The sequence below is a fragment of the Pipra filicauda genome, unplaced genomic scaffold, assembly GCF_003945595.2.
Source record: "Pipra filicauda isolate LSUMZ 115617 unplaced genomic scaffold, ASM394559v2 scaffold277_size1012519_pilon, whole genome shotgun sequence".
NCBI lineage: Eukaryota > Metazoa > Chordata > Aves > Passeriformes > Pipridae > Pipra > Pipra filicauda.
The window spans coordinates 12,022-84,110 of NW_024104395.1; the positions used below are offsets into that span (position 1 = coordinate 12,022).

The following is a 72,089-nucleotide window of genomic DNA, read 5'->3' on the forward strand; positions in this document are numbered from 1 at the left end:
ATTGTAGCTAAAATGTCATTAGCCCAGTGTTTGTTTTAGAAACTGAAGCTGGGGCTGGTCCAGGTCTCGCTGAAATGTTTTAGGATTTTTGCCACAGGTTTTAGGCAATTGTCCCACTTTCAGCTGAACATACAAGAACTGTTTGACCATTTGGTTACTGAGCCCCTTAAACATTCCAATTCAGTGCCCCTTAAATATTTAGGCCCTGCTATGAGCAAAATCATTTCCACAAAGTCAAATTTCTTGTTTTATAACTGCCTGCTATTTACTTTATTATTTTTGGTGAGCTACCCTGACTCTGAGCTGGCTCTTTCAGGACATGGGGGGTTTAGACTTGCAATACCCTCTATTATATTCCCAAGTGAATGTTTTCCTGTTTAGAGTTAGTCATGAAAGAGCATTTAATTTTGAAACACATACCACATGTTCCCATCCTTTGTTTGCACAGCTGTAAGAGAAGATAACTTCATGGAAAGAACAGTCTTTCCAGCAAGAAAGAATCATCTTCCAAGACAGCTATTTCACTTCCTTTGTGATCCAGCAGCTTCATGGCTTCTTATTAGCTATAGCTTCATATTAGGTTTGCTTGGGCACCTGAAATTAAAATCAATGTCGTCTCATTATGTGCTATAGATTAGGTTTTAGATTGATGATACCTGAAGATCGGCACTGTGTGAGTGCACAAAGAATGTAATTTATTGACAACTGGAAAGCCATTTTAGCATTACTACATTTTAGTATTACTGGTTGTCTCCAGTTTTCTCATGCACTGTAAGACTGCAGGTGACTATAAGAGAACAAGACAGGCAGCTGTATACATCTCTTATTAGCTATAAATAAGCCATAGTTTGACATAAAAATAATTTTCATTTAAAATGCATAACTTTTCTGAAAGTGAAGAATGTGGAGTTCAGTAGCATGTATTCTTCAAATGAGATCTACAAATATGAAATAAAATAATTTAAACACATTCTAATCACAGAACTGAACTTAACAGAATGAATGCTACTAAACGCAAGCCTACAGTACTTGGGTGGAATGAGGTGAAACCATTGATAATTTGTGTTTATAATGTCTGCTCTCATATGTGCATGGAGAAAAGACTGTATCCCAGAGAAGCACTAGTCTGGAAAAGTCACTTCAACTCAGACAGACCTTTAATCATCAAAAAGTTCCTGATAATAAGGAGGATATCTTACATTTTAAAATTATTTTTTTCAATAAAGGAAGTAGCTCAAGGAACTTAATGGCCTTGACTAATTTTATTTTGTAGCCATTGATCTCATTGTCTCTTTCTTTTTTTGATTCAAATATTTTCAAAGGAAAATCCATATTCTTGCTTTTTCAATTCCTAAATAGTTTGTTAGCTCTGAGAGTACTCCTGTACAAGGAACAGAACATATGGAAAAAACTACAATAAAGAAATATTTTGCACCAGCAAAATACTGTAGCTTTCAAAAAACCAGTGTATCAGTCCAACAGTTTCTGTTTCCAGAAAAATTTGACTTGATTTTTGCAAAGGTTTTACTCTGCTTCACTTGATTTCAGCAAGTATTATATATATGGCTTGAATAGTTTACATTTAAATGAAAAAATATTTGTTCTATGATCAGCCCCTTAAAATAGTTTGTGATCTGTTCTGATAGGCTTTTTTTAAGGAATAGCTATTAGATTAATTTGTACTTTTATGTATGATATCTTAATTATTAATATTTTAATATATTAATTTATACACTATACATTAACTGTTGGTATGTAATAATTTATCTTATAATATATACTATATAAAATTATACATAGTTTTATTTTTTAATTGCCTCAGAGCTTGTAGTCATGTTTATAACAGTGTCTTTGCTTTCTGGGTAACTGTAGAGATTTGGAAAAGCAAAATCTTTGCTCAGTGGGGAAACTCCTTTGTGTTGTCAGTTTTTCACTTTTTAATCTTCTAGAGTATTTAAAACAACATGGCATAAATTTGTACCCCTCCTCTTCCCCCTTCTTTCCCCAAAAGCCAGGAAATCCACTATAATTTTATTATTTTTGCAGCAAGAGACAGAAGGCTATATGTTCTTAAGTCCCCAGCAGGTGTTTAGGAATGACTGGATCTTTAGACTGATTGACCCACTCTCCCCTCATTTTTATTTCCACAGTTTTGATACAGTGATTGCCCTCTCTTTATGTGGTACCCTATCTTGGGTATGATATCTCTCTGAAGCATTAGTGTTATTTTAGACAGCAGTAGTTTGTTCTTTTTTTTTTTTTTTTTTTGTGAAATAAGGTGAAAGTAATTTGACTTTCTCCTCCTTTTGTCTGGTATAGAGTTAGTTTTCTTCTTAGTAGTTTGTGCTTTGCTGTGTTCCAGCCAAAACCAGTACAAATTTGGTTAGATGATGGGCTTCAGAGTAGCTTTCATTCATTCCAGGACTCGGTTCATATCTAGTATGTTATGTCATGCCTTTTCGTTGCTTCTGAGACAGTACTTATGAGGTGAGGCTCTTTGCTTGTTTGCCTCTTGTGTGCCATGCCTGACAATGTCATGAAACTGATCTTTTGCTACCACCACTGCAGCCTGCTGAGATGGGGAGGTATTACCACAATCTTTGTGTGTTTTCTGAGGAGGCGTGTAATGCAGAATCAGCTCTACTTAGAAAGCAGTATTTGGGCAAAGCCTACAACTTTTGGATCTTCTTGTTTATCCCAGCAGATGGGAACAATCTGACTCCATCCAGTTCTCTGAGCCTCACAGTGGCGAACCTGATATGATCTTTTAATTTGATTTTCATTAGAACACATAGTCTTTACTAATTACTATTTTTTCTTTTCTAACATGGTGACAGTACTGTCAAACACATCAGGAAACGTGTCAATTCAGATACAAATTGCATGTAAATATTTCCTGTTATTTTCCAGTCAGTGAGACATTTTGTTATTATACTAATTTTCTTCACAATCTATTTGAGGCCCAAAACACCTAAGTGAGTCTAATTGTGTACTTAACATTTGTCCATTTCTGTGTGCAGTGAATGTTGTTGCTATGGCAGGGCTACATGAGGGCAGGGTTGTGAGCAAAGCTAGAGTGTTCTGCTTTGGTAATTCCTGCTACCCTTTCCTCTTATGCTTTCCACCTGCACTGTGGTGGGACAGCACTGTGCGTGGAGCCAGGTAATGCAGGTAAGAAGAGTATGTGCCCCAGCGCTGCAACATCTCATTTTCTGTAACTGTACTGTAAACTTCCCTGTTTGTGGAGGAGACACTCCATGCTGCAGGCAAATTCACCAAGGGGCTGAGTGGATGTTCTTCAGCACATCAGTTTTGTACTTAGGAGAGCACAATGTTCCATTAATTTCTTTTTCACCCTCTAAGAACAGGATTTGGGACTTAGACTTTTTTAAACTTCTGTGACAGACAGTCAGCACTCTTACAAAATACTTTACAAAAAAAGAGGTGATATGATGTCTATAGCAAAGCAGCAAAGCCTGTGGATTTCAGGCATCGTTTCCTGCTTTGCATTCATGATTGCTCATGAGATACCATCCATGTTCAGTGCCAGGGCTGAGATCTTGTTCTTAGCAATGCCTTGCAGGCTTGTTGAATTACCAGGTACTATGAGTTTAGTGTTGTAAAATCTTTTTGACTTCTCAAAATAATTTGGTTCCTAATTATTTGTCTTAATGTAAGTGATTTACAAGCTTAAAGAGTGCTGCTGCCCTTTTTCACCTCTAATTATTTTCATTTGGGAGGAAATCAATGATAGCCAAGAATTTCTTTGTCACAAAAAGTTTAACATCTTCAGGCATGTTTGACAATGTCCTTGTTACAGAGCCAAGACCATCTTTTCAAACATCAGCTTATCCAATATTTTTGTTATTTTCTTGTCATTAATGTTCTTTTGGACAGCATCTTTTTTTTTCACTTCTGGATGCTGCCTTTTTTTCCCCCCCCATTCTCTTTCTTTTTAATTTACAAACTCAAAAAACCTGTTTCATCCCTACTGCCTGTGTTTTGAACAGCTTTCATTATTTCACTATTCAGACGTCAAGGAAACTGTATTTCTTGCAAGGGGAGAGTGTCTTCCATACCTATCAGTGGGCCATAGCCTCTCACCTACAGCAATAGGTAGAGATTACTAGTAGTAATGTTCATTAAAGTCTTTAAATTTGAATTATTCAATGAGAAGTCACTGAACTTGCAAAACCATTCACGGTTAATATCAAATAATTAAAAGACAAGACATTTTGCATTGGCTATCAAGGGATTTTTAGGCTCTTTATTCAATCCAGTCGAAAATGGTTGCTCACCTCTGAGAAAGAAAAGCTGTAGAGAAAAGTCATAAAATAAATCTCTGGTAGAATCAACAGCAGGATTCATCTCCCATGGCCTGGCCAAAACCATGGGATATACATAGGTTATAAAGAAGTAGTGGGGGATTGACATAGTGCTTCTGTATAGGTATATTTGAGGTAAGTGTGATGTGCTGACAGCTCAGTTCAGACAGCTGGAAATACCAGTGGTATGTTGGCAGCTCAGATACCACAGAGATGTTCTTGTAAAGTAGCTTGCACATATCCAGTACTTAAAATTTTTACAACAGCATCTTTTGAGAGGACTAGATCAAAGACCAACTGGTATCACTGGGGGGGCACTCAAAATTACAATTACAATTCAAAGAAATTAGGTTACATGTTCTGACAAAAACATATCTTGCCAAGATTGCTTGAAGATAGAACTTGATGCATCAGTCAATTATAATCTGAGTATGCTGCCACCAATCCAGTAGATTTCTTTGTTCCCTTGTACCTTCTTTGCTTTACTTGGTTGGGTGGTATAACACAAACATCTACACTTGTACTCTGACCCAAACATTAACAGGAATGATAATGTTTCTGAAGAAGATATAAGTAAGCAGAACTATTATTTTAATATAAAATCTCATCACAGTGGCCTTTGTAACTACAAGAACACTTTGACCAAGCTTACGCTCAGAAGAAACTGGGTCTGGGAAAGACCTCAAAAGCTCATCTAGTCCATCCTCTCAAGGTTCATGCCAGATTCAACTTGGCCTAGATTGTTCCAGGATACTTAATACATCTGTACGGAATAATCTCTGATGTTGAAGATCTCACATGACCTCACCTGCCTTCTCCAGCACTTCCTTCTACTGTTTTTGCTATTAGAAAGCTTTTCCTAATGTCTAGCTGCAAACTTTTGTACTGCAACTTTTTTCTTCTCCTCCATACTTAAAACTGACTTTACCATAATGCTCACAGGGAGGTGGTAGAAATAAATGAAGTGATTTTGTAGGTATAGGAAACACTTCGTGTGGGTGCAGCTTTTTCTGGCACAGCTGAGTTTTTACAGGTACCACTTCTGTATTTTTGAGAGACTAAAATGGTCTCTTCCAGCTAAAAACGGCACAAATTGGCATAGCCAGTACGAATCTTATCTAAGTACATATTCAGGTAGTGTCAAGGCTTTGTATTTTTGGCTTCACACATACATTAATCTGTAGTTAACTTGAGAGAAGTTCTGGGCTACTGTCCCATAAAAAAATGAGTCACAGGTCCCTTTTGTGTAAGTTTTTTCATTGGGACAATGACCCAGGGACTGTACTGAGCACTATTTCAAGTACAAATGTGTTAAGATGCTAACTATTGATAAAATTATAAAGTTTCCTTGATACCATATCAGGTGGAAGATATGCTGGCCAGAGACACTGAGGCAGAAGCAAATTGTACTCACATATAAATTTCTCAAGGATATTTCTGACCAGCCTCAGATCCATCAGGATTTGGGATAAGTGGAGTTATTCTGCCTGCTGTGAATTCCACACTTCAGTCTTCACTTCTGTCTGAAGGGTTTTCTGGACAGCAGCAATGATGGGAGTGTGCTTACTTAGTAAAAAGGCGATTTTAGCTCCTGATTCTGCAGTTCAGTGCCTGACAGAAGTCTTTGTGTCTCTATCCACATATTTGGAGTTTGTGTAATGGCACACAGAATTTCAGAGCAAATGTTTATATTTCGGAGCAAGATGCTTATATTTCTCCTTCCCTCTGCCCATTATATAGGCAGAAACATCTGTAGGCAGAAACTTCTGTGGGTTTTCAGAAGCACTTTGGATATCTTTGTGTCCAGATAGAGAATAAAGAATGCCCTAACAAATGTGGGGGGGATACCCATTACATTGACATCAAGAATATGTATTTGCCCTTCTCACCCTAGTCTCAGGTGAATCCATTAAAACATAATGATCCACATATTCAGCAGTTTTGCAGTAGTTGCTGAGAGATGCTTGTGTCCTCTGAATCCTCATGGTCTCACCATGTGATGTTTGAGTGCTGCACTGCTCTACATTTTCCTGCACTTTTTTTAAATGCTGGGAAACATTTCTGAAGATCTTAATGTTTTTGATAGCTCACAGATGTTGATTATTCCACTGAGCAGATCTTGGGTTGTGGCTCTAATGCTTCAGAAAAAATACATGGACTTCCTTTTGTCTTCTCCCTGGAGCATATACTATCACCACAGAAGAGATGTGGAAACTGACAACTCAACACCTGGAACAAAGTCCCTACCAAACTCTATTAAACTGAAGAATTCAGCTGCTTAAATACCATGAGAGAATTCTGCTGATTTGTAAAGAGTAAGCTTGTTGTGCTCTAAGTATTTTGACAGATCTTCAGCTGGTATAAATAATCACCATCAGTGAAAAAAAAAAAGCCTCTTGAATTTGCTTGAGAATTTGGCCATATATCAATGAAGTTTTCAAGCCAAAAAAAACCCAAACAAACAAACAAAAAAACCCCCACAAAAGCAAACAAAAAACCCCAAAACGACAAAAAACCCCCACCAAAACAAAACCAAACCAACCCAACCAAACAAAAAAACACAAATCAAAACAAAACCAGGCATATCAGTTATGTTTGTCCTGGCATTGTATCTAATAGGTGTTTAGCTATCCTAAAAGTACTACAGATTAGATTATTTTAGAGCTAGGGGATTTTCTTAAAGTATTATAGACTTTTTGTTACATTGAAGCTATCCTTTCCAGACAACACTGACTTTTAGGTACCATTGTTATCCATGACCATTCCTCAGTGCAGGACAGACTTAGCTAAGACATATCTCTGTTTTAAGGATATGAAAATAACAGATGGGATCCATCTGCCTGCCATGCATAGGCAGGAAGCAGCCTTCTCCCTTTAGCTACGTGATGTTATCTTCAGCCTCAGGATGTTATTTGACTTCTTCTTAAGACACAAAAATAGTTGTGAAGAAACTAAATCTTGCAGCAGTTGTAGAGCTTCTGTAACTTATTTTCATTAGCCTTAATAGGATGAATTTGTGTGTTATCTGGTGCTTGAACTGGTAGCCAGTTTTCCCAGTGTGCTTGATAATGGTTTCATGCAGCAGCATACTTTACAAGATCATTTTTATGTTGCATTTTCAGGAAACCAATTTGGTTTGCAGGTTGATAGTTTTTAACTGGTGTTGGGAAATGGGGGAGGAAGTAGCTGAGGCATCAACACACATTGATTGAAGTATAGGTGTGTTCTTAGCTTATGTGTTATGTGTTACAGAATAACACAGTGTACAGTATCACTGTGATCTACCACACCTATTCCAGGACTTGTGAAGAGTTCTCTGGTACTGTTATTTGTTATTGCCTGATAAGTACAGTCAGCATGTGCTAGGTTTATTCCTGCACAAATAAACTGGAACCAGTTCTAGTACCCTTATTCACTGAAAGATAAACTTAACTTCTGCTAGAGCGTGCACAGAGTTTCTGAAACACTAAATAGCACATAAGAGTAAAGGGATGCTTTGCATTACTGTAGAATGGTCAGGATGCTGTCCTAGCATTACCTGGTGTTTTGTTCTCTGCCACCTTCTGATTGTAACTGAAGTGTGAGACACAATCATTCCATTTCTGAAACACTAAATAAGTGCAATGAAGTGGTTTCTCCACAAACCATTAATTAAAAATAAAAATAAAATAAAAAAACAAAACCAAACAAAAAAAAAACCCACACAAAAAAAACCCAACAAAACAAACAAACAAAACCAAAAAACCTACCACACAAAATGCTAAAATGTTTTAATTTCTTATGTTTAATTTTAGTCTTGGAACTGAACCAGGTGATTATTCCTACTTACGGAACTGTACCGGATCAACAAAACCTTCATACTGCTGAATGGGTGGGTACTTCTTTACTTTAACTTGATTGCCTGTAATATATGCTCACATAGATACGCAGCAGACAGTAGCTGTTCCAGAAAACTAGCATTCCTTTGCATTTACAGCACATGCAGTTCACCTGTGTTGTTGAATCTGAATTGCTGTTATCCCCATTTCCCTAAAGTTACCTGAAGTCATTGACTCAGATGTGAAAGTACAGGCACTGGACTCATTTAAGAGTGACCCATATATATTCACTGTAAACCAATACATACACATAGACCTCCTCTCTCTATGTAATTTTGTTCACAAATGTATAGGGTTTGCGTGTGTATACAAGGATAAATAGTTCTGAACACACCCTACATATAAACACACATATCCTGTAAATTCGTACACACCCAGGTATTAGTTGGCTGACAGGTGAGTTCAGGATTCATTTTTACAGAAAGCTTGGAGACACCAGGAAATTCCTTACTCCAGATACTGAAGTGATAAGAAGGAAAAAGACCAAGAGGTGTCTGTTCCCTTTACCAAAGTTCAAATTTGCCAGCTTGCCTAATGTTCTCTGCAGTTAACAGGCTGCTGGCTCTAGCTCAAGATCCCCTGCCTCAAATCTCATAGAAAACCAATACCCACGGTAACGGGAAATGAGTTTCCTTCTGGAAGGTGGATACCCTTGCCTCCCCTGCCTCTGTGTTTTTGCAGTTTCATTTGAAGATGCTTCAGTCTCTGGAAAAATGTTTAAACAGTTTTGGAAGCATGAGGTGCAACCAAGGGCTTTCATTTCCCAAGTGAGTGCTCTCCTTCTTAGACTCTCTGTGGTTCATTGAATTTTTTTATGTATTTATAGGAAGTAGAATAGCATCAAAACAGCTGGACTGTCATATACCTTGTGGTTAGAACAGTCTCTTCTAGCAATCTTCATAGAATTTATTTTTATTTCTCCTGAAAATTGATGGTCAAAATCAATTTTTATTTTTGGGTATTTTTATATATATATAATTTTTATTTTGCTAGTAAACTCATGTTTACTAGCAGTTGTAATTTCTGCTCAGTTTTAGCAGCATCTTCTCTGCATTGCTACTTCCGTGTCAGGCCCCCCTTGTCATTCACTGGGTAGTTTCAGTGAGTTGGAAGAGCCAGAAGGATAAAATTGAGATATGCTGAACCTGATTGCTAAATGAATGAGGGCGAATTTCAGGTAGAAATGGAAACCAAAGAGGAAGCCTAACCTTAAATGATTGAATAGAAGGGAAGTACTATGCCTTTTGTATAAACCTAGATCATGCTTTGCACCTGGAAGCATTCTGGAAATTTTATTTCATTTTGCAAGTCATTCTGGAGTAGCCGAAACTAAGTAAATTATTGGCTAATAGAAGCAGTCCTGTTCTTCTTATGGTACTGTCTCTAATTATAGGGTCATATGCTAAGTTTGCCACAAGACCCCTGCCACATTTGACACATGAATAGGACAATTATCTTCAAGAAGCCCAAATTCTGTGTGACTGTTGTTTGTACTACTTCAGCAAGGTGTAAATGTGGCAGGAAATTACAGTGAAGGAATTAAAGGCTCTTATGACCAGTGGAATTGAGTTCAGTTCTAGATAACTGGACTTGTGAAGTCACAGCCAGCTTTTGTTTGTTTCCTGAGTGTCAAAGGAGACCATCTCTGGCCCCAGTTTGCGTTAGTTCAAAGTAGTGACTCTCTCTTTGAAGAGAGAGAATTGCTGAGCTCTCTGGGAAAAGTCACTGTCCTGGTGTCTCAAGCTGAACTCCAAATTTAGGAGACAGTGGACAGGTTTTGGCATTGATGTCTAGATGCCTTATGTGATCACTGTTAAAATGAGTGTTATACTGTTCCTTTATGTCCCGGTGGTTCTTTTAAAATTAAATTTTTCAACATTTGCAGAACATTGGGATTCAATGAGAAGAATACCACAGGCATAGTCAGAAAAAAATCTCTATTTTAAGCATCTGGGCTATTTAGATGTGGTGTAACAAAAAAAAAAAGACATTAAATAAAGAAGATAATAAGGAATATTCCATAAATAGGAGCAGATTCCATAACTACAAGGAGCCATAGAAGTATGTCATGTGATTGTACAATTAAATCATATATCATAAACAGTATGTACAAGGAAGACAAAATTGCATAGACATCATTAATTCAAGCCTTTTCTAGCTCATGTTTTATTTTATAGCTTGTCTGCTTTATAGGTACATAGTTTGAATTTGTGTGTAACAATAAGATTTTTTTTGAGAGTCAACATCTTTGGAGAGAAGGTTAACTTTCAATCTGTCTACTACTGCTGTCCCTCACATACAATTTCTTCCACAAGAAGGCTTCTGGGAAGTTCAAAAGAGTGAATTTCCCAACTCTTGCATCTCCAGAAAGATGGGAGTTGCTGAAAAGCAGGTTTTCAGCAGTGCACTTTCTTCATTTTATTTAAAAGTAAGGCCATTTGGTCTCTCTCTAGTCAGGAGCGACTGGAATTCGTCCTGCAGCCAGCAGCAACCTGACGCTTAGACAGGAAGTCAAGTGGGTGTCTGGTCCAAACTTAGCTCAGGGGACAAGGCATCCCAATGTCTGGCCAGTTACCAGCTGCTTTCTGCTGACAGAAATGTGTGACTATAATGACACCCCATATTTTTTTCTAATTGTCTTTAGTCTATTTCAATTTTTTACATAGCAAAAATTCCTTTGCATGTTGAGGAAGTGAAAGAAAAACCTTCTTCTGATTAAGTGCTTGCTAATATTCTCATTGTTGCTAAAAAGAGAACTAAAACAGTCCTCTGTTGTTATTAACAAATATGAGTAACAAGGGAAAATATTAAAAGCACAACAGTTTTATGGCCCTACAGACACAGACTAGCATTATTATGCAATATGCAAATAACATACCACTTCCAGTATGATCTTATGTATATCAATGGCATCCATAAATAAATGCTTGTGTTGGTCCTAATGTCAGAAAGTTGTGTCTATTGGTTGCTCAGAAGATAAAGTAATAAAAAATCTTTTTATATGTCTGTGATAGTAAGAAGAACTTCCTATTTCTGTAACATTTTCTTCAAATGATCTCAAAATCCTTTACAAATAACAATGTTTCATGATATTCTGGTAATATAATGTTTTTCTTTTCATTTACTTGATTTGAAGTTTCCTGAGGTGGGTAGAGAGAAATAACTGTGCTCCTGAACAAACACACTGAATTTTTCACCTTTGTAAAACCCACAACTGAAGTGCAACCTGCTGTCCCCGTGGGACTGTCAATGTGCCCCTGCAGAAGGATTTTTTGCAGGTGCCTTGTCAGCAGAGGCAATATTGCACAGGCTTTGCTCTGCTCTCTTCTTTCCCAGTACTGATTTATTCCCTACCATGCCACAGGAAGCTGTTCTGAAGCATATCTGAAAATTATGTGAGGTTGCAGACAAGTAGTTTATCCCTCCGGTAATGATTATATTTGGTGCTATTGACAGTCACACCAAAGATTCATGCAGGCAAAATAAAACACTTCTTTTATCCTTTCAGTTAGATAAATCATTCCTGCAAAATCTCTTGTTATTAAAAAAAAAATCACCTTACAATACTGTGCTTGTTCAGGGTGTAGTAAACAATAAATAACTGCAATTCCCGTGCACATATTTTTCTTCATGCTTGTCTTGGTGCTGCCCTTCCCTCCCATTATCCCTACTGAATGTTTAACTATATAATGCCTAAAGAACTCTGGAAAAGTGATCAGGTTTCTCAGTAGTGCAACTGTTTTTCCTCGTCTGGCATGAAGCATTGCTGTTTCTGAAAGGAGCTTTCCACTTGCATGGTCTCCTTTCATCTTCTACTGCAGGCATCACATGTAGCCATGACTACAGGAGCGGTCTCAAGAGTGAGACACGGCAACTCCCCCTAGATACCAGCAAGCCTGATTATACTTGCGGAGGGGCACACGGAAATCTCCCTCCTAAGGAGCTCTGAGTCAAGAAGGTGTTTGGGTGTTCCATAATGTTGGCATTTGAAGCCAAACCAGATGCTTCAGCCTTTACAGCCCTGTGTGGAGGGGCAAGCTTGTCTTCATGTCCCACTTGCCCCTTCTCTGAGTGCCGCTGTGTCCCAGGGCTGGGAGAGCAGATGCTGTTGGCTGGTGACTGCTTGTGCTGGATTACCAAAGAGTGCAGGAAGCTCCTTATTCCTCTGCTGAGGTGGCTGCTGGGGGATGGGATCAGGGAGGATGAAGAGAAGGAAGGGAAGGGAAGGGAAAAGGGGTGTGCATGGCAGAGGACCTCTTATGGCCAGCACCTCCAGTGTGACTACATCATTGCAGCACTTCCCAGCTCCAGCAGGATTCCAAAATCTCTGTGTACCTCTGCTGGCAGCAAGGGCCCAAGCAGTGGGAATGTGTAACAAGCATTTGGCACTGAGGAGGTGGTGTCTGCATTTATACATGTTTCTGGGCTTTTTGTTACCGCAGACTCCTTCCAGTCTTATTCCTTGGTGTGAAGAGCCTCTGATGCTCACCTGATCTGACCTGTTCCAAATTCAATTGCAGAGATACATCCACATGGATGCGGTCAGGCTGCTTCTAGGCTAACCCATGTAGGTGTAACCTCAGTGTTCCAAAAAGCTTTAGTCCCAGCCAGGTCCTCCTCTCCTTCAGATTTCATCTGTTAATAAAGCAACTAATGGTTCCCTGTCTCCTGTTGGTAGGCAAGCAGTTGGTTGTACAGCACTTGGAGAGTTCTGAAGCATTGTGGACTGTGTGCTAAATATAATTATTATTTCACAACTATTTATATTACATTTTTTTATTTATTAATGATGTTAATCAATATTAACTTGCTGTCCACTAGGATATTATTAAAACAGTAGAGTGCACAACCAATTGCCTCCATCAGTACTTAAAATGTGATTATGCTGCGGCTAAGAATATTAGATAGTGCAGTAAATGGCCCCCGTGTTTGTTTCGTACAAAATAAAGTGTCAGTGGGCCCGTTCATTATTTTGGGTTATAATTTGCTACCGATACTTAAGAAAAATTATGTACTGGAATTTCAGCACCATTAACTTCTATGTCTGTGCATGCAAGCTTGTGTGCATTTGTATGATGATAATGTTTGTAATGCTGTCAAATAATATTACATATTAAAAACAAACAACAAACCCAAACATTGTCTCAAAGGAATTACTAACTTTAAAACACACCACATCTTTTTGGTTTTCAGTCCTGTCTTTCCCCTGATAATTATGTTAGCTTCATAAGTATGAATTTCTATATTCCATTTATATATGCATAGTTTGAGAAAGAGAGAGAGATAAAGGTGTATGTGTATGATCGATAATATTTATACACAAATGTGAATGAAAACACATATGTGAGTAACTTCATGAGTCAGAATACTGATTAACAGGTAGCTTTTAAATCTATTTTATATATAGTTTTTTATAACTATTTTATATAGTTTTTACTATATTGTTATTGATAATCCAGTTAAGCCAATTATTGCTGCTTTTATAAGTTTAAAGGAGACTACAATTAAAGGAAAATTATTTAGTAAAGTTATGCCAACACAAATTATGATCAAATATTGTTGTATCAGAACTTGATTTTATGTTTGCTGTTTTCCATTTCTTTCTTCTCTGCTCTGTGGAAGAAGTGCTAAAAGGTGTAGCAAAAAATCCCTCAAAGCTATTGCTACTTTTCTGATTTCAAATGCTTGAATTTCACAACTAAACTCTGTCTCTTTAAACAGAGGTTATTATAATGATATTCCTACGATTCCAAAGAGGAAAAATCCCAATTAAAAAATCTTGTGCTTTATGTAGTGGCAACCCTTCCCCCTGTTATTCATTACCTCAAGATTTGGGCTCTGTTTCCAGCATTGCAGCATGAAGCCATTTTAGCCTGTGCTGGAGCCTGTTGAGGTTCCAGGGGAGAGCAGAAGCTGCTGGGCTGGGCTCTGTGCCTGCTGGGCTCCACTGTCCACACCTCCCTTCTGCCGCTACTCCAGCACCTCCCAAGCTGTCCCCCAGCAGGAGCTGTTGGCTGTTGTTAATGGTTTCCTCCCAATAGGAATCTAGTCAACATTAAGTCATCATGGTTATGTTTTAAATGAGACTGGAGATGGTAGCAGAAGGGCTGTATTTCACACCCATGACTAGTCCTCAGCAGAAGGAAAACTTGTCAGGGCCAGTTCTGATTCTTGATGGGACTATGCTAACTTCAGCTCTCAACAATTTAGAAATTCACACCTGTGACTTGCTTCAGGTGATAGAGATACTTAGTGTCATTGTGATCTGGTGATGCGTCTGAAAGTTTTTTCCCCTAAAACTTTGTTCATAGTAGGCGGTTGTATGTTGATTTGGTGACTGCCCAAGTAGTCTCTGAATCCTAGCCCAGGCTGTGAAACTAATGTACAGCATGTGTCTCTATTGGCCATATGTCAGTGTGTGTGTGTATGTATATATATGTGTGTGTGCGTGCATGTATGTCAGCAGCTGCTTGCTGTCAGGTTTGTCACAAATCCACACACAGGTGGATTCAGAGAAAACTGTTCTATTCAAGAATCTGCTCAGACTTTTGAAGCAACTAAGTTAACAGGACCTCTTTACAGCAGGTCCTAACCTTTGTTCATACGATGTAAAAAATAGTGAGTTTAAACTCCCCTGAGCTTATTTAAAATACGGAAATTTTGTCATAATTATGGGGAGACACATCTTGGTCAACTGTTTTGGCTCAACCAGTAAATAGTAACAAAATAATCTACAGGGAGAGATTTAGAAAAAAAACCATGGGAAATTTTGTTTTGGAAACACTGACACATGGTTCCTAAAACACTGTATGCTCTCTGGAACTCAGGTGCTCCTGACTGAAGACTACATTCTTCTCAATTCTTCACAGTTGAAGAACAATCATTTCAGGCTGCATTTCAGGGGATTCTGACACCATAACCACATTTCCATGGCCTTTGTGTGGAACAGACATCCCAGAGCTCCCAAAACCTAACCTAGCATGCCTCGTGAAGTTTGGTCTGCGCTGACAGGGAAATTCCAGGGATGGGACATCTGGGGATCTTTTCCATGTCCACAGCATACACAAAAGATTATTGTGTGTCATTTTGCCTGACCTGATTCTGCCTTGGGCTACCCTGCATGCCCAGTCAGCTGGAGGCCAAGGCTCCTCTGCAGTTCTTGCCAGATTTGGAGATCTTACCTTCTCTAATGCCATGCTAAGACCCATTTCAGACTTCTGATGTCTATCAATTTCAGTGGCACTGCCCCCATTAACACCATGGGTGGATTTGGCCAAGTGCCTGAGAGTTTGGTGCTCATTACATAGAGGGATTCTGATAACATTATGGCTATACATTACCTGAAAGGAGGGGGTTGTTAATGTGTGATAGTGTCCTCAGTAAGAAACTATAAATCATTACTCAAGCATTCAGGTTTGCCTGTCATCAATGTGTCTGTATTGTTTCACACATGAAATAACACATTAAGATGTTGTTAGTGGATATGACAATCTATTCAACTTTCCTCCGGGGACTATATAATGGCTTATGGATTTATTAAAACTTCTGATTTTGGCATCTATTATAACATGATGGATGAGTGGCATACAACAATGGTTTTTTGCGTGTTGTGAATAAAATGAGAAATAAATCCATATAGTATCTGTCTGTTTTGAGAGTTCATCTCCAGCCTGGCCATGTTCTTTGTTCTCTGGGTAGTGGTGGGTTCAGATATAAGTGATACACCTTGAATTTCTATGTTCACTGAAATACTGTGAAACAGGAAGCAAGTAAGAAACTAGCAAGTAAAGATCCTCATATTAACCTATGCTACCTGCCTTCCAGGTGGATTTTGATGATAAGCCTGACTCCTTGTTCTTCAGTGATGGGCAGCGAAGAATTGACTTTGTTTTGGTATATGAAGATGAAAGTAAAAAAATTACTCATAAGAGGAGTGATCGTAAAAACCATAAGGTGAGTTATTTTTCATATATTGGGTGTTAGAGCCGTGGGCAGAAAGGACAGTGCCCTCACCCAGAACAGCAATTGCATTGCCCTACTTTTCAGAGCTGGGAAACCGAAGCCCATCAAACTGAGCAGGGAACAGGGCTCAAACCAGTAGATTGCTGCGTAAATAGGCAGAGCTCTGCATATCATCTCTGTCAGTGTGTTCTTGGTGACCTCAGAGCATCTTCCTGGGAGGGAACCCTTTAGGAGATTTAAGCAGAAAAATGCTGGTATCAGGTTCCTGGTTAGAACTAGACACCAAGTTCTTCAAACTGGGGCAATTTCTGTACCTACAGTAATTCAGTTAGACCCCTAATGGACTTTGGTATTAAAATCAGAGTATTCAGAAGAACCCAAAGGAGGTAGCTGACCAGGTGCTCCAGATCACAGTTATGAACACAGCTGCTGACATTCTGCCCAATAAAGTAGCTAAGTCCTTTAGGGGAAATAATTGCACATTATGTTGCCACCAGAACTTCTCCCTGTACCACTCCTTCCCTTGACACTTCAACAGCTTGGCCCTCCCTAGGGACCTTGCAAAAAATTTCTGACTATAGCCAGTGACTTCTTGATGCTCCTTAGCAGCTATGAACCACAATAATAGATTATTTTTAATTATTATTTTTAATCATTTCATCAGTTCCACCAGTGGCCTACATTCATTATGGCACCCAGGGTCACAAACCCAAGCTATTTGAATCATGACCTGTCAGAGAAATATCCATCCATGAGATTGTAGGCCCCTTGGCACCTCTACTCACCCACCCACATCCTTCTCTGATTCAGCAACAGTCCACATTCCAGCAGCAGGCTCTGGTAGAGACAGGCCAGGACAAAGATATCACTGAAAGCAACTCATATACAAATAATGATTTGCAGTTAGGAAAGAGAAGAGTAGAAGTAAAAAAGCCTGTAGCTAAGTTGGTTGATACTGATTACACAATGTTGTTGTTGGCATTAACGGGACAGCCATAAGGAATGTCATTAGCAGAGTTTGAGGGAGTCCTGCTGTGGGTGGATGTTGCATTGCACATGATCACAGGATCAGCAATAAAAATTAATTGAAAGAGGTAATTAGAAACAAAAAGCTGCCCCTTTGGAAAGAATTGTTTTTATCAATTAGCATTTTACATTTCTGTTTGTAATATTTGGCCATTGCCCAAATGTATTTAAAAATATAATGAGCATCTTTTCCAAACAGTGATGGAAATTAAATGTGAGCAATGGAGTAGTATTTTTAGTGTAGCTTTAATGGTAGACATTAGCCAGAACAAAACTATGAATAATTAGACCAGAAGATTGTGGGTAATGAGCTAGGTGCTTGCAAAAACTTTACTTTTGAAGGTCTTAGTCCCAGAAAGATCCACACTGAACCTGTGGCATGCTGAGGAAGAAAAAGCAGTCTACCTACATGGAATGAATGCGAGAACAAGAGCATATTACCCGAATGATAAGGCGAAGACTGAGTGGCTGGAGAGCAGTTCTGTGGAAGAGGCCCTTATGGTCATTGTGGAGAGCAAGCTGAACAGGAACCAGCTGTGCAGTCTGACAGCAAAATGGCCAACAAAGCCTATGTGGGCAGACGTACTGCCAGGAGAGTGAGACACATAACTGGTGTGACGTGGATGTCTCAGAAGGAAGCTGAAAACAGCAGTGATAGCAGTTTTCAGAGCCAGAGCTTTATTGTGCACAGAATTTGGAAACTCCAGGTTACTAAAAAATAGGAAGTCCGGTGAAGTCTGTTCTCATAGGGTGACATCCTCACATCACTGAACTCAGGAGCAAGGTCTGCACTGGCCATGTGCAATGTTACTGATCTGTGAAATCTAGGGATCAGGAGTGCAGTCGCTGGGACAAATTCTGTCCGATGCACGCACCACCCCACCTGATCATATGACATGGAAGTCATTTCAGAATTTAAGTTATTAGTGGACATCTGCAGATCTACATTTCTGAAGTAAAATTGTTTGGGTGCTGCACTAGGTGGTTTTGTATGATACTGAGCATACAGGAGTCCCCAAACACTTACTGAATTTAGACAGAAGGATTTGAAAATCAAACCACAACCTACATATCCAGTTTACTGGATTAAGAGAAAAAAGGTACAGATCCACCTGTTCTTCTGCAGCAAGAGAAGAATCAGATCCTGGGATTATCATTATCTTGGATTTTAATGACTTTCTGTCCTTTTTCAAAAGAATTGCATGAGTGTAACATTAGTTTATATTCATTAGCACTATTCTTGGGAAAACATCTCAGAGGACAGAAGGAAATAACTAAAAGCATGGGTGTGATTTGGATAGTAGGAATAAATATATGGGACTCTGAAGCTCTCAGATGCACAGTGGTACTGTGCTTCTCTCATTTCCATTTGCTTCTGAGATCTGGAGGCAAAGTCAAACTAATGAAATGGCAACCTTATGGATAGTTTCCAACATAATTTATAGATCCAAAAGTTAGCAGATAAGTTTCATATATGCAATTCAATTCAAGCTCCAAACCTTTTTAAGATGGTATACAATTAATTTTGCTAGCACTAGCAAAAATCAAACTGCCAGGAGCAGGTTCCAGAAACTGTACCTTGCAAGCAATTGAAATTCCTGCCCAAAACATGTTTTTTAAACCTACAATTTATGTTCCCTATTTGTAAGGATAGGTTACCATCAGATTAGAATTTAAATATCGCCAGTCTTTTCAAAAATGCTCCCAATTGCCACTTCTATTTTTTTGGGGTCCTCAAGGAGCTCATTGTTGAAAGTCAAACGTTCGGGGGCAGAAAGGTAAATTCAAAATAAATCAATGCAGAGTGTCATTCTCATCCATTTACTTCCCTCCAACAAAAATATACAGAAAGACTGTCAGTCATTTAAGTAGGAATGTGGGCAAAATCTTCATTTCCAGCCATGAAGGAATTTGTGCTTCACAGAAATAGACTTTTTTTTTTCCAAATTTAATGAAAACTATAATTCTTGGAGAATATTACACACATCTTGTTGGGGGCTTTTTAAACTATAGTTATACTGAGAACTTCAGCAGGGTTTCAGAAGTTTGTCTTCATAAACAAACGAACAGTTCCTGCCTCTAGAGTTGTTTAGTTCAGATAACAAACATAAAACAAAAAACAAACAAACAAAACAAAACCAAAAAACACACACAAAAAAAACAATGACTAAACAAAACAAAAATACACTTAAGTAACTTCTCAAGCACAAGTTGTACTTATCCCACTGCTTAGCATGTATCATACCTGTGGTGAAAAAACAATACTTGTGTTTACAGAAAAAAGGGTACCTCAATGCGATTTTATGTAGTGATTTGAGGCAACCAAAAATCCAAATATTACTTCTTTACCTAATGGAAGGAAGGGTGACAGAAGGATACAAACACAGGTGGAAGGAGGGAGTTACACTGAAGTTACTACATACATTCATGGGACCAGAAATGGGTCTTTCCAAACAAGGTGACTAGAAGCCACTGTTGAGGATGAGGCTCGATTGCAGTGTTGCCAGTTCTGTGTGGTCATGGATCAGGTTTCAGAAAACCGTGAGGTTGGCTTAAAATCAGAGAGTATCTCAGAAAATATATGTTTGGAGTTCTTTGGGTTTGGGGTTTTTTTTGTATCAGCTTTTATAGCATGTTCTGCTTCACATTTTTATGATTATCTTCAAGCATAAAGGAAAGAAGCTTACAGAGCAGAGCTTCTCAATCAATTAATTTTCTGGTGCTGACAACCGAGACTTTGAGGAAAGTTCCAAATATCATCAAAGAAACTGTAAGGGTTGGCAGCTAGCATTGATACAGTGATCCTCTCCACTCCATTCAGCTGATTTCCATGGGGGAGGCTTTGGGCCCCATGCTCTTTCTCTTAGTGGCTGTGATTCATCTGTTGCCTGTCAGGTAAGACAGAGGTGGCTACTCAAGCACTCTTTTCTTGTTAAGATTTTTCCCCTGAAACTACTTGGAAACTGTTCTAGGAAACTTTTCTCTTTGCACAAAAGGAACTTAACGAAGATTTGATTTGGCATTCTTCTGTCATTGTAATCAAAGCAAAACCTCCCTACCATTTACAAAACACAGGGGGAAAACTGCTACTGGTCTGCTACCAGTTTCCAGACCCACAATCTTTTCAATCTCCTCAGCTTGGCAAGACAATCACCAGACATTGAAAACACTATGGTGAAAGAAGCAGCTCCCAAGAGCTGACCCTTCTGTGTGCCTATAATACTTGTCATTTACTTACACTCTGCTTTCACTTTCTTGAGACTATATGTGATTATGCATCCTATTGTGTCTTAGTCTGTCAACTAGCCATTCAATCATCAAAACCTGTATCAAGTTTAGATCAGCAGCATTACCATGATTACTTTATTATTGTAACTTAGCCTTGCAGGTGGCTGAGCAAAATGCTGGATACTAAAATAAACTTCGGATGGTCTCCACCTTCCAGCCTAATAAGCCATCATATCTATACACTGTATTCCCTAGTCAATGCAAAACCACTATAGACTCCTCTGGGTAAAAGTCTGGCTCCTCCATAGATCATTGTATGCATAATTCAATCATTTATATAAAATAGCAAAGCCCCTAATTAGCAAAGCCTCCCAGGGGCTTTGTTTCTCACTACTTGCATTAATGCATTATTAGAAACCTTAATATTGTCAACATTCCTCTTAAGATTTTGAGGGCAAAATTAATTTTGGGAACTCCTTGCCATAATAAATTATTAAAGGAATCTGATTAAAAGATTTTAAAAAAATAGTATTATACTTCTACAAATGAGAATTGAATCTATCTTTTTGCTATTTAGGAAGAAAATGAAACAGGTATTTAGCCCCCTGCCTTTTTTTATTTGCTGAAACAAAGCAGAAAGCAAGTTGAAATGTTTTCATGATTCAGTATTATTCACTTTAGAATGAAACACGTGAATATGGAAGAAGCAAAGAAGTGGGATAAAATGGCAGAGGAGTTACTACTGGAGTAACAAACAAATCCTTTGTTGTGTACTATAGATATTAATTTACTTAGAAGCCAAGACTGAACCTTTACCTTTGAAGGAGACTGGAGAGCACCATTACCTATGAAATATTGAAAAATGCAAGGAAATATGTTACTGCAAGGAAAACACTCATTCACATTTGGGATTCTAAGTTAGAGCTGTTAGTACAAGGAAGATAATTGGATGTATACATTATTGTAGTGGGTTGACCCTGGCCAGATAACAGGTACCCACTAAAGCCGCTCTCTCACTCTCCCCTCTGCAACTGGACAGAGGAGAGAGAAAAAAAACAGCTAAGAATTCATGAGTAGAGATAAGAGCTGGGAGAGGCCACTTACTGATTACCTTCACGGGCAAAACAGACTCAATGTGCAGATAGTACTTAAATTTATTACTAACAGGATAAGAACCAAAGAGTGAGAAATAAAACAGTCTTAAAAACACCTTCCCCCCACCCCTCCTTCCTTCCATGTTCTCCCTCCTCTCCCCTAGCGGTGCAGGGGGACGGGGAATGGGGGTTATGGTCAGTTGTTGTTTCTGCTGCTGCTCAGATAGAGGAGTCCTTCCCCTGCTCCCGTGGGGTCCCTCTCACAGGAGACAGTCCTTGATGGACCTCTTCAGCGTATGAGTCCATCCCTCGGGCAGCAGTTCCTCCCAAAGTGCTGTCCCGTGGGTCACTCCTCCATGGGGTGCAGTCCTTCATGAATGAGCTGTACCGATGGGGGTCCCCCACAGGGGCCACAAGTCCTACCCGGGAAAAACCTGCTCCAGGGTGGGCTTCCCTCTCCACGGGCCGCAGGTCTCCGGCAGGACCCGCTCCATCCTGGGACTCTCACAGGGTCACAGTTTCTTTCATGGATCCACCTGCTCCAACATGGGCTCCTCCATGGGCTGCAGGTGGGTCTCTGCACCCTGATGGTCCTCCATGGGCTGCAGAGGGACAGCTGCTCCACCATGGTCTGCACCATGGGCTGCAGGGGCCTCAGCTCTGGTGTCTGGAGCACCTCCTGCCCCTTCTTCTGCATTGACCTTGGTGCCTACCTTGTTATTCCCATGTTTTCACTCCGCTCTTCCCCAGCTGCAATTTCTTCTGTGCAACAATCTTTTGTTCTTATATATGTTATCACAGAGGTGTTACTATTACTCCTGATTGTCTCGGCCTTGGCCAGCGGCAGGAAGTCTGTGCTAGAGCTGGCTGGCATTGGCTCCACAGGACAGGGGAAGCTTCCAGCAGCTTCTAACAGGAGCCACCCCTGTAGCCCTCCCTCACCACAAAACCCAGCCACAGAAATCTGCTACAATTATAAACTTATATATTACATATGTATATACAATATTATATATACAGTGAAAAAAATATAAAGAGCATTATATTGTCACCAATAACCAAGTGAATTAACAAGACATGGAGAGATACTTCCATAAAGAGTGCTACCCAAGTTTTATCCTGAGAAAAACAAGGAAGGAGAAAGGTGATAAATATTGATGAGAGAAGAAAACAGATTCAAGTATTTGGCTCTTCTTGTCCCTAACTTGAGTAGAAGGTGATATTCACTGGAAAAAAAAGTCAGAAGAGCCAAAAGAGATAAGAAAAATACCTTTTAACAAAATATGAAATTAGACCATCGTGACCATTGCCACATGCAGCTGCTGCAGCTGAGAACTAACAAACTATAAATGGGGTAGACTGTTCATATTGTTATTAAGTTTTATAATTATTAATTGACTTGCTAGAGTTTTGGAAAAATAGCTTTTTCTTGCTTGGGGACTTAAAACCATCTTTAAATATTCAAGAACTGGATGAAACTTACATGAATATACAACTGACCTGTTCCTATGGAAACTTCTGAAGATTTTTGCCCTTTTTGCTGAAGCATCTGGGTTTTGCCCTTAGAGGGGACAGGCCTTGGGTTTAGTCCTGAAGACCAGTTTCCATGTACCTATCAAAATTCCTAAGAGTTTATCTACAGGTTTATTTGCTGACTCTGGTCCTTCACAGTAGCAACAGGCCTGGATCTTAAGCACAGATCTTTAAGCAGTTAGTCTGGCTATAGAGAACCACGTGACAAAACACACGGGGCCATTCTTCTTTTAAGTTCCTGTGGTGGTAGATGAAGAATCCTTTAAGCACATATAAACAACAAAGAAACTGGCCAGTGGCATGAAAGCAATCTGGGAGTAAGAAAGTAGTGTCACCAAGTTACTCCAAGAACCTCACTGCATGCCTACCCTAACCTGGCACAGCAATAAAGCTATCAGACCACAGTGCATTGAAGTTATCTCCTTCCAGCAAACTGCTCACAGAAGACTTTCTAAAGGGCAGATTAATAGGGGGAGGGAGGCTGCTGTCAGTAGTTCAGTTAGTGATTAAAGGTGAAAGAGATCACAAGTTTCAGGGATAGCTTTCAAAATTTTCAAGTTCTTCAAAATCTGGGGCATGTTTTTACCTCTAGAAACTAAGAGGATGAATTCTCCACAGTTGCATTTGAGGGCAATATTGCATATCAGACAAAAAAACTGATCAGGATTAATTAGTAGGTAGGACTGAACCTATCACCACAGTAGCTGTCAAGTGGCCTATGGAGTTAACAACCCAATGATTCTGTGTTTTGGGAGGCAATTCCATTCTTCTATGCATATATATTTGCAAAATTTGGAACAGATGTTTTACAGTGTCCAATGCTTTTTAACAGAGGAAGAGACAAGTATATGAATCAAACCTGATAAACAACGGCTTGCAACTAGAAGCAACGAGGTCGGTGAGTGCTCTTCCCTGTGTGAATGGCTGTGTCTGAGAGAAGAGCTGCCCCTACGGGAATAAGGAAACTGGATATATGAATTGACATGTAGCATGTCTCTCCTCTCAGGAGAAAAAGGCCCACCTTTTTTCTGTTAGTAGTGTCTTTGTGATCGGACGTCAGATCTTTTTAAACTTTATGTGTCTACCTTCCTCTGCAAAATAAAATATGGGAAGCTGGGAGATTACATCATGAAGCTGGGAGATTACACAGGTCATGTTTGCTCAGAGCTTGGAAGATAAAAATTACTGTCTGTGCCCTGCAGAGAGGTTCTTCCCCTGCTCTGGCTGTGTAGTACATGGGGGAAGGCAGTGTGTGTCCAGAGCAGAATGCCCCTGCCAAAAGTGCGGTGCAGGGCTCCTGCACGTGACACTGTTCCTCACAGAGGCTGGCACTGTGCAAGTGGTTCTAGCTATCATGCCTTGTATATTTTTGGCTGTGATGTTGCCTTCGGGCAGTTCAAGAGCACTTTGATAAAGCACACCAGCTGCTGGAGCTGCTGTCTCTTGCAGGGAGAGTTAGAGCCCCTCCAAGTCCCTTCTCTTCCTTCCTATCCTGAAGGGCTGCAGCATTCCATCTGTGTCTTCCTGTCCAGGACAATCACTTTCTGTTTAAATTTGTTGTTTGGTAATTCTATAGTGAGCTCCAGAAAAGGTCAGTTTGCCCCTTCCTCCCAAATTAGAATCCATGGCATCACAGTATTTGATTTATGTAGTAGGGACTCCTGCTGCATGGTCGAGGTTGCAATCTGGGTCTTCACATTCATAGGAGAGTAAATGCTTGCTGGAAGGCTGCTGCAGACCTTCTGCTATACTTACACACTTCAGTTTTCAATAGTTCTGCCATGATCATGACTAAAAAACATTTGAAACTGGAAGTTTCCCCAGTCTAGATGAGATATCTGACCAGTGTTCCCGAGCCAATGAGATACATAATGTAATTTCAAGTGGCTGAGACTTACTAATGCAGGGCAGAAATAGAAAGTCTACAGGCCATGACTACAAGAGGCAGGAGTGGCTGTCAGGTTTCCCATTGTGTACTAGTGCTGGTTTGGGCAGGCCACTGGGAGCAAATGTGCTCCGTGCTGTCTTTTTCAGCAGACTCATCTGATTTCCCTTTCCATTCTCCGTATGAAGCTTGAAATTCTTGTTGCCCAGGAGCATCCCATGGGTGCCTAGCCTGCTCCCATCAAGTCACATCACTCTAGGGTTGTACTTGAGCTCCTGGGAAGTCACTGACAGCTCCAGAGCCACAGCTGCCCTGTCCAGCTACAAGTACAAATACTCCTAATGACCCTGTATGGGGGAAATGTTGTTAAACTTTAATTGCTTTGTAAAATACTTTGCAGAGATGTAAGCACTAAGGGGACATTTCACTGTTTTTTGATATACTTTTATATGCATGAGTGTTTCCACCTCATGCCAGCGCTTTTACAGAACCTAGTGATATATTTGCTAAGATGGACAATGAATGCGACTTTGAGTAGGTCATTGGTGAGCTGCAGAAAGAAAATTCTAGGTAGTTCAAGAATTGTTATGTAAATTTCTTTGCTTTCATTTTCTTACACACATATTTTCAATATTCTTTCATCTCAGGTTTTGGATGAGAAACTTATTTTTGTGAAAGTGCATGCACCTTGGGAAGTGCTGTGCACATATGCCGAGGTTATGCACATCAAATTGCCTCTGCAACACAATGACCTGAAAACCCGAGACTCAGCTTTCAACTGGTTTAGTAGACTCTTCAGAGTGGACGAAAACATCATCAAACCTGAGCAAGAGTTTTTCACTGCCCCTTTTCAAAAGGAACATTTGACAAACTTTTATATCCATGACAAAGACACATTTTTCAATCCTGCAACCAGAAGCCGAATTGTAAGTCCATGGAGTATTTTTAGCATTTAGTCTAAAAAAGAAACTGTTCCTTTAATCAAATCAATGTAATTACCTTCATTAAAACATCCTGAAAAATTGAAAATGTTTGGGATGCAATAGTCCCGTGTTATTATTAAATAGCCTGGACAATCCAGAAGAAAACGTTCCTTACGTTTGTTCCTTTTCTGTTCCACCTAAATTTAAAGGAGGGATTAGAATAATATGTATACCTATGCAATTAATTTTGTCTGCACTGCTTACCCTTTGCTAAGGGTATGTTGAGACAGTTATAGCTGTGTATGATTACTTTCAGATTCCAAAAAATATTTTATAAATTTCAGGTTCATTTTATCCTGTCCCGTGTGGAATATGCAACCAAAAATAATGTGAAAAAGTTTGGCATTAATAAATTACTGGACACTGGAATCTACAAAGCAGCATTTCCCCTTCATGACGTAAGTCCAGTGTTTTTAACTAAAATGCACTTTGAAACAGGGGTCTGAACTGTATCTGAGGGGTTTATATCAAAAGATACAAGTCTTATTCCTTGACTGGTTATTATATCCACATAGAAGAATAAGACATGGTTTGACTGAAGAGATTTTCTTCCAAGGCATTGTTAGTTAAAAATGTAGTTCTATAACTGAAAAACAATATATTTCACTTGAGAGTTGTTAAATTTGTATTCTCTGGGAGGTGTTCAGTAAAGTGCCTGACCTGAGTGATGGTTCCCATGACACACTGTATCTATCAGTTCTAAATCAATTTTAACACTTTCCCTTTCATTAATATCCAGTTTTTCAGTATTAAAATTCCAATAAAATATCAACATTGTTGATAAAAATGTAGACTACAAATCTCATCTTAGAATGTGTGAAAGTCTTGCAGAGTGAGAAACATTCCCACAGTTCCCAAACAATGCAGGGAGACTCAGGTTTCTGCAGGAAAACTCTGCCCAGCCAGTCCAGTGCCTCTGATGTCAGAGTCCTGCAGAGAGAAGCTTCACTGGTTTGAATTTCACCTTGCAATAATAACAAATCCAGCTTTTGTAGCTACACTTCTGAAACTTTTTAAGTTACATAATTTAAAGAAGAAAGTTATACTGAAAATTGTTTTGTATACCAAGGCTAGCAACAGCACAGCAATAGGAGAAAGGAAGAAGGAGAAAAAAATCAGATTTGAGAGTGTTTGACTAAGGAAAAGCTCTGTGTGAAGCTGTAAATGCAACAGAGTGTGCAAAGACTGCGAGCTGATTTTCTGCATTCTATTACAAACCCACACCCCCACACCTCCTCTGCATGAGAGCCACCATTCTGGGTCCAAGGTGTGTTGTGTCGAGGAGATATTGAGAGCATGAGAGGTCATTAACTCCTGCAGCTGCTTGGACTTGTTTTAAAATATTCAGGAGGCCTCCAAGGATTTCAAAGAAATCTTTAGGCAAAATCAAGACAAATCATGTTTCTTGTAAGTAAATAAAGCTTTACAGGATAGAATTAATATAATCTGTGACTATCCATTTTTAAGGTTTCTTTTTAAAGATTTAAAACCTGTCTTGCAGGCTGTTCCTCTCATAGCATGGGGAATTCAGACTCAGTATGACTAATAATTAATGACTCTCTTTTTGTACAATTAAAATTATATATCTCAGCTACACTGAAAATCAAAAGTAGCCTGTAGATTTCTACAAACATTGCAGCACAGAGACAGAATGGAAAATTCTCTCAAATAAAGTAGGTTTTATTGAAATAGCTTTTTAAATAGCCTAGTAAAACCAACAAGGATTATCTCCATGTAAACTCTTTTAAATTTAAAACAGAGACTAGAGACCCTGGATTTGTCCCACAGACTTTCCCGCCTGCACTCTAGTACAGTATTATTTTGAAGCAAAGCAAGCTAGCATATTAAAGTTAGTTAAAATACATTTTAATTCAGCCCTGTTCTCTAATTAGATTGGATCCTTTTTTGTTTTCTATTCCTAAGTGCCAAGATGCTGACATGTGCTTAGATTTAAGTTCATGACAAGTCTCTGTTATTTACAGTTCACATATGTACAATGTTAGTTTTAGTATTCAGTATCTTTCTGACAATGTTCTGTCCTGAATCCTGGTGCGTTCTCAGAGCTGCCTTCCTGCTCCTTTTCCTGCCTTGCAGTGAGATTGGTCTAAAAGGCTATTCTGGCTTCATGGCATAGGGATTGTCTGTCTCACAGAGACGAGAGCTGAGCTGTGCTGGTTGGATTAGTGCTATCTTTTTCTCATGCTCTTTTTGTTTTGCAGTCTAATTTTAAGCACCTCTCAACCGATCCCAACTGCCCAAATGAACGATATCTTCTTTACAGAGAATGGGCTCATCCTAAAAACATCTTCAAACTGCAACCCCTGGATTTCATCAGGTTTGTGTGACTGGGCCTGGACTAATGCAGAAATTTACATAACGGGTCTGGTTTTGGGGATGTCAAAGAGACATAGGTCAGTTTTGAGGGATGATACGTACACCCAGATCGGCTCGTGCATAGGAGCATACTTTGAGCTTGCTTTCATGATAAGGCAATTCATGAAAAGTCAACCACTTAAATTTTTTCTTTGCGGGGTATGATCTTTCTCTCTTTTTTCTTTTTTTTTTGTCATTTCTATCCTCTTACAAAAGCATAAAAGTGGTGATAAAAATACCCAGCAGTAATACTGCTGCAATCCCAAAGTTCAAACCAGAGGAATTTGACAATATGGGTTCGCACAAAATGTATGAAATGAAGAGCCATTTGAAACAGAAATGTGAATTTACTTGCATTTCAGAAAAAAAAAACCTCTTTCCCCTCCACAGGAAATACTATGGAGAGAAAATTGGCATCTACTTTGCGTGGCTGGGCTTTTACACCAATATGCTGACTGTGGCCGCGGTTGTAGGAGTTGGCTGTTTTCTTTATGGGTGCCTGACAAAGGACAACTGCACATGGAGGTACATCAGGCCTGTTTTAATATCACATACAATTTTGATCAGTCCTGTACAGAGGAGGACTAGAGAGGGTTTGCAAGACACTGCACAATAAAAGAGACTAAATTAAAGGGCCTGAGATCAACTAACATTGTGGATTTGAAGGTAAAGGTATAAAATATGAGATAAGAAGACTAACAGATGTTAAGGGACCATTACAGTGATAGACATCTGGGAGTTTGTTATTTCATCATTTTTTATATTTTCTACTAGGTTCACCACACCTAGTGTAGAAACATGAAGAAAAGAGTGACAATCGGAAGTCAATACAAATTGCCATAACACATAATTTTCACTGTGGTAATCCTTAAAGGAGATATCCAAAGATCTTGATCATTTCCTTCCTCTATTTTGGGAGAATAGAGTAACTGCACAGGGGCCTTCAGCTGCCCAGGATACGTTGGGAGGCAAGGCACACAGATTCCCTCATCAGAACACAACAAAATTAATCCGAAATTAATCCATGGCAAAATGACTCAGGAAAAAAAATGAACAGGTGTCATTGTGTCAAATGGTCTATAGGCCATCACGCTGTATACCACCTCCTGGGAGGATGTTCATAACCCATGCTAAAGGGCTGTTCCAGAGCTCCACTCCTGTGGCAAATTCATACACATTCAGGCTTTAGCCAGTATTATAATTTAGTTAAACAGCTCGTGTCTCCTCCCTGGTGTTTACCCCCCAATGTATGTGTAGAAAGCATTCATGTTACCTTTCAGCCGCCACCATATTAGGGTAGTATGTATTAGTTAGATGGCAACTCTTTTGCCATCTCTTAGGAGACAGATCTGCCATTCCTTGAATCATCTTGGCAGCTCCCCTCTGCACAGTTTCCAGTCTGATCCTCTTTGAAGACCACAGGGTAGCCCTTTGGCTCTGCAGCTATTCCTTGTTCTGGTAGGCAGTGTTCCTCTTCCTTCTCCCCTCAGGTTTGCTACAATAGGATTGAGTGTGCAACTGTGGGTTCCCTAGTGAGGAGTGTGAAATCTTTGAAGAGCTGTTTTATTTTTAATGTGGGCAGTTTTGAGAATTACCACCATGTCCAAGGGATGGAAATTATTTTCCTCCTATGTCATCCATTTTTGAGATGAGGACTAAGAATGGAAATGTGTTGCCAGGGTGAGGGGTGGGGGTGGAATTCTTGAGAGCAGATCACTAGTAAATTACTTCTTAATTCCCTGAGATTATTGCACTGACCTCATGTGAGAAAAAGGACTAAAGAATTTAGTGTTGGTTAGTGACTGACTAGTTTTGTTTTTAGCCAAGAAGTATGTGATCCCAACATAGGAGGTAATATCATAATGTGCCCTCAGTGTGATAAAGTATGTACCTACTGGAACCTCACCATCACTTGTGAATCATCCAAGGTAACTACATTTATAGCTTATAGACATTATATTGAACTTTACTTGCACTTTCTCTAGTACTACATATAAAACAATGTTGTTCCTCCACTAATGTCTGACAGAATCACTAGAAATTTGCAAATAGTTGTTCCTTTTGATACAGTGACAACTTTGAAGAGTAAAACCAGCAACATTAATCGCTCCAATTTGATCTAAAATGAAATTTATTTTTTTTAATGTCACCTAGGTGCTGGTTATTTGATATGGGACTAAAGTGTTATTTTAATTGAAAATTGGTTTCATTTGGAGGTGCTTCTTCCTTTTGGGGGAGAGAAAGATTCAGTTACTAAAGCCATGATTCAGTAGCTCTGAATCAGTTTTGCTAAGGAAATGTTTAAAAATTGTTTTGGCATTTCTAAATTCTGCCCCCTCCCTCCACAAAGAAGTTACCTGGGTCTGTGCCTTGAATGTGATCTGTGTTGTTGAGGAGGAGATGGGTACAAGGAGAGGCTGGTGTTGGCCATGACAGAGGCTGTGACACAGCCATGTCCTGTTGGCTGTGACACAGCCAGAGTCTTCCTCTTTGTTCCTGCCTAGAGAAACCTGACTTTCTTTCTCCATTACCGTGTCTCACTAATGGTAGCCTTTTGTCATTCCTCTCCATAGATTCAGCCCCAAAACTGTGATTTTTCAGCTATGCATCAAAAATATTTTGCCCAGCTTTAATGGGCACACCGAAAGGGTAAAAGAAATAAGAATGCAGGGAAAAGGCTATGATGGAAAAATGAAAAAGGCAAATTGTGACTAAAGAGGTATCTCATCAGAATGTGTTTTTACTTATTTGTTGTCCTGCTTATGAGAACCAGATGTGTGCACTGGCTTTTTGTGGCTGTATTAAAAATACATAACTCTATACTGAGTTCCCAGACCAGAAGCACTGTTTTTACTCTTCCTATGCAACAGATGGAAGGAGTTTGATAGCACACCATTTTACTATCCTTCTTACTGTATATTTGGCTTATATTTTAAATTCTAAGCTTTGCATTTAATTTCCTTAATTTATGGAAGGATGATGTAGATGGACAGAAATTGAGGAAACACTATCAATACAGATTGTTTATGAAACTACATAAAAGCTAAAAATCAACATGTTCAGTTGGCAGCTTCTCTTCTAGGTCAGTGTAGAAAAATAAAAATGGTCAATTATATTTTAAGCCTTTTTTTTTCACCTTTTCCATGTTTTCCAGAAACTCTGTATATTTGATAGCTTTGGAACACTGGTATTTGCAGTATTTATGGGGATATGGGGTAAGTCAATTTCAACAACTGTGGTTTGTTATCTAATTTTGGCCATGCCTCCAGCATCAGCCAAGAAAACATGCATAAATTTGAAATGACTTCATTTTCTAGCACTTAGGAATTTACTGGTAAGTAGTTCCATAGAAAATATGCACAGGAACTGTTTTTTAGCATCATAGGAAAACAGAAAAATTGTTGACTTAAAAGTTGGTCTTCAGCATCTGTTTGGTTTTGTTTCACTTGGAGAAAAGTCTGAGAGAAGTGGTTACCTCTGCCTCATGTTCATCCAGCAGGAGCCAGCCACATGCTTAAGTATATTTGTCAGAGAAGCTGGGTATTTTTCCGAAGAGTTTTGGAGCTGCCTGTGCTATTAAGTGCTGTGTAACTACACAAGGCAATTGAAAAATAGTAATTTATTGTATTTCCCAGGAATTTTTTGTTCCCGTCTTTATTTAAGAAGCTGATTGTAAAAAGTGTGGTAGTTACAAGCACTACACTTATCTTTTAGCAGCTAAAATGTATCTGAAACCACGATGCTTCCCACAGCTGAAACCATTTGGTACTGTATTCAAGGTATTAGACAAGGTTTATTTTCCTGGAAACATATAGCAGCTTTGTTAACTAGCTTTTATTCCACAGTCTTATCCAGTAACTACAAAACTAAGTTGAACATTAGCACTGTATACAGGGTAGTATAGAGAAAATAACTCATGTAATATTTTGAAGTTATATACAGGCTGACAAGAATATACAATTTGCTTTCTTTATAAAACGCATTTCCCTAGGATGACCTAAAGTGCTTCAAAATAACTCTTGCTTTAAAGAAATGTAAGATGAAATGTATCATTTCAAAGATAATTTTTCTTTCAAAACATATGCTAAAATCGAAATACCAGCAGGAAATTCACTAAATAAAAAGTTATTAGAGGTTTGATACGAATTTAATCTACCCTGTCATGTCAATAGTTAATTTATTTGCAATTTTTTTTTTTTATTAAAATTGTGTTGCCTATTTTGAAGAATGGTTCCAAGAGCAATAATTACAAAGTTAAGCTTCATGACTATAGTGATGACTGCAAGGTCTATTAGTATTCTTGTTGTAAGCCCACTCTATAAAGAGGTGAATCATATCACAGAAATTCAGCCAAAATTGTACTGGATCCAAATGACCCATGGTCCTGGTGCAATTCCAGCTGTAATTTCCGTCTTGCTCTAATACTTTTGTAGACCTTCTGATCCAAAACAATTAAAATAATATTAGACTTTTAGATATATTATTGTATCATTATCATCAATACCCTTCTAATAATTGCAGTTTTGTGTGCATATGTGTGTGTATTCCCTTCAAAAATTTTAAAACACTATAAAACACCAGAGAATTTGGCCTGAGGAATTAGCCCTCTGTACATTAATGCTCTGCCAATTCTTCTGTGATGGTACGACTGGCAAAGGTCATGAAAAAGAGGCAGCTTCCACTTCACTTGCTGCCCTCCTTGGATCCCGTCCCTGAGCAAGATCAGTTAAACCAATATTCTCTGATGGAGGCATTTCTTTTCAGACCTTGGTGACTCAGCTTCAGAGGCAGAATACCTGGGCCATACTGAGTGGCAGTGTTGAGGGATACACAAAAGAGGGCAACACAAATTACCGGCATGAGGTGGAATTAATGGTCTGATCTGATTCTGAAACATCATTTGTTTCCACCGTTAAAGCAATGTTGCTTCAAAATAAAAGGAAAACGTCAAATTCAGTTGTAGCTCCTTTCCTGCTCTGAAAGACACAACTTGGCAAGTAGAAATTGTCTTTGTATCAGGGCTGGGAGAGCTGTTCCTGTGTTATGTGCCCTTCTTTCACTGTTAGCACATGAGGCTATCATAACAGAAGAAGTCCCTGCACTTCTGGGCTCTCCAGTAGCAGCTGAATTTGCAGCTGGAGCAAATTACTATAGCCTGTAGTTTCCTGTGCTTTGGGCTGGGCAGCAGTTAGAGGTTTATGAAAGACTAATATCCTTGCTCTGCAGGAGAAAGCAGATGAGATCCTCTGGTCCACTGCTTGAAATGTCCTTGCAGGTTCTATTAATCATAAAGTAGATGAAAAGTCCTTATGAAAGAGGCCCCCCAATAGCCAGGGGAGCAGGGTTTCCTGGGGTTTTGCCAGTGTGCAATGCCAAGGTCATCTCACAGCCCAGCCCATAGATTTTCCTGGGTTTTAAATATTTCAGTTTGGGGATTATCAACCACACCTGATTTTGGACATAACCTTTAATGTTTGGACTTGTAACTGCATGCCATTAAGGTTTCATCATTCAGGATGAGGGGGCCAACCTAATTTAAAAAAAACTATTTTAAGGTTAATTAGTCCCAGACAATGAGAGTAATGAGTGCAGTGTTGGTATACTAACTCCTCCTGAAACCAATACTTCAGAGCCACACCACTCATTTAATCTGAGGATGAGCTGTCTTCAGTAATGAAGCACCCAGGTGTACTGTGGAGTGTGGTACTGACACCCATCATCCTGAGCTCCTCCCAGCCTTACCAGCTGGGTTTATTATTGCCTCTGCTACCAGATCTGCCTAATGTTTTGAGACAAAGTAATGAGTTTGACTGGATTCATGTGTAGCCAGTACCACTGAGGCATCTGTGTACCTGGTCCCTCAGTGCTTCCAGTTGTAGTAGGAGCACAGTCCAAGGAAACTGCTGGTCCAGCCCAGAGAGTTTCTAAGCTCCATGCCATGCAAAAGAGCTGCAGTCCCTTCAGATTCATGCTATCAGAGGAGGAAGGGCAGCTGTGTCTAAGCTGCTTTACCTGAACCATCCTTGGTTCTTGTAGTCTGCCAAGTGATAATTTGTCCACACAAAAGTCCCAGCTTGAATGAATATGAGCTCTTCCCTGTAATAATTTTTGGCATAGTAAGTTTATTTTTCTGGAAGGCCTGCACTCTCCAGCATTTTGTCTTCACCTACTCAACCAAATTGCTTTCTTAAGCATCCCATGATAAACTTTTTTAAAAGCAATCTGTAATAGGAAATCCCAAGTGTTCGTATTCTAGCCTTAGGCAGAAAACAAATATATTAAAAAAGTGTATACATTCTTTAGCATGCGGTTATTACACCTCAGGTTTCTTTTATTAAAGTACACATATATCCAAAACCATAGATAGTTGCATAAAGGAGTAGATCCAATTGTTTTCACCATTGCATTAGCCAATGCAATGTTTTATTCCATGTCTGTGGAAGGCTGTGTGGAAAACTGAGCCACATGTTTTAGCCCAGGGGGTCAAGCAGTGTCCAATACTCACATGGTATTGCTCATTTTGTCTGTCTTTTGGACAGTTACTTTGTTTTTGGAGTTTTGGAAGCGACGGCAGGCTGAACTGGAGTATGAGTGGGACACAGTTGAGTACTTGGAGCAAGAAGAACAAATTCGCCCAGAATATGAAGCTCGGTGCACTCACGTAGTAATGAATGAAATCACACAGGTAAGGAATACTTTGATAACTGGTGATGGTTACTGCAATAGATATGTTTGTGAGCGAACACTATGAAAATGGTGATTCTGGACTAGAGCTCTGTAAATCAGCAGTGCTTCAAGTTGACAAACTGGGCTGAAAATAGTGCACTTATAAAGTACAAATGCATGAGGAGGGAATTTGTACTGAATTGTAAGCACCTTAAAGTAGTTGCCTGCTTGAGGAACTTGCACTGCTGAGGTTCCTGTTATAAATAAGCAGAAGTAGGCATCTTCCCCAGCTTAAGAAACTAAGTCTACTTTATTAAATACCCCAAGAAATGATACAGTGTTGCTGCCAGAGCCCAAGATCATAGAACATTTGCTATCTTTGCCTATGAATGCATCAGGAAAAAAATGGTGAAATAGAGGGAAACACGTTCCATTGTTATATATCATGCCAAGGCTTTTTTTAATCTGAGATGTTTCTGTTTGAAACATGTATAAATAACTGGTGTTGCTGACTGCATGTGGATGCAATTACAATTAATAACAGATTAATAACTCGCAGAGACAAGGATAATTCTAATTTTAATGAAATAGGATTTGTATTTATGAGGATCTTAGTTTAGATCTCTATTTACTATACATTTTGAGTAGCTTTAGCTTCAGCAGCTCACTCAAGCTCAGCTTCACTTTTTACTGTTCTCTTTCAAGATATTACTCTGTTGTTTATCTGATCATTTGCATTGCTTTCACATTCCATCTGCATTATACTAGTGTTTATTAGAGGGCACATGAAAAGTTTCAAAATTAACTGCCTCAATTGAAACTATCCTATATAGGTGTTCTTTTTATATCTTGTACTATCAAAAAACTCATTCTGTTTAAAAGCTTATAAACCTATGCCACCTTGAATGTATGAAGTCATAGCTAGAAAGTTCCTTTCAGAGAGTTCAAAGAGTGAAGAATATGCTAAAGTATTTTATTTTGATCCTCAGAGATACTATAAAGATTCTGAATTTTCACAGCACCACATTGAGGTAGGCATTTTCCTTGGAGAAGCCATCCAATTGTTCCTATGGAATAAATTGAGAAATACAGATATCAAGGACCAAAATTTTAGTACCTGCTAAATTAGTCATTGAAGTTTGAAAGATAATGAGCTTGGATGCCATGATCAGCCAAGAAGGATGGATCCATTCAAAAGGACTATGCATCCTGTCATGGCTGAAGCCAGTAAGAGCTGAGGACACTCGACCTTTATGGAAGTAATTTTTATCTTAGAATGGGTAGCAAGAAAAAGACATTTGTAATCAGGCAAGACTTCTGAAATCATGAATAAATGTTGAATTTCTAGGATAACAGAGCAGAAAAGGAAACAAAGCAAGATCCTTTTTTCCTTTTTTTTTTTCTGTCCTCGATATCATAAAGAGTTTAATTGGAGCACAGCAGAAAATAGGAAGGAAAGACTGGGTGCATCCTTCATCTGTTTCTTTCTTTTACAGCAAGAAGAACATGTGCCATACACTGCCTGTGGGAAGTGCATACGGATGACTTTCTGTACAAGTGCCATCTTCTTCTGGGTAAAGTTCTCTTACTCTTTCCCTTCATGAATTCACTTTTCTAGTAAGTGTCTAAAAAGTGATCCTCCTGAACTGAACAAAAAATGACAATGGAACAGGCTCAGCTGAATTTCCGTCTGATGCATAAATCAAGCCCATAAGGTATGGACCCACAAGGAGAAGGTAACTGTAGTCACCCAATACTCATTACCATACAGTATCAAAATATCCTGCAGCTGTAGCTTGTGAGTTATGCTTGTCAATGTGGTCCATTGGTTTTTCCCTCATTATTTTAAGGCAAATGGCTTTACATTTTGTGGGGGGGGGGGGAGTAAGGGAAAGACTGGTTTATATGCTCTCCTCCCTGCTAGTTTCTATCCTTCTTGTTGCATCTGTGTGCTGACATACTGTGTTTCATAGTCCATGGCCTCTTTCAGTTTTGTTTTTTTTTCACTTAACCGAGCAGAGCTATGTGCTTTCTAATTTTCTAGAAATGCTGCTTTATTTACAACCAAACCTTGAAAGCCATACAGTTACCCACGAAACAACATGTAACACAGTGAGCTGGCCCAGAGAGGTCGCCTTGAAAAGCTCTGTGTTTTTTCGCATCCTGCATGTCCTCCTCCTCTGTAGCACAAACAGCAGCTGAAAAAGACCTCATCCTAGGTGAGAAGAGATAGAGTGGTGTCTGGCAGCCCAGGAGAGCCTCAGTGTTGACACAGTTGAAACACAAAGGAAGGAATACTGACTTGCAATTGGATTTAAATGGGCAAGACTTCAGGTTGGAGGGGATATTTGGTCTGTGTTTATCATTTGTGTTACTGCACTCTTAGTGTGTGCAGGGTCAGGGGAGGTAGTTCATGATAGTTTGCTGAGATAGTGAAAAAAAGATACACAGCTCTGTGGACCTCAAACTGAATAATAGCTAGAGAATTATGAAGAAATAAAAGCAGGAGGAGAAGCAGAAAGAGATGACAAGCAAGATGGGGTGCATGGATCATTATTACAACTCCTGCAGACCACGACTTGGCTTAAAATTTGTCTATTCCTTTGAGAGGTCTGTAGTCTGTAATAGTATCACATGGAGGAGAATGTGCAGCCCCCTCCATAATCAGTGCAGACTTGCTAGTACATTTTGCTGTCCTGCCAATTGCTCAATGTCAAAAGAGGGAATTTTCTCCCATCACGTCTTAAGGTGTAAGATTTGATTACAGATATCATTATGCTCACATCAGTACAAACCTTGTTATTAGCCATAAAACAGACCATCTTTCCTGCAGATTGACTATGATGCGTGAAAAAAGGCTTCTTTTATGGATTCTCTGTTTATTGCCTTCTATCTTATTTGACCATCCTCTTGCAATGGAACGACAGGCACAACATTGCTTTCCTTTGGCTATTGTAAAAAGTGTTTCAAACTCACATTTTCCTAAAGCCAATGGTTGAACATTAACATATTTCTTGCATTCCCTTGGCAGATCCTTTTGATTATTGCTTCAGTTATTGGAATCATTGTCTACAGGCTCTCGGTTTTCCTGGTGTTCTCTGCAACATTGTCACAGCACCTTAGTGGAACCGAGGCGATCCGCAAGTACCTGACTCCACAGACAGCCACTTCAGTAACCGCTTCTGTCATCAGCTTTGTAGTCATTATGATTCTCAACATCATCTATGAAAAAGTGGCAATCCTGATTACCGACTTCGGTATGCAGCTGCTGTACCTCAGATAGAAACTTGGGGTAAAATAGGTAGAAAAAAATTAGCATATTTATATATATAATAAGTATTTTGATAAATGAAAACGTGGACTACATATTTCAGAATTTTCCCACCAAATCACACAGTACCACCCAGAAATTTTCCAATATAGATTTTCTTAATATCAAAGGAATATGATATTCAGCTCTTTGCCTGAAAAGTCCTTGTATAGGCAGCATGAAAGATCAATTGTTTACAGTTTTGTGCTTGTGAAACAGACAAAGCAAACAAAATTACTATAACAACCAAGCTTTATGAAAAGAGATCAGAAGGCATAACACATTCAATTACATTAACTTTTGTTTATGGGGAAAATATCTATCTTGTAATAAGTGAAATAAGGTCACAGTTCCAAAGCTACATACCATTCTGATGTTATTAAACAGATAAACAGTCACAAATAATATTATTCTTTCTATCCAGTCCATCAACATTAAAGTAGCTATTTTACTTTAGATGTGTGAAGTAGTGCGTTGTTTTAATAGAATTTCATTTAATACTTTTTCATCAGTTCAAAGTGTTACATTTGCATCTTTCCTGAGTGTGCTGGATTTGGGTGCTTTTTTTTCCCCTGAGTTACCAGAATTTTTGCTGCTTCTTTTTCTTTATTGTTGGGGAACTAGGTCTTTCCTTTTTACAATCCACGTAGTTTTAGAATTAGCATAATGGTATAGTATATTAGTATACATGAAGATTATGCACAATCTAATTTATAGTGCTCTCAGTCATATTATGGAATATGAGGCATACAGATACTTTACAGCTGAGACTCTAAAGCAGCTTGTAGGTTACTTGTAGGTTGGGGGGGTTATTATTATTTTATTTATTTACTTTTCTTTCATTGCAGAACTTCCAAGGACACAGACCGATTATGAAAACAGTCTGACCACAAAGATGTTCTTGTTCCAATTTGTCAACTACTATTCTTCATGCTTCTACATAGCCTTCTTTAAGGGGAAATTTGTAGGTCACCCTGGAAATCCAGTTTATTGGCTGGGAAAGTATCGCAATGAAGAGGTAAGAATGTATAATTAGTCCAGGTATTCTTCTGCAGAGTGTATAACATGAAACATAGTTACGCATATTTAACATAAGGGTTTAAAAGGTGACTGCCTTCCAAGCCAATTGCCTCCTCAGTAGCCCTTAGCATAGAATATGACACAAGACCAGTTGGGCTTTGAAATGTATTACCCAGAAATGTACATACCCAGAAAAACATATTTTACCATGGTCCTACAATCTGTGAATTGGCACACAGGAAGGGGAGAACATCAGTAGAAACATTCCTATTCTGCTGGTTGACCCTCAGCTGGTGAAAGCACAGAGCTGCATGACTTCACCTGGTATTTCACTCTTTCAGTAGTGTCCTGTCAACCTACCAAATGTGACTATATGTGGCCTGGAATTGGGTTTTGCATACCTTACTGGAAAGGTTTGCCTAGACAGTCTTCTTGGATTACTTTAAGAAACGTTAATATAATAAACCAGGAATGCATTATTTTAAATGTTTTATTCATGCCTGAAAAGTTACCCAACTTCAGAAGTTTTTCATGTCTCTCCCAACCTTCAGTGTGATCCAGGTGGATGTCTTCTTGAGCTCACAACCCAGCTTGCCATCATAGTAGGAGGTAAAGCTATCTGGAACAATATTCAAGAAGTGCTTCTTCCGTAAGTTCAAACTACTAAGTAACCTGCTATTTCATATTTGAAAGATACTGTTTTCTTGATGCCTTCAGGGACTTGGTCACTAAGTTTGGTAAGTGCATATTGTAGTCAAAAAGAATAAGACATACTTTGGGGCCTTTTTAGACAATTTGGATATTTTGGTCTGTAGTCTGAGTCCTGTCTCTGTTGTTTTGACTGATTTTAGTTCTAATCAGAAATTCTTCCTTCCTCAGCAAGTCAAACTCAATGGATTTCAGGTTGAATATTTAAAACCGAGGCCATAGAAGCTCTGAAAATATTAAACTGAAGACTGTTGCTTAATATTGATTAGAATGATTTGTTGTTTTACATTGGGCTTTTAAAAGTCATGTATAAGTTACTAATTTAACTAATTTAGTTTTACAGTCATATTTGACATTCCTAATGCCTATACATTCTCTTTCATTTGAGTAGATCTCTAGATCTTTCATGTTTTAATGCAAGCAATAAGCAGTGCTAACCACGAATGCCCTCTATTTAATTTAGGTTAAGATACTATCAAGGACTCTGTTCCTTCTCCCATGACTTGTTCTTTATTTCATGCTAATCAGTGAGCGTTATGTTGCTTGGAGTAGGGAGCTCCCAGTTTGCTCATACACTCCTGAATGCCATAGGCACCAGCCCGTAAGCACAGCCTTCTGGCTGTGGTTCTTCCAAGCCCACAAATTGTCTTCCTTGGCTGCACAGTAACCCCGCTACAAAGTGTGTCATAAATACTGTGTAGGGTTGAGACTAGGATGCTCTGTTGAGATACAGCACCTCCAGACCACAATGCTCTGTATACGCTGATGGTTGTGGAGTAGACCTGTAGATCTGTAGACTCATCCTTGTTTTCAACATCTTCTTTTACCTGAGAAAGGGTTCCCACACTGAGCACGCCTGCAGATGTGAGCTCCAGCCATAGACAATTGACTTCCCCATCTGTGTACAGGAAATATATTCATCTGACCGGAATTTTTAATTCACTTCCCAGGGTGACATTTACATGTTGAAATGCTGAGTACCCCTTCTGGATCTAGTTCTTAGCTGCTCTCTCATTCTGTATATCTGCAAGTATAAAGAGAACCATTTTGGCTTTTTCTCTGTTGGTACACATTCGCCCCCAGCCCCTCTTTTTTTACTGTGAGGGTGACCAAGTACTGGCACACATTTCCAAAGGAGGTTGTACAGTCTCTATCATTAGAGATACTGAAAAGCCACCTGAACATGGTCCTGGGCAACTGGCTTTAGGTGGCCCTGCCTGCACAAGGCAGAGATGCCTTCCAACCTCAATCATTCTGTGATTCTGTGAATTCTGTGATCAGAAAGAATTACTCTGTCTAGCCACCATCCTACATTTAACTTGATTTTTTGTTACCTTGAATTTTATGTGATCATTTTCCTGTACAACTTAAGTATAAATCACTATGGTGCTGATATATCGCTCCTTTACACTTTTATTTATGGTTTGTAAATAACTGCTTTTAGGATAAGGCAACCAAAGATTATACTCATGTGTGAAGGAAGTTTTCAGTACTTCAGAAATAACTAAATCCTTTGTTTAAAGCTGTAACAGCAGAAATGTCATTTTTTTTTCATTTACTGAACTTTTTAGGGTATTTTACCAGTGCTAGTGTTCTTTTTCTCCCTGGCTGATAGCTTGGTCAAGAACCTAATTGGAAGATACTCTGCAGCTGCTAGATCAGAAAAAGTTGTTCCACGGTGGGAAGAAGACTACCACCTGCAACCCATTGGAAAACTTGGATTGTTTTATGAGTATCTTGAAATGGGTAAGTAGCAGTTTAGTTTGGATTCACTACCACTGCTGGATACAAACATGTTCTAAAAAAATCTTCATACAAGCAATGCTTAATAAGGTAGACAGAGGAGACATGAATGTTTTCAAAGGCAAGTTTTGATGAGCCATTACAGGTGATTTTACAAGCTTTTATTAAGCAGCTAAGCCTCAACCCAGTTTATAACTAGGAAAGAGCACATGATTGTACAAGGAGTACTGTTGCTTCCTTGCCCCATTCTCTGAGGAATGCACCCGGAAGGCAGACCACCGTCATGTACTGGTGTTGTACAGAAGAGCCCTGTGTCAGACTGCTCTCCTAGAGGTCTTCAGTTACCAGGATTTGTTGCTGGTCACTTGAGAGTTGGCAGAGCTCCAGTTCGTTGCCACCGTCCATTCTATCACAGCATTTCCAGTGTACTTGTGGCAGCACCCAGACACCAGTAAGATGATCGTTGGTTTGGGCTTTCCAGCAGACCACCAAGACAGATAGTCACTAGATTTTCAGGTCTTCATGATGAAGACATCAGAAAGAAATGGATTTTTAAATATCCAGAATAGTTCCTCTTGGTGTGTTGTGACTTGTAACATTTTCCTGTACCCTTTGCCTAGCAGGTTTTTTCAGTACTGTTGTGCTCCTATCTTCTCATACAGAAGATTCACTTGGAACCCAGCTACTCTTTCTTGTTTCTCTTTCCTGCAGTAGGAGTATATAAACTATACATGCTCATACATGCTTATCTCCAGTAAGTGAAAGCCTCACTGATGTATGTAACCTCTCCCTTTCAGTTATACAGTTTGGCTTTGTGACTCTGTTCGTGGCATCGTTCCCCCTGGCTCCTCTTCTGGCTCTTATTAACAACATGTTGGAAATCCGGTTGGATGCGTGGAAGCTGACAACCCAATTCAGGCGCATGGTTCCGCAGAAGGCACAAGACATTGGTGCCTGGCAACCCATCCTGCAGGGCATAGCCATTCTGGCTGTGGTCACCAATGTAAGTACAATGCCAACAATTGCAAAAGATAAAATGCCTTCACTGCAGGTCCTATGTCCAAATATGGGAATGCTGCATGTGGTAATGTAATTTAAATAATCATAAATGAATTACAAACATCAGTTGCTTTAGGCTTCAGCCCATGTAAATAGTCTCTCAGTTACTTTCCAGGAGTTTTAGAAACAGAATATGTCTGCTGCCTAAAATATTATATCTAAAGAAAAAGGTGTGTTTAGAGTCGCTAGCATCTTCAGAAAAATCTGTTACTTGTGAAGAATATAGCACATCTTTCCTAAAATTATAGCATATAGTGCAGAGGGTTTTTTTGACAGTCTACAGCTAAATGCATGAATTTGGAAAAAAAAAAAAGAAAGTTGAAGTTTAACTATGTTATAATTGATTGTTATTTCTTAAAACAGAAATTCAGCTCCTTTCTTGTGTATTTAAAAATTGTGCGCTCAAAATTGCAGATCACAATGAATTTTCTGAGAATTTGCAAAGTAATGTGTTTTTCAGTTGTGCTTAAAATTTTTAAGTTAAGGAAAGAAGTTAAATTTTAACCAAGTTTCTTTAAAATATTTAGGAAAAAAAGTCTGATGAATATACTACTAACAATGAAATTCAGACCTTTCAAATTTCCCGTATCGTTAATTCACCGAGATCTTATTCATAGGCTGCATTGTGGGAAGCCAAATAAGCCATTGGACTTTACCGCTGTGGAGTATTTGATTACTTATTCTTAAACAGTAACTAGTATGTATTGACTTATAAAAAAATTCTCACTGATGGCCTATTAGAGGAGCAGTGACCATTGGTTTCCTCTGCACCACAGACTATCCGTGGTGAATAACCTTTTTCAACAAGGTCAGTGTTTTCTGCTATTTATCAGTGAGCTCAGGGATTCCTTCCAACTCACTTAAAGGTGTGTCACTTCCTCCAGGACCTGGTCCTTGCGGTAGCAGAACCTTACTGACTCAGTAGGATTTTCTGGAGAAAGCAGTTGAGTCTGAAGACAAGAGTTCATCTTAGCCCAAGCTTTCACAGGAGGCTCTGCCTGTTTGGAGAATAGTGGACTTTGGGAAAGAGGAGAGAGATGAAACTGAGCACTCTATTATAGATATTAACATGATAGTTAGGGGACTTATTTCAAGTAAAAGAGCAATTCAAATTTAAATAAGAAATAAACTTATATTCCTGTATCTCAGGCATCTTCTGTAATGCTCGGGCTCATCTGAGGTCTCAACCCCAGGGGTTCTACTTTTCTGAAATAATATAGGGATAGATATATGTGCTGCCTTTTCCTGCACCCAGATGAGTATCCTTGCATATTTTTTTCCCCTCCACTTTAAGTCTTGCTTTGCCCCTGAAAGTGTAAGTCTAATTTTAAAAAACGGATATATGAGCTTCGATGACCTGACTTCCTTTTGGGTTATCATGGTCTCAGTGGCTTGTTTTCGTTATATCAGGGGCTTAGGGAAGTTCCATATAGAAATAAGAGTCTACATTGGATTTCAGCGGTCAGGAAAATTTTGTATGTCAGCCTCAGCTACCAGATGTATTTCCAGATATTTGAAGATCTCCCAAAATGGCAATTGTTCTTGTTCAGAACTTTATTTGGCACTATAACAATTAAATGGGTATGGTAAACACAGTTAGGATGTAGAAAGGAGTCTCAGAAGGACATAAAAGCAGAGAATTAAGCACAGGGAAATGTCAAAGGGAAAAAGGGAACTTAAGGATGGAAAATTTACAAGAGAATCTAGGAGACAGACAGCAAGCTTGAGCATATGCTCAGTCTATTTTGCGCTGCTCTGCTGAGGCAAGCCAAACATAAATCCAGTTGTTTCATAGGCACGTGAACATCCAAGGCCTACTAGTAAATCTGGTGTTAAGATTAAAAAATAAATGCAACTTCAGTAAAGTGTTCAGATTGTTAGAAAAATCATGTGGCACCAGAGATACTTTGGGGCTCTTGGTTTAGTGCTTCTGCAAAAAATAATTATAACTATCCCTGCAAATTATGCAAATCCCAGCAGATAATGCAAATTCACAGATGAAGCATAGCTTGATCTAGCATTGTTACAAGTAGAGGCAACTTATTGGATCAGTAATATTCTCTTTTGAAATATACTGCTAGAAAACTTGTAAAATAAAAGGAAGAAAAATTTTTTGTGCCCTGGAAGAAAAACAAATGTGTTATGCTATTGGATAAACTAGCTGGTTTTCCTAGTCAATCCAGGTGGATCTTGTAATACCAAGATGAAATTAGAAGTTGAATATACATCTCGAGATTACTTTAAAATCTTATACCTCAGCCGTAGTTCTTACACTATTCAGGTCAGACTTAAAGTGGCTTTGGTGACCTTACGGTAACTCGAACCTGTGTAGGCTCCTGTTAGGAATGTGTTCATGCCCAGCTTTCTGCAGTTAATGTCCATGTGAACACAAGGCATCTGCCAATGACCTCAGTGGGGCTGTTGGTGTGCAGAGGGCTCAGCACCGAAGACTGTCGTGTTCAAACAGCCTTGCTGCAGGTGTTGTGGACTTCAAAGAGATTAGTATTTCTTGCTATAAAGTCATGTGCTAGACCAAACGCTAGAAGCAGTTTTCTTCCTTTAAGTATGTTTGTTTAGTTAGTTGACATCCAGAATCTAGTATAGGTCGTTCCTTTACCATCCTTGACTTGATTTTTCCTTAGTACACAGAAACTGTTTCTTCTCTTCTACATGACTTGCTACAGCTGATTAGACTTCGGTAGTGTATCATCTTCTTCATGCATAACCTTTGTAACACCTGCTTGCAACTTGTAAGCAACTTTTGCACAAAGCTGTCAATTTTGAGTTGCCACTCAGGCACCGGACTTGCTATTGCATGATACCAAAGCATCTGTTGTTGATTGGAAAACTGCTTTTAATTAGTTATGGTGTAAATGGAAAACTGTGTGCAGTAAAGCTTGAGAAGCAAAGAATGTGCTGTTTGTTTGTAGTTCTCCAGCGCAGTGCTCTGGAATGCAGCCCATCATTCAAGAGGAAAAAAATTTTCCTTTGAGAGCATGCCGCAGGATTAGCTTTCGTATTTCTGTCCTTGAAGCTCTCCAGAGCACATCTGGAGATCATTTCAAGAGGAGGAGAGTGAGACAGTGTTCAGATGTAGGATGATGAGAAACCTGGGGCCTTGCAAAAAAAAAAAAAATCAGTAAGATCAAGTATTAAGCTGTGTAAATACCATATTCCAGCATCTTTCTAAAGGATACAAAAAGCACCGTCAAAATCATTTTGCTGAAAGGGAGAAGGGATTTTTTTGCTTTAATGTTAAGTTGCTCATAGTTCATTTATGGTCTGACTAGATGAACTAATGAACAGAAAGAAAATATATTTAACAAAAAAATTCTGTGCTTGTAGCTCACAGTACAAGTACTCTACTTGTACCCTACTTTTAACTCTTCTTCAGAGATAAAAACAATAATTTAGCTGTGGGGTCGCCTCCCTGCAACTGCAAGACACAGTGATATATATTTCTTGTCAGTCAAAAACACCTACTCAGCATGTAAATATAAACAACACGTAATTTTCACTTCATTTCATACTGGCATGTAATGCTTAAAAACAGTATTTAAAAGTGCATGCCAACCACATTTGCTTTAAGCCAAAATGCAGTACAACAAAAACACCCTATCCTTGAAAATTTTCAGTGAGTTTATTTTCGTCTTAGGATACCTCCCTTTTCTTTCTCATCCGCCAAATTAACTTTCTCTCAGCTGAACTCACTTGTAACAATATTCTGGAGAACCAAATACTGATCTTGGACCACAGTCTCAAAAAGATTGTTTCTGCAACTTTTATCTTAACTACAGTTTAGCTTCTCAGGTTTTTCAAAACCAACTCAAAAGGTAAGACAGTAGGATAGTGTTTGTAATTTAGCAGTGATGCTACTTGAGGTAGGGTGGATCTTGTACCCTTTTCAACTCCCTGCCCTTTCCCTTCCCTTTTCTGTCTTTTCCCCTTATTGCTGTCTCTTGTGTTTTGCCGGCACCAGCATTTTGATCAACACATGATGAACCAGATCAGGGAAAGGATCCAGCAGAGATTCCCAATTTGTAGTTTGTAGATCAGCACCATGATTCTGATCTGCTGCACAGGGCCAGGAATGCCCAAGCCAGCACAGGGCACAAGTGAACTGCTAGAGGCAGAGGCAGGAGGTTGTTTTATCTAGCACTGCCATCAATGCATTGCTCAAGGAACTGTAGAAGAGGTATCTGCATTGGCTTTTTTCACCCTTTCTCCTCTCTCCCCTTCCCTTTTTTGACAACTGTTAACAAATACCTCCTCAGGCTGGGGCTGTCTGGCTGGGAATTCCGCACAAAGGTCGACAATTTTTGGCCCATGTCATGAAAATAAGGAAATATAGACTTCATGAATTGTGGACTGGCATGAAAAGGAAAAAAATACCCAGGAATAAAATACACAGGAGCTTTTATGCTCCTCTGTTACCCATTACTGCTTAACTTCGCCCCTACCTCTGTCCCATGATTTTCCTGTAGCTTTTTTCTACACCTTTTATACATCTCTGTCTAAAGCTCCCTTCCCCTGATAGCATTAGATCCCTACTTCACACATTTCTCCTCCATGTCTCTGCCCTGGTTCTTTCCAACCACGTTGTCTAGTATTTTTTTTACCCTGGCATGGGGTAAAACACTTCTCTGGAGTGCAGCTGGTCACTCCTTCCAAGGTGCTGGGCATCAGAGATGCCTGTTGTCATGAGCTGGCTGGGCAGCCTCTTGCTAGACACTCAGCTGCAGATCTTGCCAGTGGAAAGTCTTCTTCACAGGGAAACCCTTTGAACTTGCAGTTGCAGGGGAGGAGACTGGATTAAACATAGTTAACCTGTCCTCCAGAATAGGATGTTTTGGGAAGTTCATGAGTTCAGAAAACACTTCCCACAACAAACACACAGATCAAATTTCCTACCCAGTTTGTGACTAGCAGACTGAGTAGGACAGGAACTCTCTTGGGAGCAACATAAAAACAAATGGTCACGTCATACATAAAACAACACTATACAGCTGCTACTAAAAAAATTATTTTGGCATCAAGAGCAGTTTCCACATGTAGGACACTGAAACTTAGGAGGCAACAACTACCAAGATGAATTTGGGCTTGATAGCCCCTCAGATAGAGTGAGGTGCTTGTAGGGTCAGAGATGGATCAGGTTTACATCTAATTTATTTAATTCCTTTACTCGAACATCAGGGATCCTAGTGAAATTTAATGTTCTATTACTGAAGAACTCTTCTGTTGTTTCCATGAGTTTCATCAGGCAGGATTTCTTTAAGCATCTCATCAATACTTTTGATAACAAGCACATCTTTTTAAGGTTACCCTAGAGTACTTTAAGGTGAGTTTGGCTGCTAATGTCCTTTGCATGCTCATGAGAAAAAAAAAGCGTGTTATAGTATAACTTTTTTAAGGCATCCAGAAGAGCTAGTGTAATTTAAAAACTCTACGGAGTGCACATGCCAGAAAGAGATTGTTTTGTGCCTGTGAGAGACTATGTGCTCATTTACAGAATGAACAACCACTGACTGGAAAAGCACATATTTTCTATTTTTAGCTTATATTCTAACTTTTGAGATACTAAATATATGGCAAAGGAATGTGTATTAAGGCTTATTTCTTTAATGCTGTTCTGCTTGTTTGTCTTGTCTTTCTGAAACGCAGGCTATGATCATTGCTTTTACATCTGACATGATTCCTCGTCTGGTTTATTACTGGTCCTTTTCAGTCCCTCCTTATGGGAGTCACAGCAGTCACACTATGAAAGGGTATATAAACAGCACACTTTCTATCTTCAATATATCAGACTTCAAGAACGCAAGCAAGCCATTTTCCCCTTGGTTTGGGAACCAAACGACATGCAGGCAAGTATCAAATAAGCATTTGTCATTTTCCAATGACAAAAATAATTTTTTTGATATCCAAATCATGTCATTCAATTAACAATATCCAGTAAGAAATGTTAAAACACAGGAAAAACCATCGTATTTTGAATGGCAGAACTGAGATGAAGTATTCATCCATAAGTTTGTGCTACTCAGAAAATTCTTACTTTGATTTGGTTTTCTCATAATTGATAATATTCAAAAAAAGCACCTTTAATTTTTTTATAAGTAATTCTTAATAAAGTGGCAAAAATAGGATATTTCAGCCAAATGTAGCTCATCTGTAGAAATGATTTTACCCACTACGGTAGTTTCCTGAGCTAACTGTTCCTAGATGCATTAAGCAGCGACATGTCTTGCTCCATCCTCTGGCCACAGTGCTGTACTGCAGAGATGCTGGAGACAAGTTCCTGACTTTCCTACATTGCTTTCAGATACCGGGATCTCCGCTACCCTCCTGGTCACCAGCACCAATATGAGCACAACATATACTACTGGCATGTCATTGCAGCCAAGCTGGCTTTCATCATTGTCATGGAGGTCAGTGTACAGGGTTTTGAGCATTACTTATTTAGTCTCTTCCCTCTTGGCAGAAAATCCTTCAGAGACATTCTCTCCAGGCACAGCTATCAGAGCTGGTGATGTGTGCTATCATGGGCAAGAGCTTGGGAGATGTAAATTAAGTGTAGCACCATTAGAAAAAAAAGTCCCTGAAGTTATGATATCAGCTGAGGATTGTCCCATGTGTTTGCAGCTTCTTTTCTCAAGAACTGTGAAATTATTTTCAGTAGCAGAAATAGAAGGGATAGTTGCGCCAAAAATATTTTCACATGTACTGAGAGGAAATTTGCACACAGCCTCATGAATGTATATACATAATACATGTGCACTAGCAGACTGAAGTCTATAGAAACAATCACTGCAAGAGATGAGTCTCTAGGTGATTGTCAAAAAACAATTGCTCTTTCCTCTATTTGGCTTACAAAAGATGAGAGTCAGTCCAAAATGAAGGGAGAGAAATATTAGGTATTATTTAATTATAAAATGTGCTTAGGGTCTGATCCAAGGACTACTGAAGTCGTCAGAAACATGCAACTGGTTAGAGCAGAGTTCCCATAGCAAAGTAATTGCCCCAGAGTCATTTCAACAAACCTAAAAAATCTTATAAGAAACTGTAACCAATTTTTCCAAGCAGGGTGGAAGCACTGGGTACCAAGGTTCCCCCAAAACAGGCAGAGAAGTCCTTGCTTAAATCAGAGTTAGAAAATCAGAAATTCTTGTTTATCAGATAATTATTCTATTGATTAGTCGTATCTTCTTAAAATACTGTTCTGCTGTGATAGATACTGGTACTGAATCAGCTTAGTCTTAAGAGATAATGTGACATTTCATTTATAATCATAATAATGTCCTGTTCAGCCTGACTGACATTTTTTCATTTTCATCTTTCCCAGCATGTCATATATTTTGTGAAGTTCATTATTTCATATGCAATTCCGGATGTATCACAAAAGACCAAGAGCAAGGTCAAACGAGAGAAGTACCTCACACAAAAACTCTTGCACGAGAACGATCTCAAAGTTGTGAAAAAAAACATGGGTAAAATAGCTGACAAAGTTACCAAAGGAGCAGACAGCACTTTCCGACCTAAAGCTGAATAAGTAATTTTCAAATAGAATAACAGTATTTAGCCAACTACAGCCTGTCCAGATATTACCTATAGCTAATAAAACACTTTGGATTAATTCTCTTTACTAAACATTATTTCTTGTAACTGTTACCTACTCATTTACCAGTTTCCCTTAGACAAATGCAACGACTGCAACTCAGATTAGAGTTACCAATTTTTTAAACAGCTTTAGTGGGACTTTTTTTTTAACATGTGAAGATAAAAATTACTTATCATCTAAAGGCAACGCAGATTAACTCCCAAATATATAGAGTACTTTGTACTTTTTTTAGGCATCAGCTACTAGATAACTAGTTTGAACGGAATATGAATGATTTGTGGTAAGAATATCATCACATCTAATGAAGGAGTTTTGATTGCTTGCTAATACAAACTTCAACTATAAAATGAAGAGGAAAAGCCAAAATATGAAGGAAAGAGAAAGAAAATATAACTCAAAATCATGTTGTTAAGCCATTGGAATTGACATGCTAAGAACAGTTGTTTGCTACCCTGAATTACCTATGCATACTGAGACTTAAATGGATAAAACAGGATATTTCAATTAATCATGGACTTGGATCACAAGAAGCAACAGGACTGTAAGCCCATCCCGTTCATCAATCTCAGTGTAAACAGGAGAATTGCCTTTGAAATCAATGCACACAAACTAACTCTACAGCACTCCAAGTGAGTAAAAAACTCAGGCATTTTATCTTTCCCCAGTCAATGTATTTTCATTAGTTGACTTGCCCGTTCTACACTAAATGCCCAAAGCCTTGAAGGTCTCCTACCTGTAAAAGCAATAAGTGTTATAAGTCTTTTCACGTACTAAATCAATATTTGTGGAGGGCTGTCTTTTGCATTTCTCTCACACCAGGAGCACTGTGCTCTTCCCTGAGATTTTGACATGGGATGAATGTGCAGCTGGACCTGTTATGATACAACATAGTGTGATAAAGTGAGTTCTGACAAGACTGTGAATCTCTTGAAACTGGAGATTGGAATAAACCATTTAGTAGGCCTTAACCATGCTACGAAGCTTTAAATAACAGGGAAGGATGTTAGAGGTGTGGAGGCATGTGCTACAGCTATCAGTCATCTTCAAATTAGGCTGAAGATCTGCTTGGCTATTTTGGGACCAGCTGCAAACTGGGAAATAGGGAAGTAGAGGCAGTAGAGACTGCTATGTGTCTGCAGCAGTGATATTCCAGATTATTAACTTGTGTTCTCTTTTAACAGTTTTAATGGACCAATTTCTATAAATTTCTATAAATCACAAAACCCCAAATCTTGTTAAAAAAGCAAAGCTGTGTTTGTAATCTATAAACCAGGTGATTACTTTGTGTTTGTAATTTTGTACTCTTCTTAAATGCAATAGATAGGCAGAATTTTTAGGCACATTATTCATATAGCTTTTTACTTTTTAAGAATTTCATTTGCAGAAACTAAGTAGCATTTATAAGATAAATATTATTCCATTAATAATCAGAAGGAATCAAACCTTTGAATTTTGTAGCAAAACTTCCAAATACTGGCTGCTGTGTAGCTCAAGCCTGTCTTTTGAAGACAGGCTTTTGTCTGTCTTTTGAAGACAGACATACGGAACCATAGGATCATTTAGGTTGGAAAAGACCTGGAAGATCATCCAACCATCAAATCAAGACTGCCAAATCCATAACTTAACCATGTCCTAGAGTGCCACATTTACATGTCTTTTAAGTATCATTCTCTGGGCCCAGCTATCCAGCCAGTTTTTTTACCCAGTGAACAGTATGTCTGTCCAAACCATGAGCATCAGCTCAGTATCCTTGGATGGATCCCGTCCAACCCCAGAGACTTGTGTGTGTCTAAGTGGCGCAGCAGGTTACTGACCATTTCCCCTTGGATTACAAGGACTTCATTCTGCTCCCTGTCCCTGTCTCCCTGCTCAGGGAGCTGAGTACTCGAGTAGCAACTAGTTTGACTACTAAAGACTGAGCCAAAGGTAGCTTTAAGTACCTCAGCCTTTTCCTCCTTCATTGTTACTGTGTTTCTCCCCCATATCCAATAAAAGATGAAGAGTCTCCTTAGTCCTCCTTTTGTTGCTAATATATTTATAGAAACATTTTCCATTGTCTTTTACAGCAATAGCCAGATGAAGTTCTAGCTGTGCTTTGGTTTGGCCCTTCTAATTTTCTCCCTGTATAACCTCACAACATCCTTGGTAGTCCTCCTGAGCTGCCTGCCCCTTCTTCCAAAGGTTTTAAACTCTCCTTTCTTGCATGATACCAGCCAAAGCTCTCTGTTCAGCCAGGTCAGTCTTCTTTTCCTCTTTTTAGTATTTCCAAGGATGGAGACTCCACAACCTCCCTGGGCAACCTGTGCCAGTGTTCAGTCATCCTCACTGTGAAAAAGTGTTTCAGTTTGTGACCACTGCTTCTGATCCTGTCACTGCACATGGCATACCAAATTTTTGGTTAAAACAGTGTTTCTTTCCAAAAAACTGTTTCAACTGTTTCAAGGAACAGTTTTATTGAAATACTCAGGACTTTCTTGTGCAAAATGAGTTGGGTTAGAAAGGACAGTCAGCTCCTTTCGTACTTGGAGCTTTTGATTTTAGCTTTCAACTGGCCCTTTCCCATGTGCAGTGGCGTTCAGATGAGAGATACCATTTTCATTCTTCCGTTAGTGATCACAGCACTAGTGTGCCTTTAATGCCTTTCCAGATGCTATGTTAGAAGGCTGCGGCAGGGAAGAAGGCATCCTGTGGTAAGGGAGGGACAAATGCAGGGCAAAGTGGACCATTTCAGGTAATTATTTGGTCTTCTGGTAGCATTTGTAGCCTTCTTTGAGAGGTAAAGAGACTAGGAAAAAAGGAATTGAGTGTCTTGCCTGGGGTCATACTGCGAGCAATGGCAGAGCTTAAGGCTGATTTTCAGGAGTGCCTGGTCTTTTGCTCCTTGTTTGATTCCTGTGGGCTCTCCAAGTTGTTCCTTTTTACGTGTGTTGGCACCATTTCCTTAAGGGGGAGTTGGCCTTCAGTGTCATTGGGAGTTTATATTCCTGCCTTTAAAATAAGGATTTAAAAAACCACACTATATCAGCAAAGCATGTGTATCTGTGACTTGAGCTCCTCCCATAATAAAATCCTAATCAGCTTTGAATGTGTTTCTACTTAACCATTTTTGTTCAAATGACAAGTGTGCTTTTGAAAGTGGTCTTCCACTTGTCCCCATTTTCTGGGCAGTTCTCCCCATCACAGACTGGTCTCAGTGCACATGGACTGACTTCCTCTTGGTTTAAACTGAACCAGAAAGCAGGGTTTAGATATGCGCTTAATTGTCACTGTCAGGCACTCAGTCTGCAGAGCTGAAACCAGAGCTAGGCTGAAGAGAGCAGTGAGTGCTGCGTGGGAATCACCTAGTCAACATTAACTTTTTGCTCTAATGATTTACTTCTGAAATGCCATGCTCCTTGCTAATGTAGCTGTAACATTTCATTTCAGAAGACATTACATCAGGAATTCTGTTCAGTTTGCCATGTGCACAGTGTTATCCACAGCAGATTTCTGAGTGAGAAGAGAAAACCAACAGAGTGCGTAATAATTGCATTTTAATAGCTTGATTTAAGCTGTGCAATTTCTGTAGCCTCTACCTCCAAGTGCTGAAATGTGCTTTGCTTGTACACAGGGAGCTCTGCAGAGGCATCAGAACAAAATGCTGGGGGAGGCAGTTGCCAAAAAATGAGTATTTGTAACTTTTTTTTTTAGGCTGGGTCATTTTAATTAAAGATCTGCTTGAAGGGAAAACTAACATTTATTTTAAATTGATGTTACCTTTTTTTTTTTCACACTTGATATGTCGGCCAGACTCTTACTTTGTACAGATCTGTTGAAGTCAGGGTGAATTTGGACCAGTGACAGTTTCACTGCATTAACAAGACCATAAGTTACAGACTATTGTCACTGTTTTAGACTGTGTATATGATGATAAAATTCACAATGTAAAAATGTATGTTTTGTATTTTTTCTAAGAATGTTCGCTATTAGTTTCTGAATATTAAGATTTCTTTATATTTATTGTCATTAAAGTCTATTTTAAAATAACAGTACATCTGATGTTGGTTAGCATTATGTGTTTTTCTGTGAACAATACTGCTGCTGCCAAATGCCACATTTAAATTATTACAATGTCATCCCTGTCTAATTTCCATATTCATCCTCCTTTTCAATCTTTTTCCGTTAAAGTGTTACTATTGCTGAAACTTATCTCCTGCTTTTTAATGCATCTCCTAGATGGAAGTCATTCCTTCCAACACCAAGTTGATGACAAGGACCATTATGTTCTCATACAAATAAACAGTTTAGGTCTTTGTACCCTTTCACTCATGTCATAATAAACCCTGTCTTATGTTTCAGAGTCATCATTTATTTCTTCATCTTGATTGAGTCTGTGGTGCTCCCACCTCCAGGCAGTCCACTCTGTCTCCTTGCCATCCATACAGCCAGCTGTCAGTTCTCTTCTGCTTCTGCTGTTTTTGCAGGTGCTGGGGTCCATCTGAGGTCACTTTTTAAACATTGCCTCCTAAGGGCACAGGAGCAGGCAGTTCCAAATGTCAGAAGTCAAGCAGGTGAGGCAGAAGGCCGGCTTGGCTGAGCAGGGATTTTCTCTTGGAAATAAGGCAAAAAAGGAAGGTGTATCACCAGTGGAAGCAAGGTCAAGTGGCATGGGAAGAATACAGAAATGCTGCTTGCCATTGTAGGGAGAAAATTTGTGTGATCAAAGCTCAAGTGGAGTTGAAGCTGCCAGAAATGTGGGGGACAATACAAAGAGTTTTTTCTAATGTATCAATGGCAATAGGCAGCATAGAAATATCATTGGCCCATTCCAGCATGAAGATGGTCACCTCACAAACAGGGACAGAGACAAGGCAGAGGTGTTTAACGCTTTCTTTGCCTCTGTCTTCAACACAGATGATGGACCAAGGGGGTCACAGCGCCCTGAGCTGGAGGACCATGACTGCAAGAATGATCAACTCCCAGTCGACCCTGAAATTGTGCAGAATCTGCTCCAGCTGGAACCCTACAAATCTATGAGGCCTGATGGGATTCATCCAAGAATCCTCAAATTGCTGGCTGATGTCATTGCAAAGCCTATACTCAATGATTTTTGAGTGGTCTTGGGAATCTGGAGAGGTCCCAGCTGACTGAAAGCTGGCAAATGTTGTCCCAATTTTCAAAAAGGCTAAAAAGCAGGACCCTGGAAATTACATGCCTGTCAGTCTCACTTCAGTGACTGGTAAAGTTATGGAGAAGATTATTCTGGGAGGTATTGAAAAACACCTGAAAGACAATGCAGTCATTGGTCACAGCCAGCACAGCTTCATGAGAGGAAGGTCCCGCTTATCAAACCTGATTTCCTTTTATGACAAAGTAACTTGCCCAGTTGATCAAGGGAAGCCAGTTGGAGTCATCTTTTTGGATTTCAGTAAAGCTTTCCATACTGTCTCTCACAGGATCCTTCTGGACAAAATGTCCAGCACACAGCTGGATAAACACATCACATGGTGGGTGAGCAATTGGCTCACAGGTTGAGCACAGAAGATAATAGTGAATGAGGTAGCATCAGACTGGTGACCTGTCACTAGTGAGGTTCGACAGGGCTCCATCTTGGGCCCTGTGCTCTTCACCATCTTCATAAATGACTTGGATACAGGACAGGAAGGGACACTAAGCAAGTTTGCAGATGACACAAAACTCGGAGGAGCTGTTGACTCTCTCGAAGGCAGGGAGGCTCTGCAGAGAGACCTCAACAAATCAGAGGACTGGGCAATCACCAACTATATGAAGTTCAACAAGGGGAGGTGCCAGATTTTGCACTTGGGATGGGGCAACCCTGGATATATGTACAGACTGGGGAATGAGATGCTGGAAAGTAGTGTTGTGGAAAGGGACCTGGAGGTCCTGGTCAATGGCAAGTTGAATATGTCAGCTGCCTTGGCAGCCAGGAGGGCCAACCATGTCCTCTGGGGCATCAGGCAAAGCATCACCAGCTGGTTGAGGGAGGAGATTGTCCCCCTCTGCTCTGGACTGGGGCAGCCTCACCTTGAATATTGTGTGGAGTTTTGGTACTACAATATAAGAAAGATATTAAGCCACTAGAGAGTGTCCAAAGGAGAGCAACAACAATGGTGAAGGGCCTTGAGTGGAAGCTGTATGAGGAGCAGCTGAGGTCACTTGGTCTGTTCAGCCTGGAGAAGAGGAGACTGAGGGGAGACCTCATTGCAGTCTACAACTTCCTCATGAGGGGAAGAGAAGGGGCAGGCACTGATCTCTTCTCTGTGGTGACCAGTGACAGAACCCAAGGGAATGGCCTGAAGTTGTGTCAGAGGAGGTTTAGGTTGGACATTAGAAAGAGGTTCTTCCCCTAGAAGGTGGTTGGGCACTGGAGCAGGGTCCCCAGGGACCTGGTCACAGCACAAACCCTGACAGAGTTCAAGAAGCGTTTGGACAATACTCTCAGGCACAAGGTGTGACTCTTGGGATGGTCCTGTACAGGGCTGGGAGTTGTACTCCATAATTGTTGTGGGTCCTTTCCAACTCGGCAACTGTGATTCTGCTCTAACTCTTCCTCTCTGCTTCAAGAAAATCCTTTTGTAATCTTAGAGAACAGGAAAGTTAGAGCGTAATTTTAAGAGACCACTGCAGAGGCCTTCTGCAGAGAGTTAAGTTGGTTTTATTTTGCTTAGGGATTCCCAGGATTTGCTTTCATGATAGCTGTGGAAGCAGAAGTACTACCACTTCCAACCTGGTTTCTTCTCACTAAGGGCCGCATGTCTTACACATGGCAGTACCCCCACTGTCCTGCCACTCTTGCATTGATTTTTGCTATGTCAGAGAAAAAACAAAACAAATGTCATAATAAACATAGTAAGGACTATTGTTCTATAAGCAGAAGGATATAGTATTATCACAGCCTGAATCTATATGAGGATGGTGTGGTTTTAGATTGACTGATACATTTAAAATCATTCAAAGAATAGGCTTTAGTTGTTTTGTTATTTAATACAAAAATAGTCAAAATTGCCTATTACTTCTGGTGGTACTAGAATGTAATTATTTCTGTCACAGAGAAGATGAATTGCACTTATTTTGGATAGTCAATACATGCCAGATGAAGGTGTGCTGTGCTCTGCCCCACCCAGTTCACTCTACCTTGTTAGTGTGCTCTGCCTGCAGATCACCAGAGATATCAACAAAGGTATCAGCAATTCACGCCAAGTCAAGATTTTTCTCTGGTATACCCCTCTATTATTTCCTATCTACTAAATAAGGCTGCTTTTCCAATACAAGGGAGCAAGTGCTGTTGGCTACAAGCTTTGTTTTTACTTGCGTTTATATGGACCTCAACCGTGGACCAGTAGCAGGTACAAAAAACACCGAAAAGATATGGATGTAGTTAGCCACATGGCTTCGACTAATACTTTCCTCATAAGAAAATAATGTGTCTTAGTAGCCTGATAATAGTAAAAGATTCTTTTCAGGAAAGTTGAAGAAAGTGGTTTTTATTTGCAAGCAGGAAGTGCATCAAAACAAGAGCCTTTTAAAGTTGCTTTCTACAATTTCTATTGCATTCTCTCATACAACTATCCTGTAAAAGCAATGCTAATTGCTAGGATTAAAGTTACAGTTTATTGGTCAGTAATTGCATCAATCGTGTCAAGATATACTATTCTTTACAAATATGTAGGTAGGTTATGGTAATATCCTAAATGCTGAAGAAAAATAAGAAAAAGTACACATCACAGACCACAGAGAAAATCCCACTGCATTCCATGGTGCAGCATGCACAGGCCAGGACACCAAAAAGCCACCTCTAGCATATGAAGAGCATATTTGTAATGAGGGGGGAACACCAGGGAGGGTGGGGGGAAGAAACTCATATACTAAATTGTGCAACACAGGAGAAATTACAGCCAACCATGATAGCATAATGTTTTTTTGGTTTGTTGTTGTCGTTGTTGTTGTTTTTAGATATTCACATGGTATCCATGTCTCACATAATTTCTCAGCTTTTGGATGGACCTCTCACAATAAGTGGCTAAATAAGCTGTGCTGGGAGCCACAGCCACCTGTGGCTATCGCCTTACCTCCCCATTCTCTGGGATCCTATTTGGTCTCCTGTTACAACCATATTGTGCTCATTCATGCAGTCATTTTCTAAACCGGTCTGGCTGCTCAGAGTGAGCAGTATCTTGTAAGTCTCTGTGGTGAGGGTACTGCAGGATCCTCACTTGCTGGAGCCTGGCAAGTCAATGGAAATTGTGACCAATACCCCCCAGCCCAGCATTCAGCCCTGAACATTCACCCCCTCCTCTGAGGATCAATGGCGCTTGGGGTTTGTCATGTTATGAGGTTTCACATTACTCGGAGCACCCTGGCTACCAAGAGGTGAGCCAGGGATTAAGGTTACTTGTTCTGTGAAAATATTTTGGCAGCCATGCCAGCATAAGCCTTCTTCCTGCCTTCTCCCTGCCACCCTGGGACTGCCTCTTGCCAACCCCTTCGTGCAGCTGTCTGCTGGGTGGGGCAGTGCAGCCACACACATGCCCGTGCTGGCACAGATGGCTGTGGCCACACAGCTAGCCCAGCAGAGGGTCATGCAGGGTGGGAAGTAGGGACGAGGCAGTGGGAGAGGCAGCCCAGCAGTGGGAAAGCCTCTGCCCCAAGAAGTCTACCAAAATGTGACCAAATGTGCCCCTCATCCCACAGCTATTTTAGTGAGTTACACAGCTGAAGTGGCAGGGTTGTGTCCTTAACAATGCCCTGCACAACTGCAAACAAGTTGGGCTGGTCTTGGCACCTGGTCTGGGTCTCTGAATATCCCTATTCAGGGGTAGCTATTGTACCTTGAGCTCATGCTTCACCTGAAGCCAAGTGAATTTTCCAAGTTCAGACATGCTCTCTGGGTGTTCATGTCTTTAACTATATAGAAGATTGTATGGATGGCGAAAAATTTGCAGAATTGGGTCCTTAGGCATTGTCCTAAATGTGGTTTTGCAACAAATACCACACTGTTATTTCAGAGATTGCCAAAAAAAACCCCAGGACAACCAGGGATTTTCATGACAGCAGCCTGCAGGAGCCTGCCATGCAGCTGGGGACAGAGGTGACACCAGACAGGGGTATTTGCAGGAGATTTTGGCCAGAGGCAGAGGTCGCAGTGTGATGGCAGCAGCAGCCCCATTCCCGGCCATGTAGCCTCTAGGTTACAGCACTGACAGCTATGCCAAAGCAAGAGCTGAAAAATTCTTTCCATATCTGCTGTTAATTAGTAACTAATTAGTTAGATCTAGAAAAGGCAAAAAGTGATCTGCCTCTCCTAGAGTACTGTAATTCCAGATTAACAATAGGTTACAGACCTGTTACAGCTCACAGCAGTTTTCTTTTTAAAAGACCCTAAAGTATCTCTTTTTATGTCTTAAAAAGGTATATACATTATGCACACCAATCATTATATCACTGTTTTTGCACATGACTACAAATAAAAGAAAAAGGCTGCATTTGTGCTCTTCATAACTTAAAGCTTTAACTGAGAGGTGCAAATACAAAAAAATAAACCACACTTGGATTTTCTTTCCTTGTCAGCATGCTCCCATACTTTTTCCTGATCTATAAGTGGAAAAAAAATGTCACCATCCCCCAAGAGGAGCCATTAACAAATCCTTTCTTATCTTGCAGCTGAAGTAATGACATCTTATTGACAGTGCAGCAGAACAAACAATGTCCTATTGAAAGCTCCAGTGCTGGAGGATTTGGGCTGTCCTCAGCAGTTGAGACCAAGTAATGAAAACAGGTTTTGATGCTGAATCAAAGATAATGTCTGCTCTAGTTCTCCAATAGCCTTTAGCAGTCCCAGGCATACAGAAGTTGTGCATAGCTCACCGAGCTATCACCTGCACTACAAACTCAGTCAAGTAGGGGGACCTTACTACAATAAGTATGCTCAAAGTAGCAAGCAGTTTAAGTATGATGTATGGTACATATGGGAACAGTACTGGAATTTTTCCTGAGCGCTGTACTTGATACATAAATGGATCTTGAAATATAGGTCCATCCATTTCTTACAGGCTGGTTTAGCCATATCAGAATCTACGACAAGTTATTTGCTAATTTTTGTACCTTATCAAATTAATTGGACCAGCTGTGGACATTTTTGACGAACAAACATGAGTTAGTGATTTGGGGGTTTGTTGTCATGTCTATGTATAAACTTATTAAAATTATTGATGTAGCTTTGTTCTTTAGATAGATGATTCTTCTTGTAGCATCCTCTCAATATCTTGTGGGTAAGAAGAGACTTTTGCAACCTAGGTATCAGAGTTAGGTCCATAGTACACATATGGCTTTGTACAGATTAAAAATCTGTCAGATAGAAAATGTAACTGAGCCTCTCAAATTCACCCAAACAAAAGGGAAACAAAAATGCAGAAAACAGGTGTGTTATAGCGCTGAAGCCTACAGCTTCAAGTTAGCTAAGCCACCCCTGCCATAGCTCAGTCACCTCCTGTGTCCCCAAGCAAGCTTTCCTGCACATTTTTCCACTATCACTTGTGTTCACTTGACATCCTGAAAGACCAGCTCAAGATGCAAAACTGGGAGAGACCTAACTAAAATCATACAAATACTGAATAGTCTTCTGCCAGCTCATCACAGGGCCAGTGAACAAAGTTACTGGTGCACAGAAACTGCTGGTGCACAGGGCACTATGTCACGGCATAGCAGGGTAAGAATGTAGGACCCATTTGGAATGCTTCAAACTCTCATGGACCTGTGTCCTGGCATCCTGGCTGGGAGGTTGGAAGAGGCAGTTGAGTGGGTCTAACAGATCTCTGCTGACAAAAGGTCATCATTCTCCCTCTCCATCAATCTGCGCTACATACAGCATTCCTCAGGTCCTTTGTGAAGATAATTCAACTCATCAACCCATCAGAAAATTACCCCATTTTTATTTATTCAGTTTTATTCTGGATCATTGAGTCAACCTGGCTCATTACAGATCCAAACAGCACCACAACCAGAGCAAGGGGTGAGGGAACACACAGTCCCAGAAGCTGGGGGATCAAACCCGTCCTCTCAGGGGTAATGATGTATTAGATCAACTGAGCCATCCTCAGCCTTGCATGGAACAAACTGCAGCTCCTAAAGTTCCATTGCTTTACAGAACAGTAACTTGGTTTGCAAATGCTTTTTTTATTCTTATCTTTATTTGTGTATTTACCAAGCCAATGCATCACATCTGTATAGCACATATATAACAGGCTAAGACAGAATGTGAACGTACATTAAGAAAGTGCTCAATTTATCAGTATTAAATTTAACAGATCTTATATTAAATACAACTTCTACTGTTGAGTAAAGAAAGATTAATACTAAATCCTACCTGTGCTAGAGCAGGAGCGAGCAATATGTGATGTCTTAACTTGTGAGTATGCATCTTCTAAATGCAGAGGCGGAGCCAGGAGGAAAGTGGAAGGGGGCCAAATTCTAACTCCTTGAGGAAGCTGAACATCCACCAAGGCTTGGCCAGGAGGAATTTAGAGGACCTGTGACAGAGCAAGGCTAGTTCTCACAAGTGGCTTCTCAAAAAGCTTCTAATAATGCTGGCAAACAGCTGGCTCAGGAATATACCGCTTCCATTTTCCAGATATCCCTCTTCAATTCAAGCTGAATTCTCAGGAAAATAAAAACTTATTAAATATTTAAATAGACATTTTAATAGAGAAAGAAATTCTTACAATAATCAGTCAGGACATTCCCAGTGGTTCTTCTCTCCTATTTGCTACCATGGGTCCTATATGGGCATTAGTGGCTCTGTGCAATTTAATTTAATGCACAGGAGATGATCTATGAGTTCAGACAGCCAAGCCCAAAGAGACTATATTCAGTGTGGTGGCCAAGAGGGTCTCCAACTTCCCTCTTCTTCACCCAGGAATAAGATAAAAGCATGCCCAAACCTTGATTTTGAGGTGGATAGCTTTTTCCCCCTCCAGCTTCAGAATTGCCCAATCTGTGTACATGACCTAATAAACTATACTCTAGTTTGTCTTGCTTTTACAAAAATTAGAAATACCCAATACACCCACTTTGTAATCTCATAATAAGTCACATTTGTGCAAAAATTCCCAAATCTCTGCTTTCTCCCACTGCTTCTGGTTTTCACTTGGTTTTCCAAAGAAGGAGGACTGCCTATACTTGTACTTTGGAGCTTATGGTCAAAATGGCATGAGAGCAGTTCTCTGCCCCACACTAGTGTGATCTCTCAGCAGCTGCAAGCTCATAAGAATCCAGCAACCACCACATCTAAGTTCAACATCTGGCCCCAATCAGCCTCAGACATGAGCTTAAACACTTACCACTCTTCATCTCATCATCCTTTTTTTCTTTATCTTTCCAGCGTGACAGGAGTTTCATCTCTTTAATAGAAACATTCTATGTCTTTAAACACCAACAGCCTCATCTGGCCTACCTATAATTAAGCCATTATTAGAGTAACTTACTCTCCTTTCACAAATAGCTTAAGGAGTAAAAAAAAAATCCCACAAATTAGTGTATGGCTCTTTGCATTGATTTCATTAATTGCTGTTGTCTGGCCTTAAATGGGATTGTGACTTGAAAGGTCAGGGTATACTGTAGATAAAATTTTTGATTGCTCAACACTGGAAAGGTGGGAAAATTGTAAACACATGATCTGAAAAAGTAATTTACTACTTTACTTCAAGAATCTCCATGATTCTGCTAATAGACCCCTTAAGTCCACGTTATCTAATGAATTATTCTCAATCATACTGGTAATATGTGAATGGAAATGTTACATTTGGTCAGCATTTGTAAAACTCTTACAGATAAGTCTAGCCTGATCTTTTTAACAATTCTAAATGGAGGAACATAAGGTACAACACTGTTATTCTTGATGCAGACAAACAGCTTTCCAAAGAGAACATTTCATGCTCAGTATAACCAAGTATGATGGATTTCCCCTGGTCCTTTTTCTCCAACAAAATCACTGGAGGAGTTGTTTGCACTCTACATTTTCAAAGCATCTTCTCAGTCAAGTGCATGTTGCATTTCAATGAAGGATGAGGTTTTCCAAGAGCCTCTGGAAATGTACTTTGCAGAAAGATCAGAAAAGCCATCTTTGGCCTGTTTTCCTCTTTTAATTTGACTGACACAGAAGAACCTCAGCTGTATTGCCTTCCAGATCAAGAAGGTACATCTCCATTCAGTCACAGTGAAAGAGGACGTTGGTGTAGATTTTTATTTTCATTAAATAAAAACCGAAGAGAAGATAATCCCAATTATTAATGAGCTTCAGGTATATTAAAGAAACAAATGAATTTTCATATATATTAATTTCTAAAATTATCGTAAGTAAAGAAACAACAGAAAGGACATTAGTAATCTGGTGAGCAGTCCCACACCTTGCCCTTCTCTAGAAGATCCCTTCTCTAAGATGACATACAAATACATAGTCCAAATTTTTATTTTTATTGTAAAAATTATATTATCAAATGTCATAAAGTACCAAATGCCTTAATGTAATGAATGAGAAGACAAACTTCACTTGTAGGCTGATGCTGATGTCGCTGAGGACCAAGGAACAGGGCATTCCTTCAACCTGGCTGATGACATCACCACTTAAAAGCACAGTAAGGAAAATGGGCAGTCAAGGCACAGGGAGAGGCAAGCCACAGGACCAAGTTTCACCTAAATCAGCATGATAATCACATTTCTTTGCAGAGCATTGTCCTTAACAGAGGTTGTTCTTAGCCTGCTCCTTAATTAAAGGGATAATAACTCATGAGAACAACTACAGGAGATATTTCTAGTCAGCTTTTGTTCTTGTACTTGGCCAGTTTATGTGCAGCCTTAGGGTATAAATAGAGAGACTATAGAGGGGATTAACAGACTTTCTTTCCAGCAGGGCTCATGTGCCAAAGCAATGAGTCTATTAGCATTGTTTCCCTTGAAAGGTTGGTTTAACTCCGAAACTAGCACAAAGGCACCAAACTCCTTCCTGGAGCCCCATATTCTCCTCTGAAAAGGAGGGAGGTCTCACTTGTGGATCTAAGTACTTTGGTGTTTATCCATCCATCTGCGATAACCCAATCAGATTTTCCACCTCCCATTTGCAGCCATCATGAGAGACAAGGTTTCTGTGGGGATTTTACACTCCTACAAGCTCCATATGAGCAGAGTCACTTCTCAACAACACCATTTTAACACTGAATATTATTTGATTATCAGGATGTTAGGGATGACTGTGGCCTTTCACTCTTCTGTGTACTGGCAGCCTAACAGAATGCTACAGAGGATGGGGAATACAGGCATTTAAAAGCTAGGCCTCACCTCCCCAGGTTTTAGGGCTCTGGAGCATAGACATCTATACCCAAACAAGGCACCCCAGGATCCCTTTGAGAAAAACTGGCACTATTCAGTTGTGATCCTTTTGATCCATTTTGATTGACACTGGGATGTGGTGAATCACCTGGAAGTAAACGAGAACTGGTTGAGTTGTTTTATAGGTGGCCAGGCAGGGTAGTATTTCTGCTTCTGTTTTCTCTCTCCCATGGACAATTTCTTTCACTAAGCTCACAGCTACTCAGCAACCCTCCAGCTTCTTAGTTTGGGGGTTTGTTTGTTTTTAAATACAATCACATATTTGCAAAGCTTTTTAAAAATTAATTATATCCTTTTTAGGGAGAACTCAAAGAGGCACAGCAGAGAGTGCAGTGACTTTCCATGGAGTGAACAGATGGAGAAACACAATGTGAACACATCCATCACCAGAGGAGCAGTAGGACTTTGCTCTGCACTAGGCATTAGGATCCACCAGACTGTCTGCACATGTTATTAAATTAAATATGATCCCAAGTTTAAACACTCTTTGGACCAGCTCTAGATTCCCAGCACGTCAAAGGATGGAGCCCTCACAGGCTATGGCTGACAGCATTCCCACAGACAGACACATCTTGAAGCAATTTGAAGAACTGATCATTCTGATTTTGACCACCCATGCGGTGGGCAAGGTCTCTCTGGTGTGCCACAATCAGCTGCATGATCCTGTCTGATATAGGCAGTGCTCAATTTAGGCTGTGTATTATTAATATATGCAGAAGCTGCTCACTCGCTCTCTGGTGGAATTTGCTTTTGTGAGCAATGGAGGAGACCAAGGAGATGAAGAACCAGAAGCCCAGCAGAGCTTCCTCAAAGGAGCAGAAGAGCTGCAGAAGTAGGTTACAAAACCTCTCAGTAGGTAGATGGGTCCTTCTCTCATTAGCCTATTTTTAAGCATACAGGACCAGATCCTTAGCTCATACAAATGAGTTTGGCCCCATTGATTCCATTTCAACCAGATATATTGACACTCCTTGAAAATCTGGCCTATAATTATTTAAATATAAAGAAATACCCCACAACACACCCCAATTACAAGCCCAAAATATATATTGGGTGTACAGTAACACTAAGCAGGACAGCCAATGCACTGCAGTAATAGTAAAACTTTACTGTTCCCTAAGACATGGGGCCAAACTGCTTTTACTGCTGCATGATGAATACATTATAGAGATGAAGCTGTCTCTATGTATTTATAAAACAGATATTGCTGCCTTATTCACTTATTCCACGTTTTTCGCTTATCAAGACGTGAGAGCTGCCCTTTTGAACTTGTTCCACTCTAGGACTGAATTTCTGAAAGATTAAAAAGCACTCTTGGTTTTACAGAAATACTCTTGATTTTACAGAAATCAGCTCCTCCTATTTAAATACCTAATTAATTTCATAGGAATAATTTCCCAGCATTTTTTTTTTCAATCTATTTATGAGCCTCCTGTCTGCAGCACCTTACAATACAGCAGGACCAGCTTGCTTAGTCTACTAACAATTGTTCCATGAAAAAGTAATTTTAAGGAATGAAGTATCTATCTCTTAGCAACATTTAAAATTAAGTAAAAAAGGAAAATTTTTTTGGTTTTTTGATTGGTTTGTTTTGTTACAAGAGTCAAATGGGAAATGTTTTTCCTCCCCAGGTAGTTTCTAAGAGTCCAAACTTTTCTATTTTGCAACCAAAGGCAACCCCAAAACCTTGGGAATTTTTCCACAAACATATTTAAAAGCCTAGAAAAGGCTGGAGTAAAGCCTTTTCACCAGGGGTTTGAGGAAAGCAGACTGAGGTCCCCATGCCAGTGTGTAATTACATAAAATGACAGTATGAAATTATTTCATTAGAAGAAATCCAGTGAGTCCTTCCCAGCTAAGTCTTATCCCAGCTACCATCCAGTATCTGGGTACATTACTGCCAAGTTTGAAACCAGGGAGGCCTGACTGGAGTCAAAGTTTTCATTATCCCAGGATGGGCCCTGGACACTCCCCATGGTGGGAGGAAGAGAAAAAACGTTCCCCGCTCCTCCTCCTTCTTCCTCCTAGCTTGGACCAGAAACACCAGACTCTAGCCAAGAACCTTTCTGTAAGGATTTGTAAGTGCTCACAGAAAAAAGAATATTTTTCCTTAACAGGTTCAATTTAGAATAATCAGTTTAATTGATGACAAAAAAAAAAAAAAAAAGAAAAAGATTGAAAGATATTCAATCCATAGAAAGTGTGTGAATGAGCAAAAAAAAAAATAAATTCATATCAATATATAGATCTCACTGTGTGAAAATTAAGATAATTTTTCAAAGCCCTAAGACCGAAGTAGAGCTGCTAAAATGCATCTAAATCCATAACATACAGCAGGTAACACCCGATGCCTAGGTTTTCCTAGCTTTGTCATGCAATTTGATGGAAATAAAAAAAATCCAGTTTTTATGTGACCCTTTCCACTTAGTGACATCAATTTATGTATTGAGACCATTTGCAATCCAAAAGCTGCTATTGGCTAGGACTGAAAATTTTAGTTGTCAAACAGAGTTGATTCTATGATTGTTTTCATTTTGCTTTTAGGCTGGTTTTCACTGCTTTGTATCTGTCAAGAAGCATGTTTGGTTTTGTCCTTGATGGGATGTTTGATGAAAACCTGATCAGAGCTCTGTATGTGTATTATAACTTGTAGAAGCGGAAAAGTTCCATCCCTTTTGTATTGATTAGTAAAAAGGCTACATAGATGCTAGGTGGTTTTTAAGATTCACAGTTTGTAAACCTAAGTGTTAGAGGAATTTTCAGTTAAGACACCTGAGTGCTTTTGGATATGGATCCTAGGAATGTACCAAATTCAAATTTAGTCATGTTCATTACTTTAAATTAGGAAAAGGCACAATTCACAAAAAATCTTGCAATTAAAAAACAACAAAACCCCAACACCTTGGATATTTACATCAGTTACAAAGGTATGCAATATTTTCCGATCTGTAGCTTACATTTGTTAGTGACGGTTTAGCTTCAAAATAAAATGAGATGTACAATACTGTGTGAAATGAAGTACTGACTTTCATTGCTTTGTAAAGACTGGATTTATTTTAAAACCTATTCTCTTCATTGTAAAGCCAGTCACCAAACCAGAATTCAAATTAAGTTGTTAGGGTTTTTTTCCCTACAGATAGATATGAAGGCATTGCAATTGCTTGATTAGTCTTCTGCTACATTAATGAGTTAAGGGGTTCCTGAGAGAGCCGAGGTGAGGCTGAGCAGGTCTGAGGGCCAGGCTGCTTCCAGGACGAAAAAACTTCTGGGGTAGGAAGGCAGCCCCACACTGCCAGCCCAGCTCCAGCCCTTCCACAGCACCTCACCCGAAGCCTTCAATGAGCCACGCAAGAGCCCCACCACCTCACCCAGCCTGTGCTGGGATTTGAAACACCACAAACTCAAAAACAGTAGAGAGTGGATAACCTCATTTTACTTCCAGGTGTGAAGAAGGGGCAGCTGAGGGCAGATGCACATGCTTCAGGCTGTCCTGGGGCACAGGTCTTCTCTCCTCTGCCCTTGGGTCTGACCCCACTTATCAGGAGGCATTTTGGGGGTTCAGTTGTGGAAAAGTCCCCTGCAGCATCCAATATACCACTTGCATGTAACACACAACAGGTGTAGCACACGTGTCTCTCATCTGTGCAGTAATGGATAAGAAGATTTTAAAAGTTCTTACTCTAAGCTGAGTGAGTCACCCAGAGACAGGAACTGTTTCTGTCTCTTTTCCAAACTCAAAACCAGGAGCTGATGAGAGACTTGGTTGCTCCCTCACACCTTTGTGATCTGTTTCTTCAGAAACATCTCTCTAGGACGCGGTAATGGTAATTTAATGGGCTATTTCCTTCAATATCCACCTTTTATTGGCTAAATGCATCTGTCTGATGGATTAGGAGAGTATTTTCTCCTCGTGTAAGGTAAATCCCGTAAGTCACAGAGAGCTTTGCTCTTCATGCGAAGATGCAGTGTGACGTTTCATTGTTCTTTCGAAAGACAGGGTGAACAGGAGCAAGGCAGCAACTGAATTATTTTTTCTGTACTCATTTACGTATCGTGATTCTTTTAGGTGCTTCCTTTTTAGCGAATTTAGTGGCCCTGCAGCTCTCAGTCCTTCCTCCCCTTAGCTCAAGTGACAGGCAGCTTTAGTAAATTGCCTATACATCAGAGGTAAATGTGCTGTCATCCATAAACATGTTCCCAAGTGAAGCAGAGCTAAGGACAGTGGGGTAAACCTTGCTAGGGGCTATGGGGGGGGGGTGGTCATGAGGAAACCCTCTCCACCAGAGTTTCCATTGTGGCTGCTCACAGTGAACAGATACAACCACCTGCCCATGCTCCAGCAATCCAGCCCCATCATCTGACAGGTCTCAAAGTGGCCTGCACAAGCATTCACACAGGCAATAATGAAGTTATTTAAGCAGCTTATGTCTGCCCTCTGGGATAGAGGCCAATCTGATGGGATCTAATGCAGAGTCTATTTCTAAAATGCAGTTAATGTTGAAAATGGGCTGCATAATAATACTGTTATTGAAGGTTTTAAAGATAAACAGTCATTAATAACAGTCTTTCAGCTGAGTACTAAACTGTATGGAATGGAATAAAGATGAGGGCATTTCACAACTGAGGCAGCACAAGTTACATTATAAATTTCAATATGCTGCCATGCTACATGAGTTACGTTAAATTATTTTTCCTATATTTGAACTTATCAGCTGTTCCCTCTTTCTTTAAACAGGATATTCTCCCATGGAATATCATTAAAAGGCTATTAATACGAAAAGCCAACCCACTCTGAATGTTAATAAAATACAAATACAGATTGTTACACTTGTCAGAAGAAGGAAGACAGAATAGCCAGACTCCTTTCTAGAGATTGGCTGGTATGGCAGGAATGGTAAATAGCCATTCCTCCTCAATTGCAGCAACACAGGGCAGTTTTCTAAAGCTATTATAAAAATAATTTGCCAGATATCTCTATAATTCATCCTTTGCATCCATATTCTGAAGTGTGGCTTAAGAATTTTTCAAATTGGGAAAATCTCCAAGATACAAAAATTATTATGCCATCTTTTCTGTCATTTTCCTACTGAAGACCCCTTGTGAAAATTTTTCTCAGTCTAAAAGCAACTTTTAAGTTAGAAAGGAGTGAATACACAAGACATGAGCTCAACAGATGTGAGACAGAGGCTGGGGTGGAAAAACTTATATGTTCTTAACTGTATACACAAACACTAAATTTCAAAGCTCACCTGAAAAAATATTGCAGTTTTTGCACAATACTATTATTTTTAACACTTGACTTTGCAAATGATGTTCACATACATTAAAAATAAAAAAAAAAAAAAGAAAAGGCAACCTGATATTTGGGGCCTGAGTAAGCACTCCTACACTTAGTCATCAGAAAGTTCATCCTATGCGTTTTAAGTTTAACAAACCTGTTATTTTTGTCTGGGCATTAGAAAAGCAATTCCTTTACATAGTCTTTTATTCTACTAGTATTTTTGCCCACATCTATACTCAATTTCACATAATTATCCCAAATTCACCCAACCCCCCTAATAACTGAGACCTGTATGACAGCCTAAATTCCTTAGATAAACTCCCCTAAGTAAGGGTAGCATGTACAAAGGCCTCTGAGAACACAAAGAGCGGCAGTCACAGAGGGCTACAAGATAAAGCATCCCAGTTTTTTTAGCATTACAGCTGCTATCTCTCTCCTTAAATCCTCTCTAACAACTGTACAAATCATTTTAAGTGAAAAGATATTAATTGGGTCAGAAAAAAATAGAAGTAAAACAGAACGGGAATATAGTAATATAATACAGTAAAGGGAATTTCAAAAAAATAACGAAAGGAAAAGCGTTTGTTGAGCACACTCCATCCAGCTCCAGCTGCTTCACTTTGAACTTGGGAGGTGCCCCAGTTTTTGCAGGGAGCTCACCTGCAGCCTCAGCCATCTCTGGAGTCAGGCTGAAGCAGCTGGGGGATTTGCTGCAGTCAAAACCTTTGATATAAAAAAGACTCACTGCAGAAGGAAAAAAGGGAGTTCCTTATACACCCACAGTCTGCTCTTTTGGGGAGAAGGTTGTTGATTCTGCATTTGAAGTGATAAGCACCATCAAACTTTGTGTCTAGGGCTCTATGCTACATACTTAAGCTAAAAATAGTTTTTAAAAGCTAATCAGAGAAGGCTGTGTAATATCAGCTAGGAAGTGCAGAGGCTGGTCTTGTTTCTTTTTCTCCCCATGAATGCTTACACATTTGAGTTTGCTCTGAAAACTAAATGGTGCTTCCAAACACAGGAGATTTAAGAATAAAATTCCCATTAACAGCTGTTAACAAGAATGATCTGTGTAGATTCCCTTATACTAAGAGAACAATAAACTCCTGGAATTCAAATACTCTATAAGGAAGAAAGAGAAGTTAAAAAAAAAAGTCCCAGAGACTCAGATCTCCCACCAGGCTTGGCAGCAGGGATCCACTGCCATCGCCAGGGCTTGGCCCCTGAGATGCCTCAGCAACTGCCTTGGTCCTTCCCATTTCCACATGACAGACATGTCTGTGGGTGTTTGCTGGGCAGTAAGGGACCCACCAGAGTACTCAGCCCAGGCACGATAAATGCATTTTTACCATTTCTGGGGCTTGCTGGGTTACAAACCCAGGTGTGCTGTGAGTGAACCACTGAGCAAACAGTGAGGATGTGGCAGTCTCCATCCCCGCTGCTGAAGCCGTGCGGCAAAAAAAGTAATAGTCATTGAATGAGGTACACTGACATGAAATTTAATTTACTGAGAAAGTACACCACTATTATCAACTGCTTAGGGAACTCATTTGGGTGAGTTCTCAGAGGTTGTTACGATGGTTGTTGCCTGTGAAACACAGAGGCATGAGGTGACGTGTTTAGGACTTTGTCCATGATATCTCACCATCACCCTCAGAGTTACTAAACACCAATTGAACCATGGTAACTGATTACTTGTTTCTGCTGCCTGTCTACTGCAAATCCATGTAAAACCATGTTCACTCTGACCCAGTTTCACCCCTCTGTGAATAATGCTTTCCACGCTGACCACAGGCTACATACAAAAGCTGGGTTGACTCTCATGGCAGGATAACAGTTTGACTCAGGCAGCTAACTCCCCAGCATGGCTGAAGCCTCAGTCACCTTAGCCTTGCCTTTTCCTGGGAAGCATGCTTGCTGCCAGTCTTTGTGTATCCAGTTTCCCATCCAGTAAACTGTGCATCCTGCAGAAGCAGCCAGGCGTCTTCCCACCTGCTGGCTCAGGCTTTTTGTCGGTGAAAGGC

The 72,089-nt window shown here is 39.7% G+C and overlaps 1 protein-coding gene across 1 annotated transcript; it reads left to right on the plus strand.

Moving 5' to 3' along the window:
* Positions 1-6,630: 6,630 nt before the first annotated feature.
* ANO6 (anoctamin 6) lies at positions 6,631-54,742 on the plus strand (the record flags this gene model as incomplete). Its single annotated transcript, XM_039382621.1, has 20 exons — positions 6,631-6,640; positions 8,120-8,196; positions 16,028-16,156; positions 23,879-23,944; positions 25,579-25,857; positions 26,199-26,312; positions 28,134-28,249; positions 28,678-28,812; positions 30,110-30,215; positions 31,442-31,502; positions 34,827-34,972; positions 36,450-36,527; positions 37,985-38,210; positions 39,112-39,281; positions 39,835-39,932; positions 41,607-41,737; positions 42,532-42,737; positions 48,455-48,654; positions 49,110-49,215; positions 50,130-54,742. Coding segments are annotated over 20 exons (2,661 nt in total), but the record flags the coding sequence as incomplete, so codon positions are not given.
* Positions 54,743-72,089: the final 17,347 nt, after the last annotated feature.